The sequence below is a fragment of the Arachis stenosperma genome, chromosome 4 (assembly GCF_014773155.1).
Source record: "Arachis stenosperma cultivar V10309 chromosome 4, arast.V10309.gnm1.PFL2, whole genome shotgun sequence".
NCBI classification, from domain to species: Eukaryota; Viridiplantae; Streptophyta; class Magnoliopsida; order Fabales; family Fabaceae; genus Arachis; species Arachis stenosperma.
This window is the reverse complement of record NC_080380.1, coordinates 122,737,713-122,807,583: the sequence shown is the minus strand read 5'-3', so window position 1 is coordinate 122,807,583 and position 69,871 is coordinate 122,737,713. Positions and strand designations below refer to the sequence as shown.

Sequence of the window (69,871 nt, the reverse complement as noted above, 5' to 3'; positions counted from 1 at the left end):
TTTGGCGCCGTGAAGGCCGAGAGTGCTGGAGAAGAAGTGTGCACTATTATACATTATTAGAAAGTCCTGAAAGTTAGCTTTCCAATACCGCTAGAATCACGTCAACTAGACATCTGTAGCTCAAGTTATTCCTGTTTGAGTGCAAGGAGGTCGGGATTGACAGCATCATTCACTTTCTTCCTTTTCTGCTACAAAACTCCGTCAAATCCATCCGAATGCTACCTGAAATAAACAGAAATTGCAAACAACTCAAAGTAGCATACATATTGGCTAAAAGTAATTAAATCTTGATTAAAATTAATAATTCAAATGCAAATTCACTAGGAAAAGATACAAGAAATGCTCACGCATCAGTCGCCCTCAATCTATTGCAGCTATTCCCTGCTGACTCACCACATGTCCTAGAAATTTCACCTTATTCTTCCAAAATTCGCACTTAGAGGGTTTTGCATACAATTTTCTTTCCTTCAGAATTTGCAACACAATCCACAAGTGTTCCACGTGTTCTTCTTCGGTCTTACAGTAGATTAGAATGTCATAAATGAAGATGATGACAAATTTGTCCAGGAAAGGGCGGAATATCCGATTCATATAATCTATAAACACCGTCGGGGCATTGATTAATCCAAACGACATTACAGTGTATTCATAGTGGCCATAACGGGTTCTGAAAGTAGTTTTTGGAATATCTTCATCTCTTACTCTTATCTGGTGATAACCAGATCTCAAGTCAATCTTAGAAAAGACTCCCACTCCCTACAGTTGGTCCATCAGATCATCGATTCTTGGCAATGGATATTTGTTCTTGACGGTTACTTTGTTTAATTGCCTGTAATCTATGCATAGCCGCATACTTCCATCCTTTTTCTTTACAAGTAACACCAGTGCTCCCCATGGAGAAACACTTGGTCGGATAAAGTTCTTGCTCATCAACTCTGCCAGTTGAGCTTTAAGTTCAACCAGCTTCAACAGTGACATTCGGTAGGGTGCAATCAAGATTGGTCTTGTCCCAAGCACCAGCTCAATTGCAAACTCGATTTCTCGGGAAGGAGGAAACTCAGAAATGTCTTCGGGAAACACTTCTGAAAATTTATTTATAATTGGAATTTGATTCAAACTCTGATCGTCACCTCACACACTTGCATCCAAAAGCATGAAACCCTGACATCACTTCCACTACAGCTCACCATAACAGAATTCAAATAGTATCCCTTTGCCACCACCAGTCCTTCTGACCCTTCCAACATAAAATGCAAGGATCTTTCAGAATAATCAAGCAATACGTGGTGCTTTGACAGCCAATCCAATCTCATAATTAGATAAAGGCTAGTCATCAACAAGCAAATTAAGTCATGAACAAAGGTTCGGTATTTAATTCGAAACGGAATTTGTTGACAACCTAACCTAGTCACGATAGCCTCAGAGGCAGGAGTATGGACTTGCAGATCATAAGCTAACATAGTTATCTTCAATCCTAACTCACTAGCTTTCTCAACCGATATAAATGAATATGATGCTCCAGTATCAAACAAAGAAACCAGAGTTTTACCACCAACTTCACAATTACTTCTAATCAGTGTGTCAGATCTCTCAGCACCATCAGCCGACATAGTAAACACTCGTCTTTGCTGCTGAGCTCCCCCGCTTTTTCTTTTCTAAATAATTCCAAGACAGATGCATGGCTCCACCACAGAAATAATACAAACCCAGTCCAGCTCTGCACGGAGTTCCCAGATGGTAGCTTCCGTACTTATTGCAAGTCATTTTATTGAGTGGTTGCTTTCCAAAACCTTCTTCCTTGATGGTTATTAGTATTAAATTGTTGGAAATTGTTCTGACCCTGAGGTTGTTGAGGAACATAACCTTCTCACTTGAAAACCCGACCTCTAGGTGCAAAGTTCCTTCCCTGATTTTGCTGAAATGGTACTTTGTGACCTCCTTTCTCCATTGCTGCTTTTCTCACACAATCCTCAGCAACTTTGCTTTTATTTACCAATTCAGAGAAGGTACTAATCTTCATTAGTCCTACTGAGCTTAAAATATCACTCCGGAGTCCATCTTCGTACTTGATACACTTTGAATCCTCAAAGTCCCCCAGAGCTCCTTGATAGATCCTAGAAAATTGGCATAATTTCTCAAATTTGTTTGTATATTCAACGACTGACATTTGACCTTGTTTCAGTTATGGCAATTTAAGCTCTTTAGCCATCCTAACTGAGTTGGGAAAGTACTTTTTGTAGAATTTAGTTTGGAACAGATCCCAAGGTATCACAGCATTATCTCACTGCAGAATACGTCGTGTTCTTTGCCACAAATGTTGAGTTTCACCCATTAACTGATAAGTCACAAACTCGACGGATTGGTCTTCAAGCACTTATTGTGCTTGTAAAGCTCACTGCATTGCCTGAAACCAAGTATTAGCCTCTATGGGGTTCGTGGTTCCTCTAAAGGTTAGTGGGTGTATTTTCACGAGATTTGCGAGTGTCATCGGCCCATTATCTCCATTACTACCATTCCCATTATTGACTTGATTTCCTAACACCTCAGCTGTCGTCTGCATAGCTGCAACCATATTTTCCAGGGTAGCCATGAAGTTTACGGGGTTATTTTCTATCGTTTCTGGTTCCGTATTACTAGTCTTACCTCTCCCTCAGCCGCGTCTGCGTCCACTAGTCGCCATCTAGTCCCTGTTCACGCCAAACAAATGATATTAAAGTGATTAGTCTCAATATCTTAGGTCTAGTGCTTCGAAGTCCCAAATGCATGCTCATGAATAAATATGTTATATATATCAATTAGATATCCTAATTTAGCATATACAGACACCCAGAGTATGCCCAGAAGTATAGTCAGTCCGTCCCTCAAGCTCTACAGGAACGAACTGCTCTAATACCATAATGTAACACCTTACCTCACAGAACTTTATGCTTAAGTCATAAAATAGAGGTGGTAAGGTATTATGACCTTTAAAAGTAAAGATGTACGTATAAATATAATTGAAAGGAATTTATAAGGAGGAGCCTTGAAGAAAAGTTTAAGCAAAACCACAAAAAGAAAAGCGCATTGCTCACGTAAACAGATAACCAGGTAAAAGAAAGGGGGTAAAGCATATGTACATAAGAGTAGAATGCCAAAGTATACAAAATAATAAGACGCATAATCAACCTGCGAAGCCAAGGCTGGCCAAAGAATATTTACATACATATATACATCCTAAAATACGCTAAAATATACAAAACGAACACCTATTTCTCCATGAAATCCTCTAGGAGGGTCAAACATAAAGTATATACACAGGAGAATCTAATTATATATATACATAACATAACATCAAAATATAGCATCCCAACTTCGCTTGCAATAGGAAACTCTAGATGCTCACTGAGGTGCATATCGACCTGCATCCGAAAAATAACAGAAATATGTATGGAATAAGAATTGAAAGTTCTCAGCATGGTAAAGGTTCCAATGTACATAATATATAAGGTTCTGGAAAAGTCAGAAGCAATTCTAGAACTTCGACACTCAGATTTAAACTTAAAGAAGTAAACTAAACCAGAAATTAGGGAGTTTGTCTAAGGTATTCAAATTCTACGCCTAATTCTAACTCTACACTTTACTTTCCTTTTCCTCCAACCCTCCGAACAACAGTGGAACAATCCTCATTACACCTCCACCAAATGAGAGATCTCTCAATTGCAGAGACAATACAATACAGACAAAAAAAATACAGATAGGGTGCAATAATAGCAAATAGAACGAATAGCAGTTAAACATGGAAAATCAATTAAGCAAACCAAGTTATGCACACTCAAACAAAACATTACAAATGCATATGATGTATGCGTACCCTATGGCTGATGAGTCTCATCTGTCGATTATATAGACAAACCCGACATGTCTGGTAGCTAACCCTGGATAGTCCCTCCATCCGCGCATCCCCAAGAGTCTATGCATATAATCATAATCATTCATTTTCCATGCCACTGGGGGAATTTCTGAGGAGTTAAAGTGCCCTACCACATCTTGTGACATAGGGTCAACAGATTATCGAGTCTCAACCTGGAGCAACTAGTGGCAAGCCACTGCGTCTACCTCGGAAAACTCGTATCTCAGATAATAGAAGTGCACAAGCCAATAATAATTCAAATTCAATTAATCATCATCATTACATCCATCATTCATCACATATTCATCATTTCTGCACTTCTCAAATATAAATCATTACTTTAAAAATCTTTCTTCACTACCAAGTTAACTTCTTTTTTAAGTTCACCCCTCTTCCTATGATTAGGGACAAAGTATAGGAACTTAGAAGGTAAATATAGAGGTTTAGAAAATAGAAAATAAGTTTAATTGATAAAAATATAACTTTTTTCCAAAATAGGGGTTCCATGTACGCATGCCATGTTTTGCGTACGCGAAGGTGTAATTTGCCCATCTCGCGTATTCGACCCTTGTTCGCATATGCAAGCCCCTTGGAGAAGGAAGCCTTCCCGCATTGCGTGATACTGCCCGCGTACGTGAGCTTGTAAATCTTCCCATTCCGTGTACGCATGCACACACCCGCGTATGCAGAATATCTGGGAAGAGCCCAGGGTCCGTGTCGCGTGTGTGTTTGCATACGCATGCCCATCAAAAGTAGTAAAAAGCTGTTAAGTTTGCAGACTTCAATTTTTGCACACTAAACTTTAAACGTGCATAATTTTTTTGTTAAAAATAATTTTTAGTGTGTTTATCAAATGACATAAACTTCATGGATCCAATTTATATTTGAAATAGATTTCATAAAATTTGAGAGTCTGGAAGCCAATTTATGACCCGTCAAAGTTTTGTAAAAATTCAGTTTTTCACCAAAAGTTTCAAACCTTTATTTTTACTAACTTCCATTCAAAACCAATAACTCACACCCCAAAACAACACTAATTGTGTACAAAACAGTTCCATATCCATTCCATCTCTTTCATAACGTACCAAATCTCAATTTTATCAATTTTATTCGAAACAATCCACAATTAAAACAACACAACTCATCAATATATCAACATTCGCAACTCATAATCATCATCCTCATCAATCATCATCAAAAGCTCATAACAAACTCCACATTTTTACTAAAAATCACTAAACCTCATCAATTCAACTTGTCCAACGGTCAACTTGCCTAAGTTTTCACGTTACATTATACATTATCTACAAGAAACCAAAACCATATCTTAGCTGATTCCTCCCTAATGCTCGGACACCTCAAAATTCCTCCATTCCACAAGCTTTAAAGCTCTAATGTCTCACCAATCACCAACTCATCTCCCAAGGTTCAATATCAAGCCTCCAGTACCATCAATTTGATCCCAACGGATACAATTTAATTTAATACCAAATAATATCACTCAAAATAAACATAGAATTCATAATTATCAATGCTTCACAAGAGTTAGTAGTTCTTCACCTTACCCACGGTTGTTTAGGACAAGACCTAGGAAGTTTCCAAAGCTAATTCAATCCTAAAACACCAAAATTACATAATCTCAAAATAAAAAATCCAAAAGTTCAAAATTGTAAGGAGGAAGGATGGGTAAGAAATAGTAAGGTACTTACCACTTTGTTTGTTGGATTTTGTAGAGCTCGATGCGGTAGTCGTGTGACTGCAAATGGTCCAGCGATCGAAGCTCCAGATTGAAAGATATGGGAGATTGAATTTGAGACTAGGGTTTGGTTTCTCTTGTTCTTCACTCCCTTTGTGTTCAGTGTGATTCCCTTTAAGTTTGAGGAAGAAGAGCTGAGCTCCCACTTTTTTGTGGTGGGCCTTGGGTCCGGTCTAAACGGTTCGACCTGTTGGTTTGCTTTTGGGCCAAAATTTTTAAAATTAGTGTCGAAATTCTTTGCTCTCTGGATTAATAAAATTTAAATTCCTACTTTTTATTAATAATTTATTTGTTAACTAATTAATTATTCCTTAATTATGCAGGGTTTACACACTAGACTCTTTTTTTATTTTTATTTTTTGGATACAAAAAGAACATACATAGATTAATAAGGATTAATCTAACACTTGAGCTTTGATACCAAATAATAAGAAAAAAGAAGGATAAACAAGACAAGAATTAAAATTGAATAGAAAAGATAAATTGTAGAAATAAAAAGGATCGGTTGAAATTGAATACAAAGAAAATTACTCTACTTTCTATCTAATTTTTTGATGCAACAAAAGATAGACTCTTCAACCTAACTTGTCTACATCATAGTTTCGGAATTGAATCGTAGGAACTCCTCAACCTTCTACCTAATTTTTCGTACAATAAAAGAGGGACTCACTCAACCTCACTTGTCCGAACTATGGTTTCATCATGAAACCGAAAAGTACTTCGCCACCTCTAATCACTCAATACTATGACTACAATAGTTAAAGAGGTATTTATAACATCTTATTGGGTTAAAATAATAAAAATCCTAAAACATAAAGGCCAATCTAATAACTAAATAAATAAAAATAAAAATACATCAAAATAAATTAATAACTTTTAAATAATATTTGATCTTTTCATATCACGAATATTTGAAATATTTATCATGTTGTGTATAAAGAAGTCTTTGATAAATTGAGATGATTAGCTATTATTTAGGCAATAGATATCTCTTTATTGTTAATTGTGTTTATTTATTTATTTATTTTTTGTAGTTGGATAAAAATTTTGACATAAATAATATTTAAATTTTATTTGATATAAAAATAAAAATATAATCTATTGATATGCAATGATCAATGTTGGAGACATAGAAATAAATTTTTGGTTGATTATAAAAAAAATGTATGCACATTTCTTAAAAAAATTAAAATATTGATTTATTACCTACTATGGGCTGATTTTTTTTATATGAAAAAAAATATTAGTGTTTTTGTTGAAAATTAGATTATTTGATATAATTACATGTAGGTAGATTTTGTAGGTGAGAAGTCAACATGTGAGGGCATGTTGCAACATGTGGGGGGCGTGTTGGACACGTGGCAATATCCTGACCAACACGTGGAAGCGTGTTGAACACGTAGCAACATCTTGACCAACATGTGGGGGTGTGTTGAATAATTTTCACAATACTGTAATACGCTTTAAATGTCAATATTCAACTAAAACACCATCTCTATTTATATATTAAAAATAATTTTTGCCTACTATATCTTTTTTTTAATTATTAATTTAATTATTTTGTAAATTCTTTTGTTATTTACTTTTGTTTAGTATTTCCATCAATAAAAAATAATTTAAAATTAAATATGTTAAATAATATTTTTTTATTAAAAAATATAAATACAGAATTAAACATTTTTCATACATCACACAATTAAACATTTTTCTTACATTATAATTTTGGCCCCATCCCTTTATGGTCACTGTACGACAAACATATCACAAAAAAGTCCTCCAATGTGGTTATGCTTCGTCGCTAGGGCTGCGTTTGTTTATGGTGGACAGGACACAAAGACATAGACAGTACATATGTAAAATGTGTTTAGATAGAGAGACATGGACAGTGGACACAGTATCTCTGAGACACTTTTTTTCATTTTTGTGTCCACTTCTAAACGAAGGACACTGGTGGACACGGAAATAAGAAGGTGGACACGGGATTTTTAATGAAAAATTTTTTTCTTTTTGCCCATAGTAATTTTTCATTATTCCCCTATTACCCCTCTTTTATTATCTTGTGAAAAACCTAACCTAAGCTTTCTGCCGTTGTTCCCAATACTCTCTCTTCTTCTTGCTCTCTCTTTCTACTCGTGATCTTCTTCTTGTGAAAAACCTAACCTAAACCTTTCTGCCGTTGTTTCCAGGTACTCTCTCTTCTTCTTGATCTCTCTTTCTACTGTTGATCTTCTTCTTGCTCTTTCTGTCGTGATTTTGTACTTCGTTCTGTTCTTCCTCTTCCTTCACTTATTTCACAATAATATCTTCTTGTTCTTTGTTTTTGTCACTATTTCTTCTTCTTCTTTTTCCTGATTCTGTATCTTATTTTTTGTTTTTGATTCTTTTCTTGGTTTTTTTATCTTCTTCTCTTTTCTGATTTTTTATTTTCTTATCTCATTTTTATTGATTTTTTTTGTGCAGTTAATTTAATAACAATATTTTTAATAGTCAATTACCGCTTGTTCCTGTTACAATTCTTGAAAGACTGTTCTTCTCTTTATCGGTCACATAACCAGGTATTACTTTGCATCTCTCCTTATTGCTTCTTATTTTTGTTTTTTTTTCTATTCAAAAGTATTTCGTTCTGCTTTATTTTTATTTTTTTTATTTTTTATTTTTTATGATTTTTCAATCTAAAATTCATATAAAAATAAGAGCTACATTCTTTTCTTTGATAAAATCTCAAATGTTTATAATGATAGTGTGAATGAATGAATTTAAAAATTATGTTGAATTTTAATATGTTGATGTATTATGTTCATATTAAAAGAATGAATGAAAAAGTGTATTGAATTTGTCTCTTATTATTAGTTTGAACAAAAAATTAATATAATTAGTGAGTTTTGTTGTTGTTGCTCTTATGGCTGCTGTGTTTATTGTTGCTGATAATTTTTAGAATGTGTTAATTATATAAGTTATTTTTTATGTGTTATTTAGGGAAGAATGGAGCATCGGATCGCTCTGAGCAATTTAGACGATTTATTTTTTTTATTTTATGATTCAGGCTGAGCTTGAAGTAATAATGATATTAGTTTTGATGTTTGCATTTTTATATTTGAGAAAAAAAAGAAGAGGACATTTGTTGATTAGGAATAGAGAAATTAATACTAATCCCTTAAGACGGAATGTATTAAACCGCTTAATAGGAGGGGGCGATAGAAATTGTATTTGGGAATTAAGGATGAGTGTAGATGCATTAGGAAGATTGTGTGAGTTACTAAAAGTTCAAAGTGGATTAAGAGATGAATGTCGTGTAAGTATACATGAACAAGTGATTACGTTTTTAATAATACTAGCTCATCATAAAAAGAATCGCTAGAAAGAAGGAACAATCCCAATAATCAAGGTGGTTGCGGCAGTGGCGGCACAAGTAGGAACACTGAGACCTCCAGGACCAACAATGTCTTTGATTTTGGAATGTTCCAGATTATGTTTGTGTTTCATCTGCCACACAGAAACATATGAAATAGACATATCCATTAGAATTAGAATTAGAATTAAGAAGAAAAAAATGAGATACAGAAAGATTCACAACTTTTTCAATTGATTCAAGCCTTTGTTCAAACTTTTCATCATGGAAATGGCGTAATGAATACCCTGAAACAAGAAATCAACCAATCTTACGATCAATGAACCCAATCAAATAATCAAATCAGATGATATGAATGGAAAGCACTGAGAAATGAAGAGACCGATCCAAGCAGTGGCAACGGAGACAATGGAAGTCCCAACAGTGAAGACCACGCGCTGCCTCTCGAACGCATCCTGAAAGAAACAAGAAACACAAAACAACAACTGAAAAAGCAAAAACTACAATCAAAATGAACATAGAGAGAGAGAGAGAGTGAAAAATTGACCTTGGTGAGGAAGAAGGTGTCGTTAACGGCAACCCAGGAATTATTCCTTTCCCAAATAAACTTTCTCCTGACATGTTTTGTTCAAGGTCAAGGGAAAAACATCAATTTACTTGTCTTTTTTTTTACAAATCAAGGGTTTAGAAACATGTTGTGTGAAACTAATGAAAATCAAGCAAGATAGAACTTACAAAGAGAAGGTTCAGAACAACAACCAAGAAAAGAAAGAAGAGAGACTGAGTTGGGAGAAACAGAAAATGAGTTGGAAGTGGCGCAAGAAACAGGCAACGTCGTGCAGGTGGAACAACATTCACTCCTCCACTGTTCCTGGAGAAGAGTTAGGGTGGAGAAGAGTCATGGAGAAGAGTTAGGGTGGAGAAGAGTTAGGGTGGCAGCCAAGGAGTGCAACACAGAGACACAGAGACGGTGAGAGGTGGGTATGAAAATTAAAATTAGATGGGCCTATTTTAGTAATTTTACATTATATTTTAGTCTTGTTTATATGTATCTAAAAATAATACTAAACATTACATCAGTGTCTTGTCCATTGTATCCAAACACAATACATAAAGGGTAATTTTTAGTGTCTCTGTCTCAGTGTCTCTATTTCAGTGTCATGTCTTGTCATGTTTACAAAAACAAACGCAGCCAAGCTGTTGGTCTCTAACATATAATATTTAATTAAATTGAACACAAAACTAAATTTTCTGTTGGAAATTAAATATAAAATTCAACTGCCCTATATTGTAGTATATTATATTTGAGAAGTTGGCATCGTACGTAGAATCAAATGGGTGCAAGCATTCGTATAAAATGGTATTTAAATTCCACACACGACTAAGTCACAGTTTGATTCTTTTAGTGAAGATGGAATCTTTTTTCCCAACAACCCTTCAGCTGTTGTAAACCAGGATCATCAGCTGAGTTAAAACATTTGCTTCTATTTCGATAATGTCTTCTTATTGATTGACGATTCTTTACAATATTTTGCACGACTCTTTTTATTGATATTAAGTACTGAACATAGAAAATGGTTCATCTTCTGTCATAGTTGCTTAAAATATTTTAGGATGTTGCATTGTCAAATAAGTCGGGAATTTTTTTTTAATTTGTGATTGAAGCTAATTTGGTGTCTAATTAGCGCGCTTTCATTTTCTTTTCTCTTTTTTGAATTTTTCTGACCTTTTACTTTTCTATGTTAGCTACATATACTTTAAGATAATCTCAATAATGAATAAATACATTTTTGAAGACTATATAAATACATGTTGGCATAGGCACAAAAGCGAATTCGAACTATTTCTACCCAGCCAAAGAATAATAAGTATTTCACAATAATGAGGAGGGCCATCTTTGTTGCATTCTTGGTTTTGTCTTATATTTTTATATTCCTTCTCGCATCACCCGTTTCTGGCCAAGCCGGTAAGACAGCCTTCCAATTCCAGCAGACGCATATGCATGTGAAGTTTTAAAAAAATGTCACGTATAATAATCAGCTATTAAAATCAGTCGTTATATATATTATTTTTAATATGTATTTTATATAATAATTAATCTTAATAAATAATCTTAATATGTATAGTTAGTATGGTGGTAACTTTTTACCATGCAAAGTCTTGTTAATTTCCTGATAATGGCTACAACAAAATTTAAATTTCTTATTATCATCGTCATATATGCATGTTTTCCTTTGCTTCTTGCATACCTTCTGGATATGTCCTCTACAAATATTTGCAGTCATTTAATTTATTTTATGAATTAAAAAATTAAAAACAATGGACTATAAAATTATTGAATTACATATTAAATATAGGCAACTACTCAAATGAAGATGCTAAAAACATCTTTTTATGAAGATTCTTGTGTTAAAAGTGTACTTTGTTTGTTTAGCCACACTTTAAAAAAAATAACACTTTTGTAACACATCAAAATCAAACCATACATTTCATCATCTAATGATAAAAAAGAAGCATCTTCATATAAAGACAATAGTAAAATCTTCATGGTAGTATCCACCTTAAATATATATGCTTTAAACATGTGTAAAATATTTCTATTCATATATCCATTCTGCGTCACTTATCGTTTGTGACATTTCTTTTTTTTTTTTTTCTTTTTTAGCCCTACAAGGAGCATGTGATTCATTTTGCGATAGAACGGGTAATTGTGTTGCACCAGTGTCTCCTGAGGGGGCGCAATCAGGTAAGACTCCATCGTTCGTATGTGTATATAGTTTAAATTGGATGTACTCAAACTGAAAAATATTTTACACAATCGCTTTATTATATTTATTATTTTGGATAATTATTTATAGAAAAAAATTTACTTTTCTCTTTCCAAAAATGCTGAAATAACATTCTTCTCTCATCTATTTCTAAAATATACATTTTTTTATAATTTTTAAAAAATATTATTTTTAATCCATTTTAAATTTTTTGTGTCAAATGTTAATTTTATTCATTTTTCAAGAAAAAATAAATTATTTTTCACAAAAATATCCTTTAATAAAAATTTTATTTTTTTATCATTAAATTTTGCTTATTAAAATATCTTTTAATAAATTATTTTTTTATTAATTAAATTGTATTTTTATCAAACTATTTTTAAAAAATATTAATAATTAAATTAGTTTTTAAAAAATATCTTTCAATAATTTTTTAATTATTAAATTATGATTTTACTAAAAATTTTATTAGCAATTATAGTTATATTATATTATTAATTTTTTGATATCGATATATATTATTTTAACATTAAATAAAAAAAATCTTGGTAAGATTATTTTACGATATCAATATATATTATTAATTATTATACATATTAAAAGTGATAATTTTTTTTATTTAATATTAAAATAATATATATTGATATCAGAAAATTAATAGTAAAATATAAAAATAATTGTCAACGAAAATTTTAGTAAAATCACAATTTAATAATTAAAAAATTATTAAAGAGTATCTTAAATAAAATAAATTAATTATTAAAATTTTTAAAAAATATTTTAGTAAAAATATAATTTAATCAATAAAAAAATAATTTATTAAAAGATATTTTGATAGCAAAATTTAATGACAAAAAAATAAAATTTTTGCTAAAAAATATTTTTGTAAAATATAATTTATTTTTTTTAAAAAAATAGATAAAATTAATTTTAGTTAATACAAAAAATTTAAAATAAATTAAAAAGGAGATCAGATTTTTTAAAAATTATAAAAGAGGAGAATATACATTTTAGTTTACAAATAAAAAAAAGAAGAGTGTCATTTTAGCATTTCTCAAAAGAAGAGAATACAATTTTTTCTAATATAAAAAATAATTATTTTTACTAATATTTACTTAATTAAATATACATATAAAATTATTTTACATTCACAATACATCAAAATTATATATAAGTTAATTTCACTGTCCGTTATGGAATAAAATTCACCTTTTGCTTTTATTGATTGAAGATTAGTATCCTCTTAAAAGAATTGCTAATCTTCACTTTGAAAAGATAAAAGTTCAGCAAAGGTTTAACGACTTTAATCTTTTTTATTTTTTATTTTCTTTTTCTAGAAGAAGATTATTAATAATTTCTTTACATGTATTCTTCCACCACCAGTTGACACGGACGGAATGAACCTCACCAAAGATGAATTATAAATTGGATCGATCTCCACAACATCACGCACTATTGTTAACAACGGTCATTTAAACATCATTTCACATTATACTGCTTTTCAAATTAAATTATTCAAAGTGTAGTATGTATTATTTGTGAAATAAAACTAGTCACTTCTTGTTGATGATTAATTAGTTGTAATGGAATTGTCATATTGTAATAAGAAGTCGAAATTTTTTTTTCTCTTTTCTTACGTTTAATATATATCTATTTCTTTTCAAACTAAAAAGTTATTCTGATACGAATGCATCAAAGAATGGAATTATTGATATAGGTATGATGAATACTGAAGTACAAAAAATGAAAAAAAGAGATACATAACACACGGTCAGTACTCTCACCTACATAAAGAGTGAGAAATATATTAACACTTTGAAAAACAGAGAAATAAAAAAGCCAAAGAGAAAAAATTCAGCCAAAAAGAAGACTCACTATTCACATGCCATCTCCTAGTGCTTCCTTGGCTATTTAGATCTAAGGACCTCAGATAATCAATTCCATTATGGTTCTTCTTGCATAAATTGTATTATCCTATTTTTTGCCATTTCCCATTCCATTCTTGCAGGGCTCTCACTTCCCTTTCTCACATCAATACTCTCCCCATTAAAACCGAACTTGCCTTCAAGGTGGAAGTTTGGATACTGCTGCTTCATATTCTCATAAGCTTCCCACAAAACATCTTCTTCAGGCATACCTTGCCACTTGATGAGCACTTGTTCTTGCCACCTACCATGGACCTTGATCATATGGTATCTTAGTAGCATTTGGGGTTGCATGCACAAACCCTTCTCATCCAACCGCAGTGGTGTAGGGAGATTTGAAGCAGGTGGGTCACCTGTAAATTTATTAAGTAGAGACACGTAAAAAATTGGGTGGATCTTTGTTGACGGAAAAAATTGTAGCCGATATGCAACTTTGCCAATTCTTGCCAAAATAGGAAAGGGGTCAAAGTACCGCATGGCTAGCTTTTGATTCTTGTGCCAAGCCATTAACTGTTGTCTATAAGGCTGCAGCTTCAAAAACACATAATCGCCCACGTTAAACTCGACTTCCTGGCGCTTACTATCTACTCTGGCTTTCATTCGAAGCTGTGCTAGTTGAAGGTTGTGCTTTAGAGCAATTAAAATCTCATCGCGTTGTTGAAGTTGTTCTTGAACTGCTGGTGTATCCGTGTCGGTATGCTCATAGCGGATAAGGGGTGGGGGCTCCCTTCCAAAAACTACCTTGAATGGGGATATGCCAATCGTGAAGTGATAGGAGGAGTTGTAACTGAAAGTAAACCATTATAAGAAAAATATTAAGTACCGTCAGATTTATCAGCGAAAAAATAAAATTAATCTGCCGGTAATAAATTTTTGTTGAATTTTTCGTCAGTTCCAATCCAACGGTATAAATCTTGCTGGTAATTTGCGACGGATTTAGTGGTAAAATTGAATTTTCAATTTACGAATATCTGGTGAAAGTTATCAGTGGATTTTTTCCGACCGTAACATTGGCGCCAAACTATTTTGTTCCAGCATTTTTACTGTCAGATATTTTTTTTGGAAAATTCGACGGTAAATTCAATTTTTCAAAATATGTTTTAGATGAAATTAGTGGTCAAATTCTAAATTTTTTATTTAAATATCTTTTTTTTGCAGAATTAATAGTTAAATTCTAAATAATAGAAGGCAAATATGTTAAATTATTAAGTGTATAAATAAAATGAAAAGTCAAATAACAAAGGATATAATACAATTAAACAGTGTATAAAAAAACTAGTCACTGAAAGTTGTCGTCGTTGTCCCGCTAGTTCTGTTGCTGAGGCGGCGGCATAGGTGGTGATGTCTGTGCCCCTCCATTAGTGCTGCTGCCACTAGCGTGCGTCTGATCTTCGTACGGCATCATGTGTCGTTTCATCCGCTGAAGCCGATCCAGCTCCTGCCCACTCCAGCCTGAGGTCCTTGGTGTTTGTCATGCGTGAGAGGATCGCCTGATATCTCTCCTCAGACTCTCGCAACTGTTGAGCCTGTTGGTGTAGGCTTCGAGTGAGGAGCAGCACCTGCTCTCTCAAATCCACGTCGTACTCGGGATCGACGAACCGACTGGTGGCAGAGACGGATGAATGTCTCAATGTGGATGTGCAGAGGTTGTCGACGAAAAATGATCCAAGCCTGTACGCGAGATTCTTATACAGCTCAGATGCGGCCTCGCGCTGAACCTGATCAAGATCGACGACTGATGCAGTGGAGTTGTTGCCGTCGTCCCCAGTACACTGAGATTGTTGGGTTGCGACCTCTAATATTTTCGTGCGGGACTCCTGTGTAACACATTTTATGATTAGGACTACAGTTAATTTAAAAATTTTATATCACAAGGTGTTTACTCATGTAATGATCCGCAGCCCGCTGATCGACAAGTCTCTCTTTGTTCTCCTTTAACGTATGAGTATACTTAAAGGTCTCTGCCATTGTCGGCTCACGATTCAATGACTTAGACTATACATTTTGAAATCACATGTTAAGTCAAGTAATAATGACATTATATTGAGATTGAACGAACTTAATGACAAAATAAAACAAGTTACTTACTAACTTGGCCTTAGTCTTCATGAAAGTCACTGCCCCACCGGTATACTTTGACGACCTGGCCAATGTCCTGTTAGCTTTGTTGGTAAAAAATAGATGTTTAAACCTTTCATCAATCTCCCAACGTACATACAGTAACTTCTTAATATCCGGGCAGAGCCAATTGTTGATGTAGTCGCGGTACTCATGTACGTCTTCCAACATCTACTAAAGCCGCCTAGCCATCCGATGGTCGAGGATCTTCCTGATCATGAGATCGTGAGTCTTGTCCCATATAAATTTATCTTGTAAATATTACATTTAGCATGAGTTAATCGAAATTAAATACATAACTTAACAAAATAGAAGATCTAAGCTAACACTATGGTTTGAATATGTTGAGTTCTTACCGCCTACTTCAGAAACCATCGCTCTCTGGTCTCAGCTAGGATCTTCTTGTAGCTCGGCCATGAGTAGTCGTACATCAGCTTGATGACGTTAGTACACTCCTGTGTACATGCATTGTTATTTGGCAAAAATCTATCAATGGAAAAAATAGGATTAGTAGTTTACTAAAAAATTATTCGAAGTTTTCTATAAACTTCAATTATATTTAGTTTCTTTAGAAATTTTGGTAGAGTTTCATCTATAACTAGAATGCACAAAAAACTACATCCATTAATAATTCACATAAACAACAACATCTATCAATAACAAACAAGAATCAAGAATCAAGCAGCAACATCCATCAACAATCAAGAATTATCAATTAATTAAGGTCAATAGTTTCATCTATATGGCATTATAGAACTTAAGTAGCAACATCTATCAACAATCAAGAATTATCAAACACAATAAGTAGTTCAAACCTGCTAAACTAAATTGAACCTATCTTAACAACCTAAATCCACTAAAACTAGAAAAGTAAGTGTAACCAAATTAAACCGACTAACTAAAATGGTTTGCACATAAAAGAATTAAAATAATACTCACGCTAAACTCCCATAAGGCTAAATCATCATCTGTAAGATGGGAGGTGGTGGATCCGTGAGAGGATTCTAGCACCGCGGTGTCTATCGCTAGAGGTGTCGTCGTTAAGATAGTGCGCTATTGAGTGGATGGAGGTGGTGGAGGAGTCCACTCTGATGAATCCGACATATGACATCCTGGCTGTAGGGGTGGTGCAGCAGTAGGAACCATGTAGTTGGGGTTAGGAATCATGATGAATGGCTGTTCCTGTGCACCCATTACCTGTGACGTCACAGGGTTAGTCAGAGTAGAGGGGGACAACTAAGAAGTCATTGTGCTACTAGTAGAACCCCTCCCTCTACCACGATGATGAGGTCGATCCGTGACACTTCTACCTCTCGTCATGTCTGCAAAGAACATATAACTAAACACTAGTCACGAATACAATGTAATAGCAAAGATAAAAAATCATAGACACTTTAAATCACATAAAATAGCAAATACAACAGAAATCATATGTACATTTATATTATTTGCAAAGAGTTGCCCAATTAACACAAATTCTCCCACAATATATTATTTGCAAAAAATTTTGACATAACCTCCTTTAAATTTTGAGATAACCTCCACAATTAAAACAAACTTTATAGAGAATCAATCATACTATTTCGAAAGTAAAAAATGGATTTATTGATAATCTGTGTGAATTGGTACATGTACGTATAAATAGAGTTCATGAATGATCAGTATAATAAGTGAGTAAAATTATGAGTATGATGAATACTGGAGTATGGAGTACAAAAAATGAAAAGAAGAGATGTATAACACACGGTTGTGTACTCTCACTTGTATAAAGAGTAAGAAGCATGTTAACAGTATGAAAAATAGAGAAATAAAGGAGAAGCTAGAGAAAAGAGATTCAGCCAAAAAGAAGACTCACTATTCACATACCGCCTCCTAGTGCTTTCTTGGCTATTTAGATCTAAGGACCCCGATAACCATTTCTGTTATGATTCTTTTTGCATAAGTTGTATTGTCCCTTTTTTGCCACTTTCCTTTCCACTCTTGCAAGACTTTCACTCCCCTTTCTCACATCATATTCTTTTATTTATATTAGTTATATTTTGTAAGTTTTACACTTTAAATATGGTACATATATACAAAATATCAACCACTCGTATATAATGTATAGTAGAATAGAAAATACTCATTAAAAATAAATAAAGCAACACATGTTATTTATACCCAAATATATAGTGGTTGATTTAATGTATTTTTTTGTGTATGTAGCATTTTTGCTTATCTTTTTACTTTCGTGATAATGTTATTATTTTTTGTTTTTTTTTATTGGTGCTGCTGGGTGTAGAAATATTTTTGGCAATTAAATTCAACCAATTTAACTCAAATTTAAGAAAACTCACTCATAATGTGCACATAAATCACACACTTTGTCTTTTCCTCCTCTGATTAATATTACTATTTTTTTGTATTTTTTTTCTCCTCTTATTATATTTCTTCTTTTTAGAAGATAAAACAAGAAAGAAAAAAAAGAGATGAGAAAAGAACAAGGAAGAGTAGTATTTTGAGGAGGGAAAATAAAAAAATATAAATTTTTGTTGAATACACATACATTTTAGCTATATTTACAAACTAATTATTCCATCATTTGATTGAATTTATTCAACTCGTTGTCACTTTAAAATCCATAAAATTTAAGAAAAAATAGTTTTAATTTATATATAGGGTTTAAATAGCTCCTGCACCCATTATTTCATTAATTTGTCAATCTCATTTCATACACTTTTGGAAAATACATATTTTCAATTGAATATTGAGACTTGAGTAGTAGCTAGAGAATAAGTTAGTAACACCATAAAAGACTTCAAATATATCAACATGCTTATTTTTCATTTCGCAATCATAATCAGATGGTAAACATTTATATTAAAGTTCACATTATGTTAAACACCTAAAAATTTCTCTGCAGCTGAATTCTATCTAGTTTTACTATTAGAGTATTATTATGTTAGTAGTTGGGAATTAAGTTAGTAGAAGTTAGTAGTGGTTAGTAGTTGTTATGATAGTGGTTGGTTGTAATTCTATATATAGCTTGTATCTTGTATCCATTTCATATACTTGAATTCACTAATCTATTATCTTGATCTTCGTTGATCGCTTGAATTCTAACATTTACAATCAAGTGCTAGCTTCTTCTATAATAAATATTCGATTATCTACTAAATCTTAACAAAATTTTCTTTTTCGATGTTGTAACCAAACCATTATCTAAGATTTTGCACTAGAAACATATATTGCATTTATTAGAAACAAGAGAGTAATATAAAAATGTATTATTGAGTGTGTCATCAAAGGTACAATGTACAAGGGTATATATAAGTGCTAAAAGAATCAAAGTAATAAAAGTATAAAATCTTATAATAAATATACAGATATGCTATATAAATATAAATGATACTAACTGATTTTAATTGATCCTAATTATACTCTAACATCCCCCCCCCCCTCAAACTCAAGGGGGAGCTAAGGATCCCATATTGAGTTTGGATACTAGAGTCCGAAAACGAGTAAGATGATGAGCCTTCGTGAAGATATCAATAATCTGATCCAGAGTTCCAACATCTATGAGATGAACAACATCAATAAGGAAAGGTCGTCGAACAAGTGATAATCAATCTCAATGTGTTTGGTGCGTTCATGAAAAACATCATTATGGACAATCTGAATAGCACTGCGGTTGTCACAAAAAATATCAGTCGAGGACAACTAAAGAGCACCCAAGTCTTCGAGAAGCTAACAAATTGAGACAACCTCAGCAGTGGTGTCAATGAAAGTACGATATTCAGCTTCTATGCTTGATCGAGCAGTGAACATTTGCTTCTTGGCTCGCCAGAAAATGAGAGTCACCAAGAAACAAACAATAACCAGTAGTGGAACGACGATCAGTGGGATCACCAGCCCAATTAGTATATGAGTATGCTGAAGGGATAAAGATGAATGGGCAGAAAAATGAAGACCATAAAATAGAATGCCTTTCATATAGCGAAGAATGTGAAGAACCACCGATAGTGAGTAGTACAAAGAGCTGACAAGAACTGGCTAAGAACATAAACTGGATAGGCGATGTCTAGTCGTGTGACAGTCAAGTAGACGAGACCTCCAACCAACCGTCGATAATGAGTAGGATTATCCAAAACAGTGCCATCCATAGGGGTAAATCGAATATTAGGCTAAGGAAAGTAGACTCAGTGTGATTATCTGTAATTCCAGCATGAGTAAGAAGATCTGAGGCATACTTAGCTTGAGAGAGAAAGATACCGTCATATGTGAATATGACTATCAAGATCATTCATCACAAAAGTATGGTGAAGGCAAGCTTTAAGACCAGAGATACCATCAACATTATTTCTAGTAATGATCATGTCATCAACATACAAAAGTAGAAGAACAACTTCACATTCACTTTTACGAATAAAGAGAGCATTCTTATGAGAGCTGTAAGTGAAACCGAGATTGCATATAGTGGTGCTGAACATTTCAAGAGTTCTCTTCCTTATAGTATGCTATTCCACACCCACAAGCCATTCTGGTATTTTTTTGCTTCCCAAAACTCACAATTTGGAAAATATAGAGCTTTTAAAATTTGCACCCATAATTCTCCTAGGTTCTTGATAACTCTCCATGATTGTTTGGCCAAATGAGATGTATTTTGATGGTGGAATTCTTTAAAACCCAGTCCGCCCTCTTTCTTACTCAAGCAAAGCTTCGCCCAGGCTTTCTAATGTATCCTCCTTTCTTTTCATTGGCTTCTCCACCAGAATTTAGCAATTTTTGCATTTAGTTTGTCACAAAAGGATTTTGGAAACTTTAGGATACTCATGGCATATATTGGAATAGCTTGTATGACTGCCTTGATGATGACTTCCTTCTCGGCTTGAATTCCACCCTTCTCTTTTTCCTTCCACTTTTTTTCATAATCCACTCTAGAGACTTGCATTTCACTCTTTTCCATTGTGCTGGAAGACCTAGGTACTTCCTCGGGTTGTCCCAAGCTAGAATATTGAGAATTTCTTCTATGTTGACTCTAGTTTGGATAGGAATTTTGTTGCCAAAATGTTATTTTAGATTTATCTATATTGATGACTTGTCCTGAAGCCGAGGTGTATTGATTGAGGATCTAGATAAGTTGGTAAATTTTGTCCTCTTTCACTCTTGAAAAAATGATATAATCATCAACAAACAGTAGATGAGTTATTATTGGTGCATTAGGAGCTAATATGACCCCAGAAATTAGATTTTTGTTTAGTGCATCATCCATTAAGATAGTGAAAACCTCAGAAGCAATAATGAAAAGATAAGAAAAAAGAGGATCTCCCTGTCTTAATCCTCTTTGTGGGAAAATTTTCTTGGTTAGAGTTCCATTTATTTGAAATCTATGTGATACATTTTTAATGCATTCCATAGTGAGCTTAACCCATTTTTGATGAAACCCGACACCTTTGAGAACTTCATCCACAAATTTTCATTCCATCCTGTCATTTGATTTGTTCATGTCAAGTTTGATGGCTAAATCATGAAAAGCTTATTTCCCTTTGCTAGTTATCTTGTGGAATGGTTCTTACACAATAATAATGTTGTCCTGAATGAGCCTGTCGCTAATAAAAGCACTTTGAATTGGTGAAACAATCTTGTTTATGATTCCCCGTAATCTTGCCACCGTCACCATTGAAATAATATTATAGATGTAATTGTAGCAACTTATGGGACTCAATTGGTGCAATGTTTCTGCTTGTTTTGTCTTCAGAACAAACACAATCTGACTTTGAAAGTTTCAATCATCGTCATTGGATAGACTCTAATTGACATATGACCTTTGTTTTGATTAGTTGCAGTCCACGTGCATTTAGTAATTTTTTTTAAGGTTAATTAGTTTTATATATTAAAAGGCTAGCCCAAATACATCCAAATGAGCTTGATTAAAAATTTGTAAGGAAAATTCTTACAGCTACACAAGGTTTGGCCTAGTAAGAGCTAAAGATGCAAGGGAATGTGCTACAAGATTTTCACTTTGTTTTACATGGGTAACTTGAAAATTCCTAAAGCTTTACAAACAAAATTTACTATTAGAGATAATAAGTCCGAAATTGTCTTGAGATATTTGTGTAGATAGCACTGTATTCACAACATATATGGTGTCACTTTCCAAAATAATATCCAAGAGCCCTCTTTTCATTGCAACATGTAGGACCATAAAGAAATCTTTTTCTTTGGCCTCTCTAACTAAGTGGGATGCAGATGTCCCTTCGGGGACATCCGATAAAAAGTGGGATGCAGATATTGTAGATGTTGCAGTAGTGACGAACGAATTTTTGCGTGGTCTAGATTTTCATAAATAAGTTCTCGTTGCAAGTATAGTTTCTAAACCCACAAGAATCCTTTTGTACAAAACTTGGTTGTCACAAGTAACAAACTCCTAATAAAATTGATAACCGAATTATTTAAACCTCGAGTCGTCTCTTAAGGAATTGCAGGGAGATGTTCTTATTATTGGTTATGAGTTGTGCAAATTGGGGTTTTGGATTGAGAATTAAGAAGAGAAAATTCCAAAGAAAATAAATTAATAACAATAAAAGCCTTGACTAGGAGAAGATTAATCGGAAGTTCTATCCTTGTTGGACGTTCTCAAGATCAGTTGATAATTGATTGTTGTTCCTACTTAGTCATTCCTTACCGAATAAAGGAAAGTCAAGTAGTGAGACAACTTCTATTAACAAGTCTTAATCCTCTCCCTTGGGAAGGATTAGCGTTAGTGATTAGAGTGCTAGCCAACAACATCTAATTATCAATTAATTCTTGAGTATTCCAACTCAAGGGACTCCTCTTAATCAACTCACAAGTTAAGTTGGGAGCTAGAATATCAACATTATTAATACCATCTTCCTTGTTATGAAAAAGGAATAGAAAAGAGACATGATAATTGGAATAAAATTGGAAGCAATTAAATAAATAATAAAATTAAATTCATAAAAGCAATCTAATTGTAACTCTGAACAAGGATTAATAATATGGAAGAGTAAGTGATAAGTCAGGAAACAAACTAGAATGATGAAGTCTTCAGCAGAGGTAGTGACTCTGTAAATATCCAATCCAACAGCATAAAACTAGGAATCCTAACTCCTAGAGAGAGGAGAGAGCATCTCTCTCTAGAAACTACATCTAAATTATGAAAAGTGAGTAGTGAGAAGTGTCTCTATGATCCCTCCACTCTACAGCTTCTATTCTGGGTTTTCAGGGCCGAAAAATGGGCCGGAAATAGCCCAGAAATCGCTGGGGGCAATTTCTGCCAAGCTGATTTTCTGCAGAATGACGCGTGCGCGTCACCTAGCTGTATGGCCACTATGGCAAATTATATATCATTTCGAAAATCCGAATGTTAGCTTTCCAACGCAATTGGAACCGTCTCATTTGGACCTCTATAGCTCAAGTTATGATCGATTGAGTGCGAATAGGTCAGGGCTGACAGCATTAGCAATTCCTTCAATTTCTTGTATTCTTTCCACTTTTGCATGCTTCCTTTCCATCCTCTAAGCCATTCCTGCCCTATAATCTCTGAAAATACTTAACACACATATCAAGGCATCGAATGGTAATAAGAGATGATTTAAAATTAGCTAAATTAAGACCAAAGAAATATGTTTCTAATCATAGCACAAAATCAGGAAGGAAAATGTAAAACATGCTATTTCTATGAATAAGTGTGAGATTAGTGGATAAAATCCACTCAATTAAGCACAAAATGTACCACGAAATAGTGGTGCATCAAATCTCCCCACACTTAAACATTAGCATGTCCTCATGCTAAACTCAAGAGAAGCCATAAGAGTGAAGAGGAATGGTAGAAAGTATGAGATGCAACCGATAAATGCAACTATATGCTAAGATATTTCTGTCTACTTAGTTAAAAGTAAATAAGCTCTTTAAGACAAACATAAATCAGATTTCACTAATTCAAATTACACAATAAAAGACAAGTAAATTTGTAAGAAGATAGCTTATGAAAGCAGGGGGCATAGAATCAAGCATTGAACCCTCACAGGAAGTGTATATGCACTCTGATCTCTCAAGTGTCTAGGGTCAATCACTCTACTCTTCTCTAATCATGCTTTCTAAAACTTTGTTCTTCATCTAACCAATCAACAAGTATTTAGTATACCAATGCAAACATCATGAGGTCTTTTCAAGGTTGTAATGGGGCTAAGGTAAGGGTAAGGATATATGTATGGCCAAGTGAGCTAAAATATGAATCTTTGATTAACCTAAGCTCTCACTTAACACACATACACACTCATGAAATTCTAAAATCATGCCTAGCTACCCAAAATTCCCACTTTTGCATTACATACTCATGTATTAACTTTTCTTTAATTTTATCACATATGCATTGATCGTTTATTAAACTTAACATTGGGGTAATTTTGTCCCCTTATTCACTTATTTACTTAATTATTTGAATATTTTTTGTTTTTCTCTTTTTTTTTTGGAAGCAAACATAACATATCAATGCACATGAGTTTTTAATTTTTCTAGTCTCGCATGAGTAGGTACCCAAATTCCCAATATTTTGTCAATGAAATAGTGTATACTTTTATCAACCCAAGCTCACACAGTTTCCCACACTTAATTGACACATAATCTCTAACTTAAGCTAACCAAAGATTCATTAGGTTAATTAATTGTTTTTTCCACTTAAAGCTAGTGATGTGGTAAAATATAGAACAAATGGGGATTAAAAGGCTCAAGGTGGCTAACAAAGGTGATTGAAAGGATAGGCTATTTGGGATAAGTAAGCTAACAACAAATGGTGGCCTTAATCATATGCAAGCATGTAAATACACTAAACAATGAACATATAAAATGGAACAACATATAGATTACAATCATAGAGAAGAAAACACACAAGAATAAAAATTTATGGCTAAATAATGTAACCATATAATTAAGCTCAAGTCTCACAGGTTGTGTGTTCTTCGCTATAAACTATGTTCCAAATACAAGTTTCAAACAAGTTTAACACAAATTTTTAATTTAAATTAGTGAAATATTGTAAAAAAGGGTCTTGAAAAGAAACTCATTACTTTAACCAAGCAGTGGTAAAATATGCACAAAAATCAAACAAACATGCAATCAAACATGCAAATACAACAATGAACTACAAAGAAAATTAATCAATGGTGTTGAAAAGAAGGTAACTAACCCACGGAGATTGGTATCGACCTCCCCACACTTAAAGATTGCACCGTCCTCGGTGCATGCTGAGATGTACAAGTGGACGGGTTGCTACAACTGATGCTTCTTCTCTAAAGAATGTGCATATGGACTTGTGTATTGCTCCAGTTAAAAAATCTTCCTGTTCCCTCTTGGTGGCCATCCTGAAAGAAGAGAAAAAGGAAGGGAAAGAACCCACAAGCAAAGATATGAAAAGAAATAAAATATATGTGGGCTAGTGCCAATTAATAAGGTTCTCAACTACATGGTAGCTACAACATGTAAGTGAGAAAATAATAGAAGCACAGGACATGTCAACTAAATAACAAACAAGTCAAGTAGCACCCAAAATAATGCAGGAAATATGAAACAGTTGAGTGACAAAAATTTAACACCAATGTGAAAACAACAAAAATAAAAAAGAAAGGGAGAAGAAACAATGAAGTTAAAATGCCATGAATGCGAGTATGCAAATGTAACAAATAGAAGAAAAGAAAGGGAATAAGGATGAGAGGGGAGGAGAAGAAAGTGAGAAAGGAGGAAAGAAGGAGAAAAGAGTAAAGAGAGAAGAAGAAAGAAATTAGGATTGGGAGAGAAAAGACAAGAAACTGGGCGGCGCAGGGATCAAGTGGTGTTGCGCGAGTGACGCGCACGCGTACTGCACGCGTACGCGTGGGTCACGCACATGGGGAGGCGATGCGAGGGCGTCTAGCATGCGTACGCGTGCCCCTGGTTGTGTGAATCGCACGTGAGCAGCCCCGCGCACGCACAACTCTCTGTGCATTTCGTGTTGTGGGCAAAAATTGGATACGACACGTGCGCGTCAGGCACGCGCACGCGTGGGTGATCAGAAAATGAAAATGACGCGCACGCGTCAGGGACGCGTTTGCGTGACCGATTTTGTGCCTCTATCACAGTATCAGCACCAGGCCGGCACAACTTTCGGTAAAACATCTTTTTACGTCAATTTTTCTGGGTCACGCGTGCGCGTGGTCATTGACGCGTATGCGTGAAGTGCCAGAATCGCAAATGATGCGCACACGTGAGGTACGCGTACGCGTGGTGTTGCTTGTGCATAAAGCACACTTCCTGCACAGCTCCCACACAACCTTCTGTCCAATTTTTCTCAAAAAAATTTTTTTATGCAATATGCAGATGAAGATGCAAACTATATGTACTAATAATGAGAAGAGTCACTTAAAAAGAAAACTAAGAAGAGAGAAAAGAACGATCATACCATGGTGGGTTGTCTCCCACCTATCATTTTTAGTTATTGTCCTTAAGTTGTATATTTGGTGAGCTCCTTGTCATGGTGGCTTGTGCTTGAACTCATCTTGAAACTTCCACCAATGCTTGGACTTTCAATAAGCTCTATCAATACCAGGTAAATTCCCCAAGCTTTGATGGAGTTCTTCACAAGCTTTGAGCTCCCAAAATTGATCCTCATATATTCTCGGATCCCAAATCTTGATTCCACACCCGTCTTCAAGTTGATCATCATGATTCCATCCGGGTGGTAAGCAATCCGAATTCTCACTAAGGCATTCAAATAGCTTCCTAGACCCATTCATTCGAGCTCTACACCAACCCTTGCATTTCAACTTTGAGCATACAACCATATTGAATCTTGCCTGACAACTCCTACCACTAACCATCTTCCTCTTACGCTTAAAGCCATAAAGAGCTCTAAGTTGACCATCTGTTTCCAGTAAACCATATTCAACTGGGAAAGTAGAGGTTAAGGATAAGAATTTTACCCATTTGAATGTTGTGTTGGATGGTAACGGCTTTGGGGAAGGTGTTCCTGATGATCTTGCAAGCTCCACTCCCTTGTGCTCTTCTTTGAATTCTTTCACCTCTTTGCAAGCTTTCTCAATTTCAACCTCCTTTTCTTCTTGGTAGTTTTCCTCCAATCCAGTCTCTTCTTCATTGTTTACCAAGGGCATGGGAGGTTGTGCTTCTTCTTCCTTAATCTCCATCTCTTGATCAACCTCTTCAAAGTCTTCAACTAGGATATGCCTTGGAGGTTGTACACCCTCCTCAGCATCAATTTCAAATGTCTTGGAAGGAGGCTCTATGACTGGACTTTCCCATTGAGGTTCCGCATCTCCCAGGTCTTCAACCACTTCCTCCTCTTCAATTCTTACTGCTTCGTCCAGTTGTTTTAGTATAAAATCGTACTCCTCCTTAATGATTTCCCTTCCATGACAACTTTCTTCAGCTACCCCTTCATCTTCAAGGGTCTCTCCGACTTCCACATTTTGGACCTCCTCTTGCTCCTCTGAAAATAAGGCCATGTGTAACCGATCCATTGCAACCCTAAGGCAATCCCTTCTCTCTTGTTCTATGTCACTAGCATAATTAGGATCGTGTTACTCTTGGATTGATGGATATGTGTATTCTTGCACAGAGGGTGGTGGTGCAGTGATGCTTGAGGGTTGAATATTGGAGGTAGAAGGTTGGTCCATGCGGGATATAAGATTTTGGAGTTTAGAGGTGAGACCAACGAGAGAGGTAAGTGTGTTCTCCATGGAGGTTTGGGGTGGATAGGAGGGTTCATTTGTTGGGAGAAAGGGCTCATAACACGGAGGTGGTTCCTCTTGATAAGGATATGGAGATGGTGTATATTGAAGTGGTGGTTCTATGTATGGTTCATATGGTGGTTGGTATGGTGGATAAGGGTTAGGGTCATATGAAGGTGAATGGTGAAAAGGGACTTGTGAGTATGGTGGTTCAAAGCTATGTCGAGGAGGGGGTTCATAAACATGTTGTGTTGGGTATTGAGTGTCACGTAAAGGTCCACCATAACCATTGTCTTGGTATACATCATGGAATGGTTGTTGCTCGTGGTATATTGGAGGGGGTTGTTGCCAAGAGGGTTGATCAAATCCTTGTGGCTCCTCCCATCTTTGATTATTCCAACCATGGTGCATGTTGTTATTATAATCTTCTCTTCTTGCAACATAATTATAACCACGCTCGTAGCCAAAGGGGTGAGAGTTCATAGTAGAAAAGAAAAACAAAAACTAATAAAGATACGCAACTAAGTCCTAAAACTAACAAACAAGTAAAAAGAAAATATTTACAATAACCAATAATAAGGTACACGTTTGCAATTCCCCAGCAACGGCGCCATTTTTGACGAACGGATTTTTGCGTGGTCTAGATTTTCACAAATAAGTTCTCGTTGCAAGTATAGTTTCTAAACCAATAAGAATCATTTCGTACAAAACTTGGTTGTCACAAATAACAAACCCCTAATAAAATTGATAACTAAAGTATTTAAATAATGGGTCGTCTCTCAAGGAATTGCAGGGAGGTGTTCTTATTATTGGTTATGAGTTGTGTAAATTGGGGTTTTGGATTGAGAAATAAGAAGAGAAAATTCCAAAGAAAATAAATTAACAACAATAAAAAGTCTTGACTAGGAGAAGATTAATCGGAAGTTCTATCCTTGTTGGACGTTCCCAAGATCAGTTGATAATTGATTGTTGTTCCTACTTAGTTATCCCTTACCGAATAAAGGAAAGTCAAGTAGTGAGCCAACTTCTATTCACAAGTTCTAATCCTCTCCCTTGGGAAGGATTAGCGTTAGTGACTAGAGTGCTAGCCAACAACTTCCAATTACCAATAAATTCTTGAGTATTCCAACTCAAGGGTCTTCTCTTAATCAACTCTCAAGTCAAGTTGGGAGCTAGAATATCAACATTAATACCATCTTCCTTGTTATGAAAAAGGAATAGAAAAGAGACATGATAATCGGAATAAAATTAGAAGCAATTAAATAAATAATAAAATTAAATTCATAAAAGCAATCCAATTGTAACTCTGAACAAGGATTAAGAATATGGAAGAGTAAGTGATAAGTCAGGAAACAAACTAGAATGATGAAGTCCTCATCGGAGGTAGTGACTCTGTAAATATCCAATCTAATAGCATAAAATTAGGAATCCTAAATCCTAGAGAGAGGAGAGAGCCTTTCTCTCTAGAAACTACATCTAAATTATGAAAAGTGAATAGTGAGAAGTGTCTCTATGATCCCTCCACTCTACAGCTTCTATTCTGTGTTTTCTGGGCCGAAAACTGGCCGGAAATAGCCTGGAAATCACTGGGGGCGATTTCTACCACGCTGATTTTCTGCAGAATGACGCGTGCGCGTCACCTAAATGTATGGTCACTATGACAAATTATATATCATTTGGAAACCCCGGACATTAGCTTTCCAACACAACTAAAACCGCCTCATTTGGACCTTTGTAGCTCATGTTATGATCGATTGAGTGCGAAGAGGTCAGGGCTGACAGCATTAGCAATTCCTTCAATTTCTTGTATTCTTTCCACTTTTGCATGCTTCCTTTTCATCCTCTAAGCCATTTCTGCCCTGTAATCTCTGAAAACACTTAACACACATATTAAGGCATCGAATGATAATAAGAGAGGATTTGAAATTAGCTAAATTAAGACCAAAAAAACATGTTTCCAATTATAGCACAAAATCAGGAAGAAAAATATAAAACATGCGATTTCTATGAATAAGTGTGAGATTAATGGATAAAATCCACTCAATTAAGTACAAGATGTACCACGAAATAGTGGTGCATCAAGCAGCTACCAGTTGTCCATGGTGTTTGTAAATAGCCACACCTACACCTCCGTTGTGTCCGTCAACCACTGTAGCATCAACATTTATTTTGAAAAATCCCAGCAGTGGCACTATCCAACTAGAGCAACTTTGGCTTCCCGATGACAGAGAATGCAGCGCCGTAGGATAGGGTGCATTCACGGCGGTAAATTTCACATAGTCCTACTACGCGTTCTGGGCCATTAATTCAGGAGACATATGTTCATCTTCAAGAAGTAATTTATTTCTTCTAATCTAAATGGCATGAAGACAGCAAAGCAATAAACTCGTCTTGACTCTTTCGATATTGTTGATGATGTATTGGAACCATTGTTGTAGGGAGGATGATGGCTCAATTTCTGATCGGATCGTGAATGGGAAGCGAACTAGAATCGCTAACTTCATTCGCACTCTTTGAACAGGTGAAGCTCCGATTCTTCTTTTTCCATGCATCGGCAACATAATGTGAAACAATTAACTCCTTTCCTCTGCAGGTTAAGATTCGTGGGAAGTGATTGTTGAAGCAGTAGCCAAATAAAGTTGAAGGTCTAAGGTGGTGCTTTTGTCTTCCAATGAAGGGCTCCTGATGTGGTGGGGTCACTATTTTGGAAAATGGTCACAGGTTGTGCCAGTATCAAATGGTGGTATGCTTGTTTGACTTGGTAAATTCCAAATTTGCTATTCTTCTAGTGAAAAACTATCTTTGTTTTCTTGAATATCAATTGGTAAAGCTAGAATTTGGGTAGTTTCAAAAGGTAGAAAGATACCCCTTATGAGATTCTGGTTCCATATTTTATCTGTTTGATTAATTAAACTATCAACAATAACGTCGGGATAAAAAATTTGATAAATTGCTCCATACTTAGAAACCATTTTGGTTAGGCAGACATGGATCTTTCCATATTCTAATTGATTGTCTTGTTCCTACTCTCCAAAGACCCCCCAATTCAAGGACCCATTTGGCTCCCCATATACTTCTCTAAGTATAACTAGGATTGTAGCTAAGAGCTGCATCAGTGAACCATTTTCGTCGGTAATACTTGGCCTATTGCATTATTACTACTATAGAAGTTAGTTTCTTAAGAAGCCTCCAACCTTGTTTGACCAAGAGTGCCTGATTAAAAGTCTCAAAACTTTTGAAACCTAAGCATCCACTCTCCTTTGATCTGATCATTTTGTTCAAAGCTATCCAGTGAATTTTCTGTTCTCCATTGTAGTTTCCCCAATAAAACCTATAAATCAGCTCTCCAAGTGATTACATAAGCTTTTTGGTAACTGAAAATAACCCATAATATAAGAAGGTATCGATTGGGCCACTGATTTTATTAGTACCTTTTTGTCGACTTTAGATAGAATATGCTCTTTCCATCCTTTTAGCTTCTTTTAGACTCTTTCCTAGACAAATTCAAAAACCAATTTCTTGAAATGACCTATAAGAGTTGGTAGTCCCGATATTTTGAGTGAATCTTTACTGTCTTAATATTTAGCCAATCTTGAATAAACATTTTTTTGGTAGAAGGAACATTTCGGCTAAAGAAAATTTTATATTTGTCCAAATTGATTTTCTGAAGCTTCTTGGTAGGCTTTGAGAATTTTTATCATTGCTTCAATGTTCTGGTCATTAGATTTTAAAAAAATTATGCTATCATCCGTAAAAAATAAATGTGTAATTTTTGGGGTTGATCGAGTTACTTTAGTGTCTCTAATTGTGAGTCTTTTCTCTTTGTAGTAGACCCGAGAAAACTTCAGCACAAAAAATGAAGAGGTATAAGAATATAGGATCTCCTTATCGAATATTTCTCGATGGCCGAAATTTCCTTGAAGGAACTCCATTAATAAGGATTTGAAAAGAAACTGTATCAATACATGTTCCAATTAAATCTATATCCATCTCGTAGGGAGTACTAGTCCCATATGTTTCAATACTGCTAGGAGGATCGACCATTTAATTCAATCATAGGCCTTCGTCATGTTCGGTTTCACTCCCATAAATCTTTTATTTCCCGCTTGCTTTTTCCTCATGTGGTGGAATATCTCATACGCCACTAACCCGTTATCTGTGATCACAGCCTTCTCAAAACAATTTCGAAAAGAATAAGTTTTAATCTATTGGTTCCCATGAATATAGACATTAAAATATGAAATAAAGGAGATGTTAAGATTCAGATTACAACTGCACTAAAAGCAAAGAGATTTAGGTTGTGAGAACTTGGGATTGATCCAACATACCGTGATGATCTCGCACGATCAGTAAACCCAATTAGACATAGATCAAAGCTTCCGCATTCAGAAAAAAACAAGTTATGAATTAGGTATGCATTTAGACTTTTTTTTTTCTTCAGATACTTTATTTATCCAAATCTTTCACCATTCAAATAAAATAAACTAATTTATATCTGAAATTATTCAAAATATATAAAAATGAAATATCAATTCAAAATTTAACTTTAAATCATATATTTTTAATAATTTTTATGAATTATTTATACTTTATAATATTTTATTATATTATTAAGTAATATTAACCATTAATTAGGACATATTTTATGCTGAATAATGCAATTATCAATGCTGATGATTATCTAATGCACGATGTAGAAGACATGCAGTTTTGTTAGTAACAATCATAATTCAACTTGCACAAGTTGATCCTAATCCATCTTAAGCATTAATAAAGACTAGAAGCAAGAAAAATTAAGTAGAAAAAACAGCTTGAATAAAAATCAAATTTGAGTTGCAAACTTTAGTACTTCATATACTTGTGATGAAATGGAGCCATATTTTTTGTTGATATGTAGCATCTTTGGGTCCAGAATATATATTATACTATACTATACCATGAAGTCATCAAAGTTTCATCTATCATTTCTTAAACTTTATGTTACGCCCTTTAGTTTATTGTTTAAAGCTTGATTAAATATAAGACCAAAGCAACTTCGTGGTACTTTGACAAACATATTATAAAACATCCCCTCCAACGTGGTTATATGCTTGGTCGCTGTTGGTCTCCAACATATAATATTTAATTAAATTGAACACAAAATTAAGTTTTCTGTTGGAAATTAAATATTAATTAAATTCAACTGCCTTATATTGCAATATATTATTTTTCAGAAATTTACATCAAATGGGTGCAAGCATTCGGATAAAATGCTACTTAAATTCCACACACGACTAAGTCACAGTTTCATTCCTTTATTCAAGAGGTGGAATCTTTCCTCCAACAACCCTTCAGGTGTCGTATATATACCATGTACATGTATGTTCTTATCGGCTAAGTTCAATCATTCGCTTCTATTAAGATAATGTTATGTTACTGATTGACAATTGTTTACAATATTTTGCACGACTCTTTTTATTACTATTATGTATTGAACATCCAAAATGGTTCTTTTTCTATCATAGCTGCTTAAAATATTTTAGGATGTTGTAAAAAATCAGGAAATTTCTAATTTGGTATTTAATTACCTTTCATTTTCTTTTTTTTTTATTTTTTTGTACCTTTTAATTAATTTGCTATTTTAGCTACAAATACTTTAATTTATTGATAATCTCATAATTTCTTTAAGAATTATTCTCTATGTTCAAGTGTTTTTTCAATACAAATTTTTACAAGTAATTTATATTTATACGTTTCGTATCGTTTCTTCATCTTTTTCGTTATTGTTGTCATTAATACTACATCTTCCTCCTTCTCCTCCTCCTCTTCCTCCTTCTTTTTTCGTTGGAATTTCTTTTTTTTTCTCTCTTTTTCCTCCATCATCAATTATCTCGTTGTTGAAGATAATGAATAATTCATATTCAAATTGTCAATTGAATCATAACGAAATTGATTATTGTTTTGAATCCAATCAAGTGGTTGATGTGTAGTTCAATTCAGAAGAAAAAATGTAGTATTAGAGGAAATATTTTTCTGTATTTGCAGTAAATTCGGGTGTAACACGAAAATATTTGGGTGTATTTTTATTCTGATAAGTTCTGCATAATTCAAAACTTTTCCTCTTTCTCCTTTTCATCTTCTGTTGTTTTTTTTCTTATTCATCTTTTCCTTTTTGTTTTATCTTCTCAAGTTTCTTTTTATTTTACTCTATTAACAAGAATAAAAACAAAAAAATCAAACAAAGAAGAAGAAACACATAATGTTGTAAAATTACTTAGAAGATGATGAACTTACATTCATTTAACTAAAAGAAAGAAAGAAATAAGGAAAAAAAAGGAAAAAAATGCAGCATTAGAAAAAACATTTTTCTGTATTTGTAGCAAATTTAGGTGTAACACGAAAATATTCTGGTGTAAAATAAAGATATTTGGATGTATTTTTATTTTAATAAGTTCTGCATAATTCAAAACTCTTCGTCTTCCTCCTCATTTTCTGCTACTTCTTCTTTTTTTTCTTTCATCACCATCACCATCTTCTTCTTTTTTTTTTTTTTCTTATTCATCTTTTTCTTTTTGTTTTATCTTCTCAAGTTTCTTCTTGTTTTACTCTCTTAATAAGAATAAAAATAAAAAAATCAAACAAAGGAAAAGAAGAAACACATAATATTGTAAAATTACTTAGAAGAGGATGAACTTACATTCATTGAACTAAAAGAAAGAAAGAAATAAGAAAAAAAGAAAAAAAATGCAGAGAAAATATTTTTCTGTATTTGCAGCAAATTTGGATGTAAAATAATTCAAAACTCTTTCTTCTTCCTCCTTCTTATTTTCTGCTGCTTCTTCTTTTTCATCTTCTTATTTCATATTCTCATTATTTATTTTGGGAAAAAAATCAAATAAAAAAGAAAAACTACATAATGTTATAAAATAAATAGAAAGAGAATGAGGAAAAAATACAGCAACAACAATAGTAAAAAAATGACGATGAAAATAAAATACGTGAAGAAAAAAGAGGAAAAATACAAAGAAGAAGGAGAAGAAGAAGGAAGAGGAGGAGGAGGAGGAACACAAAGCGTGTTACAGAAACTATTAAGTAGCGTGCGTATTGACACATTTGTATGGATGAGCGTTCTTTTTATTAGGTTTGGTATAATTTATATGACTTGTAAACTAAAATAACTTATATGTGTATAGTATTTTTTTTAATCAGAGATACAGAGATGTCAAGGTTTTGAACACCTCAATGGATTACCTATATTGAGAGAAGAACACAAAGAGCTTCTCAGAATTTTCTTTTTCCTGTTTATTAATTTGAGGTGGGGATTAAACGAGGAAAAAAACTAGTAATTATGAAATAAAATATTGTCACGTTTTTTTTAAAATTACGTGATAACAAAATTTTTTTAATTATATAAACACGTAATAATTTAGTTAATATTAGTAATTAATTTTAATATATAAATAATATTTTTTATTTTGAATATATAATTCATTCAACACTATATCTTTTGTATCTAAGGGTATTTGACAAAATAAAAAAAATATTTCTCTAAATATACTTAAATATATTTAAATACGTAGCATATATTTTAGATCTAAATATCAAACACAATATTATAAAGAAAGTTGTCTATCAAACTTGTCTCTTTTTTATTTCTAAAAAATTTAATATCAATCTAAAATTGTTTGTATATTTTCCATTATCGGTAAAGTTGGTCTAGTTTATTTTCATTATAAATTATTGTGATTCAATAGCTAAATAGAGGAAATATATATCATTTAAAAAAATTAATTATTCTATTAATTTTTAGAGATCTGTTACACATAAATCTTTTTGACTTACAAGTCTTATAAGTTGGCACAAGCTCAATAAAACACACGCATTACACTCCCACATTCAAGAGTAAATAAACGCACGTTATTCAACTGCTTTTTGTTTCCAAAACGCGCTACTCACCATGCATTATGAACGACTCTTCTTCTTTCTCTATGAAAACGAGTTTCTTGCCAAATTTGAAAATAATGGAACTTCAGAAATACACCCAAACGGTTACAGGAATTCACCCAAACGATTATAGAAATATACCCAAAGGTTTACAAAAACACACCCAAAGGATTACAAAACTACACCCAAAGGATTTAAGAAATACACCAAAAATTCGTTGAAGTACACCTTATGCATAATTCAGAACTCTTTCTCTTTCTCCTCCTCATCTTCTGCTACTTCTTCTTCTTCAAAAACGATTTCATAACTTAATGTAAAAAAACAATGGAAATCGAGAATAACGAAAAAAAACGGAGAGAAAAGCACGTAAATGGAGAAGGAGAAAGAGAAGGCAAGAAACGAAAGAAAAGAAGGAGAAGAAGAGGAAGAAGAAGAAGAACGTACAACAAGAAGAAGAATAAGGTGCAGTGAAAACGTGTAGTAACGATTCGAAGTGCATTAATACAAAAAACTTGTATAAAAAATGCTTGTATGTGAAAAATATCCCTAATTTTTATAGTTTTACAGAATTTTTAATTAAGTCTTTATATTTTTTTTATTTAGGTTTCTATACTATTTTTAATTTTATAATTAAATTTTTTTTAATATAAAAAATATTAGAATTAACTAAATATTTTTTTTATAAATTAAAAATATTTATAATTAAAAATCTAATTAGGTATTTGACTATTTATTTTTTAAAAAAAATATTCTATTAATTTTAATATTTTTTACATAAAAATGACTTAATTACAAAATTAAAAATAATATAGAGATCTAATTGACAAAAAAATATACAAATCTAAGTATAAATTTGTGGAACTATATGATTCCACAGAGTAATTGAACCTTTAACAACATATCATCAATAGAATTTTGTGCCATCCGTCTTAACTCTTAACTCTCAGTCTCTATATCGATGAGCTGATTTGTTCAAACTAACATGTAACAGGAAATTTGTACTAAAATTAACTCCTTAAAATATTGAGTCGTTGGTAGTTGGTACAATCAATATATATTGGCATGGTGTTTGCTTTAACTTTTCATTTAAACTTAAGCGTTGAACCAATTAAAAGGCCATAACGCAATGGAGTTATTGCGGCATCTTGCTTTGTCATTACACTTTCTTCTCTTTTTTCATCACTCACTCTTCTCATCATTCCCACTCACAAACTGCTTAACTATGAATCATTCAACCACTAATGTGTGTCATGAAGATGAAAGCAACGCCTTATTGAAGTTTAAGGAAAGCTTTGTGATCAGTAAGTCTGCTTCTCAAAATCCATTCAGTTATCCTAAAACTGCTTCTTGGATTCCAACTACAGATTGCTGCTCATCATGGCATGGCGTTGAATGCGACGATCTCACAGGTCATGTGACTGGCATTGATCTTAGTAGCAGCCAGCTTTATGGTTCCATGGATGGCAATAGCACTCTTTTCTCACTTGTGCATCTTCGAAGTCTTGATCTTTCGGACAACAACTTCAATCACTCTCAAGTTCCAGCTAGGATAGGTTATCTTTCACCGCTAAGGCATCTGAATCTTTCTCATGCCTCTGAAACCACATTCTCTGGCGAAGTCCCACATGAAGTTTCACTGCTGCCCAACTTGTTGTCCCTTGATCTCCGCAGCTATATTGGTGTGGATAATCCCCATGATCCAATCAACCATTTAAGACTCAAGACAACCACACTAAGATCCTTAATTCAAAACTCAACTAGACTCAAAGAACTCCATCTCTCTTTTGTGACTATATCGTCATTTGTACCAAATATACTCACAAATCTTACACATCTGGAGCAACTATCCCTTTCTTATTGTGAACTATATGGTGAATTTCCAATTGGGGTGTTCCATCTTCCAAAATTAAGAGTTTTGAATTTAGAGTACAACAATAACCTCACTGGTATGTTGCCTGATTTTCACTCAAGTTCACTCATCAGCTTATTGAATCTCAGAGGAACAAGTTTCCATGGTTCTTTACCAGCATCCATTGGAAATCTTAATTCCTTGTATTGGTTCTCAATTTCAGAATGCAAATTTTATGGTTCTATTCCTTCTTCAATAGGGAACCTCACTCAGCTTGAGTATTTTATGCTTGGATACAATAAAATAAGCGGTGAAATTCCATATTCTATAGGGAACTTAACCAATTTAGCACACTTGAGTCTTTTTGAAAATAACCTTTCTGGTGAAATTCCTCGTTCTCTCTTTGGCCTAGAGAACCTTGAAACTCTTGTTCTAGGGAATAATTTGTTGAAGGGACAAGTAGAGCTTGAGATGTTTCTAAAGCTGAAAGTGCTAACTGATCTAGATATATCATCCAATAATTTGGTTTTGACCACTAGGAAAAGTTCTTCCAATGTAACCCTTCCTCCAATTCAAGCATTGGATTTGGATTCTTGCAACCTAAGTGGTGAAATCCCATCATGGATAATGAACCTAACCGCTTTATTTTACTTGAGTCTTCAGCAAAATAACCTGCAAGGTGAAATCCCTCTCTCTCTGTTTAGACTAGAGAATCTTGAATCTTTTTCTTTAAGCAACAATTTGTTGGAAGGTCAGATAGATCTTAAAAGGTTTCTAAATCTCAAAAGCCTTAATTTTCTTACCTTAGGACACAACAACTTATCTCTGCTCAGTGGAACATTTTCCATCAATAATGCAACCCTTCCTCCATTAGAAGTACTAGATTTGGTATCATGCAATGTAGGTGAGTTTCCAGTTGTTATTTTCCAGCTGGATGCACTATCTTATCTAGATGTGTCATATAATGATGTTAAGTCTTTACCTAATTGGATATGCAATCTAAAATTACTTGTCTATCTTGATTTGTCCTACAACAACTTAAGCAGCGATATTCCTTCATGCATAGGAAACTTTAGCCAATCTCTTCAAGCTTTAATGCTACAAGGAAACAAATTGGTTGGCCGTATTCCTCAAACATATACAATTGGAAGTGGCCTTAAGATGATTGATTTAAGTGAAAACAATTTGCAGGGTCAGTTACCAAGAGCTTTGGTCAATTGTAGAATGTTAGAGTATCTTAATGTGGGTCATAACCAAATTAATGATTCATTTCCCTTTTGGTTGAGCACTCTTCCTGAGTTGAAAGTTATCTCTCTGCGCCATAATGAATTTTATGGACCCATCATGTGCCCAAAGCCATGCACATTTTCTAAGCTTCACATCCTTGATTTTTCTCACAACAAATTCTCCGGAATTTTGACTCCAGAAATGATCAAGAGTTGGAAATCCATGATGATGTCCAACGCAAGTCAATTGGCATATGAGAATAATGTTATACAGTTCAGTGGAAAATCTTGGTCTATTTACATTGATTATGCTTTCACAATGTCTAACAAAGGGATTGTGATGACTTATCATGAACTTCAGCACCTCTACTACATGGTAGCCATTGATCTTTCAAGTAACAGAATTTCTGGAATGATTCCAAATGTCATGGGTGAGTTGAAAAGTCTTGTCTTGCTCAACTTGTCCAATAACATGCTTTCTGGAAACATTCCTTCTTCCTTACGAAAGCTTTCAAACCTTGAAGCATTGGACTTTTCTCTCAACAACTTATCAGGAAACATTCCTCAGCAATTAACAGAACTCACCTTTTTAGAGTACTTTGATGTGTCGTTCAATAATCTTTCAGGTCCAATACCAGAAAACGGACAATTTTCCACCTTCGAAGAAAACTCGTTTGAGGGAAATCAAGGGTTGTGTGGGATTCAATTGTTGAGAAATTGTGAAGATCATGGTATGGCTTCAATGCCTCAATATGATGGAGATCAAGATTCAGGATCCTTGCTTCAATTTGATTGGAAAATAATTCTAATTGGATATGTAGGAGGACTAGTTGCTGGACTTTCTCTTGGAAATGCTTTTGGTCCGAATGTCCTCGCATGGCTAAGGAGTATCTTTAAGTGTCTTTTGATTATATTAGTGTGTAGTGTGTAAGTTTTTCATTTTTCGTTGTTTCCTTAGCAGTTTTTAAAATAAAGAAACAATGATAACTGCTAAGCATATGTAATGCAACTAATGCGTTTTGATTGCATATGGATTTAATTTTCATAGACGGACATTCAAAAACATTATATATTTTATGAATTATTTTATTAGGGAGCTATAATTATTTTTCTTTATTTATCATAGTAAAACATAAGAAATAGAAAAACAGCCCAACAGATATATTTTTATCTCAATGATTTATTTTTGGGGTAAATACTAAATACAAACACAATTATATTACACTAGCGGCTGAACAGGCACGGCCGCTTTTCTATTATTTTTAAGAAATTAATTTTTTTAATATATTATTTATTTTTCAAATTTATTAGATTTTTTTATTTTAATATTGACGTGATCTTATTTATATCATATTTTGTTGAAACTAAAATTACTATAAGACACTTTAAAATGTTAAATTATAAAACCACACAACAGATAGGTAATATAAAATGGTCATAGTTTAAAATTTTAGGTAATATATGATGTGAAATATTTGATAGAGTAAATTTTTATTCTCAACTATTCTAAAATATACAAAAAGTATTTTCAGAATGATAATGCTTCTATTGTATTTTTTTAAAAGTTTTGAATGTCGTCTATTAATTTATAATATTTTTAACTTAATTTTTTAAATTTATTATGACAAAATAACGATATGATGAGGATTTTGTCTGCTAAAATTGTGAAAATATTTTTAAAAAATAGTTTATTCATCGTACTTTATTTTGTTTTTTTTTTTGTGTTTATGTTATATTCCATACATTATTAAATTTCAATTTGATAAGTTTTTTTTATAATCAAGGGCTTATTATTTAGTTACTGTAATTTAATTAAGATTTATTTCATCACTAAATGATGTTATGTGTATTACAGTTATTGCCATTAAATAACATTTGTAGTAGCATTTTTTTTAGTTTGTACTTAAATTAGTTATTTAATAAAAATTTGTCTGGTAACTCATAAAAATATATACAATGTTATCTATGTTTTTAATTTGAGAATTTTTAATTTAGTTACCTATTGACTTGTAATATTTAATATAGTATTTTGATATTTTTTAAGAAATTAGAACACATTTTGCCATGACCAAATTTTGCTATCTATTAAATTTTTAGTTGGATAAAAATTCTATAATAAAAAGGATCCATATACTTTGTACAATACATTAATAAATACATGAGATAAAATAAAACATATTTTTGTACTATTTTTTAATAGTTGTTGTTTTGTGTTTAAGATAGATCTTTTCTAATTTAATTTTAAAAGATATATGTTGTTACCAAAATTTTATTACAAAGTTACTGTTATTATTAGTCTTATGAATATATTGCCTATTTAAAATTTATAGTATTTGTTAATTATTTGTTTTATTTTTTTTATTATAGAATTCATAATTTTGTTTGACATTAGGCATTTTATATAGTAGTGTACAATATCAAACCTCTTAATTTATTCAATACAAAAAATATTTTAAATGAATATTATGCAATGAAGATAAAATATTAAAAATATAAGTAAAGTAAGTGAGTACTAACTATTTATATTTGCATGACTTTTAGCATTGTTTGTAAATGGTTCATTATAAGAGATTGATTGAGACATTGAATTAGTATATTAAGATTATCTTGACCTACACTTATACAAAAAAAATACAAACTTAATATGTTGTAAATTATCTTAAAAGATTGTTAATCTTCTATATTAAGATTTACTGTGTTTATATGTTAACATTTCACATTAAAAATTTATTATATATTAAATATTATTAAATTAATATATTTTTTAATAATAAATAATGTTACGTGTCTCATGATTATTATCATTGGCTGATATAATAGCATTTTTTTATAATTGATATTTAAAATAGTTATTCAATAAAAATTGATTCAGTAACTCATATAAATATGTAAAGCATCGTCTATGTTTTTAATTTTAAAATTTAAAAATTATTTATCCAATCACTGTTTGTAATATTTAATATAGTATTTAGATTTTTTATAAAATTATGACCCATTTTACCGTCATCAAATTTTGGCATTTGTTAAATTTTTAAATGGACAATAATTTTATAGTAAGAAGGATTAATTTTTATTTATGCCATGTATTTAAATACATGAGATGAAATATTAATATTTTTGTATTCTTCTTCTATCATTATATTTGTATTTAGGTCAGATTTCTCCTGGTTTTATTTTAAAATTATAAAAATATATATTATTACCAAAATTTTAAAATATGAAAATATAAATTAAAATAAAAACTAAAAAAATTAAATTAAAGTATATTAAAAATTATTATGTTACATTAATTTAACACAATATATAAATACTATTTTGATAATAAAATTATTATGTTTGACAACTTTTTGTAATTATCTTATAACGTAGTATTTTTATATATAAAATGACTTCATTTTTTTTTAATATAAGAATGCAAATGCATATTTTTTTATTTTTAATATTTTATCTCAAGTATCTACATTAATTTGAAACATAAATATATTTTTTTTGTAATAAATTTTTATAATAAAAGTTTTAGTTAAAGAGTACTCAATACTTCCTTTTATAATTTAGAACAGTAAATTTAATTTCATTTCAGAGTTATTACTTTGTAAAATATATTTAATCACTCAAATTTAAAAATACACATAGTAAAAAATAAGCAATATGTTAATTTTTTTCTCTTTATTCTATTTGTTATTATTAGTTTTATGAATACATTGTTTATTTTAATTTTTTAATTATTTATATATTATACGATAAAGATGGAATATTAAAAAAATTATTATTTTGTTCACTAAATTTATTTTATGAAATAGATTATGTAAGAATATACGAAGTCTAAAAAAAATTGGACACCAAATTCTAGTAACTTTTTGTATTTTTTTTATTAAGGAATGCTCTGTAATATGTAATTTTTTTTAAGTTAAATAATAAGCATAAGAGTGTATATTAATTTAATTAATTTTGTTATAGAATACCAATTAATTATGTTACTATGACGTCTGTTATTTTGTTATTGAAAATGAATCGGTATTTAAATTGAGTACGTATTAATAGTTTTTTTATTGAAAGTGAATAAAATAAAAAAAATTGAGTACGTAGTAACAGTTTTTTTATTGAAATCAGTTTTTTAAATTCTGTCGTGTCGTGGGATAAAGTCAGTTTCCAATAAAGAGAGAACAAGGGTAAAATAAGAAGAAAGAATTGGATACCAAAATTTCGTATCCCCATTATATATTGGTATAAATATACACTAAAAATTAGACACGTATTTGATATCTCAAAACAATTTTATTATACAACTGTAAACAAATTTGATTATTTTACTATAAAAAAATTGATTATTTTAGTAACTAATTATTTAATTAAAAAAATATGTGAATATATATATATATATAAAATGACGGATTTAATAGTTAATTTTGGGTATACATACACTTAAATTTTTGGTACAAATATACATCCAAAAGATTTAATCAATAAAAAAATAATCTCAAAAGTTAAAAACTAACAAAATCTCTAAAAGATAGTATTAATTTGACAAAGTAATAAAACAAAGTTTCATTCCCTTTTATAAATGGCAAATAATTTAAGTATTTAATAAATGAATTATACATTTAATTAATTCAATTTTTTATAATAATATTTGGATAGTTATCTAAAAAATTTATATAAAAAATGGGATAAAATCAATTTGATAATAAAGATACTTTACATATATTAAAAATTAACTGCTAAATGAAGCCACATAATTTGAAGAGATTAAAATTGAAGTGTTTCTCATTGATTGAAATCAGACATAGAGTATGTTTGAAGTGAAGAAAAGATATAAGGGATATTAGATTTGCGTATAGGATGATGGAATCATGCAATACAAAACCAAATCGTTAATGGTTAATCATTGATATGAATATTGTTTAATGTTCCTGTTTTGTTGATTTTTAGCAAAGATATCTAATAGTTTAGGAGCGAAATCTACTCTTCTGTGCAGATACCAGTTTTCTAAAAGTGCAACAAAGCGCCTCGAATTAGACGACTATCGAAATAGAAAATGAATTACGATTTGTAAAAGAACAAAATAAATTAAAAAAAATTTTTCGAAAAGAAAATGTACTGAAATTGAAAAAGTTACATTGGAATTTAAAGAAAGCGGTAAAGTGCTTTCAACGGGGTCAAAGGAACTTTGACATAAAATTTAAAGGTGCTGAAATATAAATTGGACATTGAAATTAAAGAATGCTTGAAAGATAAATTTACTTGAAAAGTAAAGTTTACAGAAAGATAAACTGAAAAGATAAAACATGGAAGGAACCCTACAGAAAAAAAACTCGATCGCAGACTCAGAAATTCGTAGGAAATGTGAGTGTGCTTGAGTGTTTTCTGTGTTAAAGTTCCAACCCTTATTTCCTAAAACTTTCTAATATTTATAGCTTTCTTTTTGTAACCGATCATTAATTACACAATGCTGTCTTGCGCACGCACTCCCTGGTAACCGTTACCACTCTTTTGCCAATGAAACATTACCCATTAATTCCTCACGTGATGAAAGCCATCAACTTCTCTACTGATGTAACCGTTCGATTCATATATCCCGATCGTCCATTCAGTTTCTCTTTCGTTCAATTTTTCTCGAACCTTTGCTTCCTGAATTCCTCGCACATCAACCTTTCTTTCACCACCCTTAACCTTTCAAACTTCCTTCTTTTTTGTTCTACAATGGCCACCTCTTTATCTCATGCTACAACCTAAGATAAGGGTAAGGGTCCCGTGGTAGCACCACCAGCTCCACCAACTCTTCATGTGCTGAATCAAGTCAATGTTGAAGTTATTGACAATCCACAACTTCAAATTAATGATACCAGAATACTGATCCCTTTCACGGTAGGCGAAGATACCCATTGTTTTCTTGGGCCTGTCGAATCCCTGGAGAAGGCGAACAAGAAACTACCTTTCTTCCCTAGTGCTGAGGGGGAAGATTTATTGATCAACCAAGTCCTTGATATCTCTTTCTTCATTAATAAAAAACCTTTTAGAAATAATCCAAAGATTAATCTTCAAGGTACCGATTTCACGGCCTGGTACCAACGCCTTGCTCCTTCAAAAAACGTTGCTTGGGGGGCTCTGGGGATTCAGGAGCTCCTAAGGCTTTCCCACTTCTCACTTTCTACGCTCCCTTGGATTATTGGAGCCGTAACTTATTTTTGGAATAGGACAACTAACAATTTCTACCTTCCATGTGGAATGATTGGTATGTCCCTTTTGGATATAGCCGCTATTACAGGGCTTCCAATAAACCCTTCAGACTGTACTTCTGACATGTAACCCAGGCACCAATATAATATTGTCTCCACCAATTTCTACAGTGATTTCATTTCTCATAACATGGGTTTAGAGGGCACTGCTATTGCAGACGACGAGCATGTACCCTTTCTGTTCTATTGGCTAAATGCAGTCGTTTTCTGTTCCCGAAGTGTTTAGATATCGAAGTTCTTCCTCCCTTTGGCTGCTCTGCTTCATGAGGGAAATACTCTTAATTTGGCCAAGCTTCTTCTAGGGCATGTTTTCGAAGAGCTTGGTCAATTTGTACAGTGTCTCTGAGACAATTGTATGATTAGTACAGGTGGCCCTCTTTGGCTTCTCCAATTCTGGCTTAATGCCATTTTCGAAAAATTTATGACAAAGCCTAGAGGTGGTGCTACTGACAAACAGAACATCAAAGGCTTCCAATTGGCTGATTACAAACCAAATTTCTCAGACACACAATCGGACGAAGAATGATTTTTGGCTATTTTTTCTCTCATCCATTCCTGTAAAGATTTTTACAATGAAAACCTTAATTTCGCTCCTTTCATGCATCAAAATTGTGGACCTGCATGGCTTGATCGTTTACTCTTTCCAAATGATATCGAGGAAAATGAACTGGCTAATCGAAACTGGGCAAATTTGCTGACTGTTCAAGTAATCCCAACAGGGCTGCCCCAACACAAAAAAGAAAGGTTCAAAGTTACCTTGTACGCCCCTCATTTCACAGCCAGGCAATTGGGTTTCTCATAGGCCATTCCCACCCCTTTTCCTCGAAACAACAAACCATTTTACCACATCACTCTGACTTCTCAAAGTGAGCTTGATTTCTGCCTCTTAACAAATCAACAACAAAGGAAACGTTTCAACTTTCTCGTTTATGATCGCAGCTCATATATCACCAAGTCTTGCTTCGAATGGTGGACTGCTTACTACTTTAAATACAGTCGTACTTTAGAGAAAATCCAACAATCTGCCATTCGAATAGCTCCTGCTGCTGAAGGTTCTCCCAAAAAATCTCAGAAAAGAAAGGCTGACACCACAGCTTCCTCACATCAACCACAACACAAAAGTCGAAGAACTCCCACCAGAACTTCCAGAAGGGTAACTATTCCTTCATGTACCCATGCACTTTAAACTGGACTATTTCTTAATCATATTTACTTAACAATTCTTGATTTCGATCTTTTCATCAGTTATGGTTACAACCATCGAGTGAAAACTCCAATGGAAGAGAGCAATCTATCCAAAATATCCTTGCTGTTTCTTCTCAATCAGAGGATATAGGCGATTCAGATTCGGGCCCTCAGTTGATTCAAAAACCAAGACTTATTATGGTAACATCTTGTCAACTTTACATAGACTTGAATTGAGTTAGAATAGATCTTATCTTACAACTGTGTACTTTTGTGCATCAGCCTACTACTGCTGTTCAATCGATCACCTCACCTCCTATATTGAATCAACTAATTCAACAACAACAACATGACTAGGGGCAATCCACATCTCATGATTCAATCCAAGCTACAGAGTCTGTCCAGCCACTACAAATCGCTTTTCCACCTCGCATTGGGACACAAGTGATTGATCTAACAACAGAACAGAATCTACACTCACCAACACGAACTCTGAGCATTGGACATACTTCTCCTACAAACTAGGTTGCACTTTCTGCTGAAGGTCAAGTAGCCCCTGACTCTGATTCTGTTTCTCGAGTTGCTGAAACCACTACTTCCAATTCTCCTCCATCCAAAGTCCCAGAGACCTTTCCTTCTCCAAGAGCATCCAGTCCTCCCCATCAAACTGAATTTCAAACTCCTCCTGATCAAGGACTGGGTGTTTCCTCCGAACCTACAAATTCCACTTTGGCTAGCCTGATCTCCATCCTAAATCCTGCCATTCAAGAGGACGAAGTGCCTATTCCTACCCCAGTACTCCCCATGCCTTCTACATCTAGTCCTTCATTCGAGTTGAGTGCTGATACTCAAGAACAACTTCGGTCCCTTCTTAAACTTTTGGATCATCCACCTGTTGCATGGATCAATGATGCAGTTCTCAACCAGCTTTTATCTGATCTTTTGAATTTTTCCTTTGAGCTTTCAGCTTCTACTCCACACTCTGCCATAGTCCACCAATTCAAACAACTTGCCAACAACAGCATAGCTTTCCAAAACAAATTTCAAGAACTCGAAAACAAGGAAGCTAAAATCAAAATTGAAGTAGAAAGCTATACTGCAGCCCTTCAACCGATTAAAACTTCTCGGGCGGCATTTGATTTGAGAATCTCTCATGCTATTTCTGTTCAAGTCTATTATGACAAGGAAGGGGCAAAACTTGAAGCAGAATTGGCCCAGATCAATGAAAAACTTGCTAAAATATGCAAGAGAAGAGCTGATATAACCAAACATCTAACCACTGCCCAGCAAGAACACCAACAACTCATTCAAGAAATTGTTTCTATTGAGACCAAGTAAGAAGAATGTGGAAGACACCTTGACAAGGTCCAATATGAAAAATTCAGACATGCTGAGGCACTTTCAGTTCTGCACCATGAGAGAGAGCAAAACTACGCTTAGACTTGGCAAGTCTCATGGCACCTCCTACCTCTTAAATTTCAGAATTTGTAAATGTTTTACTTCCTTTTGGACTTATGCACTTCGACTTTAATTTAGAAAACTATAATATTGCTTTAAGTATTTTCCATTAATCGAGTCAATTATGTTTTCCGATTCGATATCTTTGATCTGATATGCATTTTCTGAATACAATCCTATCACTTGAAAAGGACCTTCCCAAGTATGGGACCATTTGCCAAGAAATCTTGATTTCTTTTCCATTGGCAAAATAACCTTTAAAACCAACTCACCATATTGAAATACTTTTCTCTTATTCGACGATTATAACTTCGAGCAACACTTTCTTTTTGTCGAATCATATTCTCAAGTGCCAAGATTCACTCTGAATCTAATTCATTCAACTCATCAAACATTGCATTCCAATAATCATCAACTGGCAAATCATTTTGTTTCAATACTCTCAAAGTATTTAAATTAATTTCTAGTGGTAGCACTGCATCATGGCCATAAACCAATTTATAAGGTGAAGTACTTGTTGACCCCCTTGGTGAATTTCAATAAGCCCACAATACCTAGCTTAAAGTTTTATGCCACATTCGGGGTCTATTCCCGATATGCTTCTTGATCAAATTTATCAAGATTTTATTTGCTGCCTTTACTTGCCCATTAGCCTGTGCATAATAAGGAGTTGAGGTAACCATATTGATATTCCTCGAGGCTGCAAAATTCTTAATTCGCTGACCAGTAAACATAGTTCCTTGATCAGTGCTCAATGTTTGAGAAATTCTAAATCGATGGATTATATATTCCTCAATGAAATCTATTATTTCATTTTGACCAACCTCTATTAGAGGAACTGCTTCAACCCATTTTGTAAAATAATCAATTGCTACCAAGATAAATTTATACTGTTTCGATGAAGGAGTGTGAATTAACCTAATCAGATCCAAAGCCCAACCTCTAAATGGCCATGGTTTTATGATTGAGTGCAATTCAGATGCTGGGATCTGTTGTATCAAACCATGCTTTGGACACTCCTGACATGTCTTTGCATAATCAATATAATCTTTTATCATGGATGGCCAATACATGTGGTTGCGATATAACACCCATTTCATCTTTTTTCCAGCTTGATGGGCACCACATATCCCATTATGGACTTCTCCCAAAGCAATATTTTGATCATCTTTGCCTAAACGTCTCGACAAACTCCCATCAATCCCTTTCTTATACAACTCATCAGCCATCAAAACAAAATTTATTGCTCGCAATTTTATCTTTCTATCGACTGGAATACTGGGATTTCTTAAATACTGAGCAATAGGCTTTCTCCAATAAGTATTTTCCCAATCATCTATGCACAAAACCTCTATTTCATTCACAAGCACTAATATTTGATGGATACTAGTTAATTTTTAAGAGTTTCTGGACCGATTCTATATCTCGAAGCAATTTGGGCTAATTCATTAGCAATTTCATTATGAATCCTTGGGATGTTAACCAAAGAAACTTTTTGAAATGAGGTTAACAACTCTCAAGCAGTTGTTAAATACTTTTGCAACTTCTCATTATTGTATTTAAACTCCTTCGATAACTGTTTCAAAACCAACTGAGAATCCCCTAATATTTGAACTTCCAAAGCCCCTTTACTAATTAATATTTCGAGACCTAAAATCAAAGCTTCGTACTCTGCCACATTATTCGAGCAAGGATATTTTAATTCAAACAAGAATTCTGATGGAATCCCCTTTGGTGAGATAATAAGAATTTCAACCCCTGCACCATCTTTATGCTTTAATCCATCAAAATATAACTTCCAATAATTGATTTCAATGTCGATTACATTTGCCCCCGGTCATTCAGATTTTTTGAATTATCTACAACAAAATCTGCAATGACCTGACCTTTCACAGCTTTGGCCGGGACATACTATAAATCAAACTCTGTCAATGCTAGCATCCATTTCCCTAAACGTCCCCGTAACATTGAGAAACTCAATATATATTTGATCAGGTCAGTTTGTGCTATAACTTTCATCGATTTAGCCACCATATAACATTTTAGTTTCATACAGGCATGATATAAAGACAAACATAATTTTTCTATCGAGGAATACCTTGTTTCGATATCAGTTAGCACCCGACTAAGGTAATAAACTACTCGCTCATGCTCATTCTCATCATCTTGGGCTAACATACACCCAATTGTATTCATAGATGCTGCAATATATAATTTTAAGGGCTCATATGGGCAAACACTTGCCATAATCGGAGCCTTCGAGAAATAAGCCTTTATCGAATCAAACACTTGCTGATGCTCATTTCTCCATTCGAACTGTGAATCACTCTTTAATTTAACTAAAGGTGCAAACACTCGAGTTCGATAAGAAAGATTCGAAATGAACCTTCTAAGATAATTTACTTTTCCTAGGAAAGATTGTACTTTTTTCTTCGATTTAGGCGCAGACAATGTTAATATCGCATCAGCCTTGCTTTTATCGATTGCAATTCCTTTCTTATGAATAACAAAACCTAGAAAATTCCCAGCAGACACACCAAAAGCACATTTTAAAGGGTTCATTTTTAATCCATTCTTTCTCATGGTGACAAATGCTTTCCTTAAGTGATCAATGTGTTGACTCACTGAAATCGATTTGATCATAACATCATCGATATATATCTCCATAAATTTTCCAATAAACTCATGGAATATAGCATTCATTGCTCGTTGATAAGTTGCACCAGCATTTTTCAACCAAAAGGCATAACTACCCATTCATAAGTGCCCAACGCTCCAGGACAACGAAAAGCAGTTTTGGACACGCCATTTTTTGCAATAAAGATTTGGTTATAACCTGAATAACCGTCCATAAAATTTAGAATTTCATTTTTCGCTGCAGAATCGATCAACATATCTGCAATTAGCATAAAGTATTCATTCTTCGGAGTAGCATTATTCAAATCTTGAAAATCAATGCGTACTCTCAACTTCCCGTTTTTCTTCATCACAGAGAAAATATTTGAAACCCACTCAACATAGCGTGCAGTTTGAATAAATTTTCCCTTTATCAAGCGTTATATTTCTTCTTTAATCTTTTCGAATCTGCCTTAATGACTTTTCATTTGGTTTTAACGCTAATCGATGTTCTACTAGTGAACGATCGAGACCATGCATCTCATGATAATCTCAAGCAAAACAATCTTTAAAATTATGTAAAAGATTGAAAAGTTCTGTTCGAAAAGAATCAACAAGATCTTTACAAATATAAGTAATTCGAACATCATCAGAAGTTCCCAAATTGATTTCTTCTAAAGGATCCTGAGATTCAAATCCCTTAAAATGCTCCTCATCTTTTACAGAGTGTTTTTCAAAACCCAAAGGTTCTAAATCATAGATGCATTCAAAAGTGAAATCAATAACTTCGTTAGAAATAGGATGAACTTGATTATTTACTACATTAATATTACTCTGATTTTTCAACACAATGTGCCTCTGCTATTAAATCAGCAGTTTGGCTTGTAGTATCACTTTCATTACATAAAGAAGGAACATGTAAATAATGACTAAACTTGACTGAAGATATTGAGTTGATACAGTTATTATTAATAGAACCTCTAACCCTACGTGATCCTACTTCATCAGAAGAATCATCTTTATTTTTTACAGGAAGGAAATTACTTAAATAATTATGCAAAGTTACCAGGTAATCAGAAACTTCCTCAACCTGGTCCATAGGGCAACCTTTCAGGAGATCTTCAAGAGAGACAATCCAGTCAGTTAGAGTGAAATTCAACTCTGGGTAGCACAACTTCACTGACAAACCTTCTAAGGAAAGGTAACAACCTTCACAATTATAAAAATTCAGTGTCCTGTCAACATTCAAAGGCTTTAACTTAGGATTATACATCCTGAAGTCAACATGCAGTTGTTTGACATAGATGTTCGAATCTGCCTTAATGACTTCAGGCTTGCCATCCTTCGTATAAAGAAGAACACTTTGATGCATAGTAGAAGGTACAGCTCCCACACCATGGATCCAATCTCGCCACAACAAAGCATTATAACTCGCTTTCGATGGAACCACCATGAATACGGTGTTTTGCTCAGATGATCCAACCTTTACACTTAGAGTAACCAGCCCTTTTGCTGGAGTCGAAGCCCCACTCAAGTCCGTTACAGCAATGTTTGTGAGGACCAAATCATCGGGATGCTTTCCAACCTTCATCAGCATCCTTTTTGGCAATAAACTGATTGTCGCCCCACCATTAATTAGGACTTTATTTACTTTGATCCCACTCAAAGTAGTGGTTATATGGAGTGGGCGGAGATGAGACATTTATTTTTCAGTAGGCCGAAGAAATTACCCCGGCTCATCTTCAATTTGGATGAAGGAAAAAGCTTCCTCATCCTCCATATCATAATCTTCCTCTGGGTCACCTTCATATTCCCCCAGGTACTCAGTTGGAATAATCAAAATCGTTCCAATCATATCATCATCCCCTTCTTTAAACTATTATTCATCGGCATCAACCTCCTTGCCTTTGTCGACCCCTGAAGACTGAGCTACTGCTTTGCCTTTTTTCATCTTTACAGGAGATGGAATTCTCTTTGGACATGTCTCTCTATCAGAAGGAAAGACAATTCGGGAATGCACGGAAGGTGTTGCACCCTTGCTTACTTCTGCCTGAGGCTTCTTATTCTGATTGAAGTTTCTTCTTCCTCCTCTACCTCTTGGATACCCTTTGGCTCGACCACGATAGTAAGGATTTTGGTTTCGAGGAGGGCCTCAATGTCCCCACTATGGGTTGCGACGATAAAGAGCATCCTACTTCTGGAACTCTTGGCAGTTCTGGATCCATTATACACCTATAGCCTGATATCGGCTCAAAGGTGTAACCACATTTTGTTGAGGGGTCTTAGAACTCTGACCCTCCATACACCTAACTGGCTGCATCTGAGGAGCCAGCTCTTCTCTACGAGCTAGCTCATTCTTCATTCTTTCTTTTTCAAAGATTACTGTGGCTTCAGCATCAAAAACAGCATTACACCATGGACACAGAGATACGTCCCAGTCTTTAATCTTTTGTTGAACTAAGAAATCCAACAAACCATCTCCTGCTCAGGGATACACTGATCGAACTTGTGACTCGAAATCATCAAGAGCCACATCAAAGTCATAAGACATTCCAACCATGTTCACTCCAAAACATGGTTTAACGAAACTAGCTTCAGCATCGAAGGGATCAACATCAACCTTCTTTTCCATCTTGCCATCATCAAACTTCAACCGTCCCTCCATAATAGCTTCTTGAATTTAGTCCCTGAAACGAACAAAACTGTTAGTTGAACGACTGGTTGCTTGGTGAAACTTGCAATAATGTTTCCCTTTTAAATCTTTCCCCGAAAGTAAAGTTCTACCCTCAGGAAGAATTAATTATTTATTTTTAAGCAACACATCAAAAATCTGATCAGATTTTGAAATATCAAAACTATACTTTTTTCCACTTTTCAATTTTTGATTCAATCGACTTTTCATTACTAGAAAGATTTTTAAGTAAGGAGCAAACATATGGAGGGCCCTTTTTAAGTTCGGCCAAATCGATCTCTGTTTTGAAATCGAGTTCCTCCTTTAAGGACTCTATAGTCACATAAGCATTTTTCTCTTTTTGAGTAAAATGTTTACTCTTTGATCTTTGCTTACTCCTATATCTTTCCTTCTCCTTTTTTATGAGTTTGGTCTGACGGACCTTTTCAGCCAAATGAGCTAAATCACAAATATGCACATTAAGCAATTTTCGGCGCATATAAAATCCTAGCCCCATAGTTGCTATTTTCACCACTTCGCTCTTAGGTAATGAAACATAACATCTACTTCTAGCGTTCTTGAAACGTATCATATAATCGTCAATGGTTTCACCATCTTCACGTTTCAAAGCCACTAGATCAGTAGCTGCCACATTCATTTCCCTTCGATAGAACTGAGCATGAAAAGCAGTTTCCAACTGATTCCATGTCATTATCGAATTTGGTCTAAGATTCAAAAACCAAGTAAATGCATTCTTCGTTAAAGAAGAAGGAAAAAACTTCATTTTCAAATTTTTATCATTGGCTAAATTTCCAATCTCAACCAAATATCGAGCAACATGTTCAGTGGTTGATTCTCCAACTTCCCCAGCAAACTTTGTGATTCTCTTTGGATTTTTCACCCCTTTTGGCACTTCAGCCATTTGAATAACTTGAGGGAAAGTAGACACAAAGTGAGGTCGATTCATAAAACCAACATTCAGACTAACTCGATTAAGTACTTCTTCCACAATTCTGGTGACTTGATAACGTTCACCGCCATGATTAGCACGTAATTTGGCTAGAAATTCGTCAACATTTTGACCTTGGGGAATTACATGAGGATTTTCTCGATCAAAAACATTATTTTCATTTTGAAATATATTTTCGAATCCTTCATTATTTCCCCTGGCATTATGCCTTTCACCTTCCTCATAATCTACGATTCGAGCAATATGTTCGACTTGTCTAGCAAGACGTTCGAATTTCAATTCGTGATCAACCATCATAGGATTTAGAATTGTGGTCATTTGTTGAGTCAATAGATTGACTAAGTCATGATGACTTTTCTCTACTTGTTGTCGATATATTGCCATCGAATTAGCAGCATTTGAAGTAGAGCCCACATTATAATCACGAGAATACTCGAAATATTGTTGTGAGTTTTGAGAATTATTCCCTCCATTTACACTCCCAAAATGGACAGGAGGAACAAAACTACCCACCGGTGGGGTATATCCGAGAGGAAGGCCATAAAGAGGACAACCAGCAGTTAATGGAGGCTGGAATGGTGGCAAAGTACCACATGGACGAATGTTACGTCCAACATTTCCAGTTTGAATAGTTGTAACTGCTATACTTTCACTTCCAATTGCGCCTTCCGAACGTGAAGACACATCTGCTTGTTGCACAATTACTGGAAGGCTATCATTGGTGGATGAACCACCATTTACATTTGACAATTCATCAGTCATATGAATGATCTTTCCACTTCTCAATCTCATACACCAAATGACAATAAAATATTTATTTGACACACTTCAAGTTTTAGCAAATCGATGGTGGTTCGATATCTAATGGTCTGGGAGCAAAACCTACTCCTCTGTGCAGGTACCAGTTTTCTAAAAGTGCACCAAAGCGCCTCCAGTTAGACGACTATCAAAATAGAAAATGAATTACAATTTGTAAAGGAACAAAATAAATTGAAAAGAAAGTTTTCGAAAAGAAAATATACTGAAATTGAAAAAGTTGCATTGGAATTTAAAGAAAGTGGTAAAGTGCCTTCGACTGGGTCAAAGGGGCTTTGACATAAAATTTAAAGGTGCTGAAATATAAATTAGGCATTGAAATTAAAGAATGCTTGAAAGATAAATTTACTTGAAAAGTAAAGTTTACAGAAAGATAAACTAAAAAGATAAAACATGGAAGGAACCCTACAGAAAAGAAACTCGATCTCATACTCAAGAATTCGCAGGGGATGTGAGTGTGCTTGAGTGTTTTCTGTGTTAAAGTTCTAATCCTTATTTCCTAAAACTTTCTAATATTTATATCTTTCTTTTTGTAACCAATCATTAATTACACAATGCTGTCTTGCACATGCACTCCCTGGTAACCATTTCCACTCTTTTGCCAATGAAACATTACCCATTAATTCCTCACGTGATGAAAGCCCTCAACTTCTCTATTGATGTAACTGTTCGATTCATATATCCCGATCGTCCATTCAGTTTCTCCTTCGAATATCTATTCGAATATGCCCACTCGATTTAATGATGTGTCCAAAATTGAGCTTGTGTCAAGTAACTCTCAACTTATACCTGCACGTGTACTTTTCAATATTTCGATCTAATTCACTCTGATCGAAATATTTTTTGACCAACAGTTCCTAAATAGGTGGTAGCAAAAATTGTATCTTTGCAATCAAGATTTTTCTAGGGTAAGCCTGATGGAAGTAGAGGCCTAACAACAATAAAATGGATTGATCAGGAGCCTATATGAAGGAAGCGCTGGCTGTCCATTTCATGTCGCTCAACAAGTCTTCCTAGGCTCTCCATTTCATGTCGCTCAAAGACGATATATTTTTCTGCTGCAGTGTTTCTTGGGTTTTGATGATGGCGGCGATGAAGAGCTTCTCTCTCCCATATGATGATGACTTGGTGAAGATCTTCTGTCAGAACATGCATAGTGTTTTACATTGATTTGACGAATGTTTGCAGTTAGCAATCACAAGGCACATTAGGATTCACTACACAGGTACTCTATTTAGATTTGTAGTTGCCTATCAAATCGCTAATTGTAACTACTTCTACTTCTATACCGTGATTTTGTATCTAACTGAGTCATTTTTTTATGTGAAAGTGATTGATGGATTCGAATAGCTATTCCTTAGGGTTGCTGTTGATCATGATGATTCTAATATCTACTAGCTATATTTTAGTCAAAATTCTTTTAGAGTTGGTGTATTAGGGTTTTCATTTCATTGATTTTAAATGATATTGGAATTTGTTATTTCTGATTTTTAAATTGCTTTATTGGTTCCAGAAAAAGAGTTTTCTTTTGTATGTTCTTTCTTCTCTGAATTATTATTCAACATTGGGTATATCCTTTCATTTGTTGTGCTGGTTCTGGCGATGGATGCAGCAAATGAGATTTGTGTGGCATGTTAATATTTTCTTTTCCTAACTGTTGAACTGTTATAAAAAATGTGACAGATTACATAACCATTTTTTTCATATTTGGAGACTTACGTGGCATCAAATAGCTCCTTGGACTTCAATCAATTCCATTAATCTGTTAATCATTTTAAGTACTAATTGTATTTGTTGATTATCTTTAGATGAAAATATAATTGGAGATGAACTGTACTCAATTATCCTTATACTTTGTGCCGTCGTTATGCTTTAGAAGAGGTGGATCTGAACAATGATGCTTAGGTAATTATCTGTTTTCCTATCACCTATTCTCTTTGGTCTTTATAGCAGATTATTTTCATTAGCACATTCTAAACAATTATTCACTTAAGACAAGTACAAAATATATTAGTAAACTTACTTAAAAGGAATTGAAGAAACCGTAACAAACTAATGAAAGGCCAAACAATTATTTATTTTTAATTATCATCAAAATAGTATATAGGTTAGAGTTTCATTTAATTCCATTCATCTTTTAAAAACTAACTTAGTATTCAAAAATCAATTACTTGATTGTATAATTTATTTTTTCACATCCTAAACCTCATTCAAATAATTAGTATATTAAATGAGAAATCTTCTCTATAAATCCTAAGCTAGCAGCAATAGCTATAAGCAATAAATAGAATTGGAAGAGAAGAAGCAATAAATATAAGCAATAAAGAGAATTGGAAGAGAAGACTAAGAGAGAGAAAAGGAAAAGAGAGAACATGAGGTCAATGTAAGGGAAAAAGCAAGAATCAAAACTAGACCAAATTATATGTTTAAGTAGATCAAAACATCCCATATAGGCGGTAGCTTTTCCAGTTGTATCATATCATTAATAATTTCCCCTTTTGGTGCATGCGTTTATCTTCTTCTGTTAGTGCTGCTACTAACGCATATACTTAAAATGTTGAGAAGGATATGTGTACACCACAAAATCAGTCATGATTTTATATTCGAGTGATTGTTTTTTTATTAGATAAAATAATCTTAAAAACATTTGGATCTTATTAGCTCTCATGTCAATTTGAGAGTCAAATACGCAATTCTCTTAATACACAATTTTGACATTAATGGCACAAAATTATAAATAAAAATTTTTAACAAAAATTTTTTTTAGGACATCATGTATTATTAATGAATATCAGAATAGCATCAATTTATAGATATTTGCTTGAATCTACATAACAATATCATTTTGTTATTTTAAAATACAAGGAGTTGTATTAACATTATACGCATAACCAAATTATTAGTTAATAAGTTGTCTTCGAGTAGGTTAATAACTTCGTTTACTTACCATATTTTTCAGACTCTTGTGACTCAACTCGAACAGTTTACTTATGATTAGTTGATTTACTGTTGAGTAAGTTTAACTATATATTTTATAATAATAACTCTGTTCTCATCGTCACTGTTTACGGAAACACTAAATTTTTTTTAATATAATGAATGGTGTATTCACTATATTTTACCCAATTGCTGCTGAATCTATTTTTTCAATATATGTTGAATATGTAAATTGTAAATAGGTAACAAAATTTTGCATCATGTCATAATGAAAAGATAAGTAGCAGCAGCAGCATGCGCTAGACCATTCAATCCATGAAATTCTCTATACTCAGAAAGACCATCAAATTTTGGATAAAGCTTATACATACAAACTTATTCACTTTATAATAACATAGACATTGAAAACACTATAATATTAACAATACACTTTATGAGTTCAAAATGTGGTAAATGTAAATTTTAGGATCCCAATCACCCACAGGCTTTAAGATCTTTGAATTGTCAGATCTATCCAGTGGTTTTACAAGGAGTCCATCTTCAAGATAATGGTGTCATTTTCCTTCAAGTTATAAGTTTAACAACATTCAGCCCAACCCACCCCGAATTTTTACTCTGTATTTCTTCCTTAACTTTTGAGTAGATAGAAAAAAAAGATGTTGCCTCCACTAGATGATGGACTAGCAATTTGCCAATTTGAACCATGTCCAAATGGAGTGAGATGTGCAGCAAAACTAGCACCCAGGTACTACAAAAAAATAAAGCATTATTAGTGTTTTGGGAGAAATTATTAAGGTTATGTATCGTAAATGGATAATCAGAATTTGATGTGTTTGCATAAAATTGATATGAATTATTTAGAATCAACTTACCAATCTACTTCCGGTCACGTCAGTACGTGTCAATGTCTTTCTATAGGAAACTTGTGGATTGTACCTGCTTGAGGATAGTTTATCTAGAAATAAAATTTATGGATAAATACATAAATTAAGTGTCACATTATCTATTGTCAAGTATTTCTTTTCTTTCAGAACTGTCTTCGCTCAACTCAATGATTGAATTGCTTTCATCACACATAATTATTGGATTGTTAGGGTTATTACCCTCCATTGTTGAATCTTCATCCTCATTTGATGAGTCTTGAAGCTCAGATGGTTTAGATCCAGACAGTATCATAACATCAGGTGAGGAGGCGTCACTGTTGCTGCTGTAATCTAGATGAAATGTTCTTTTGACATTGTTCAGTGTATTTTGGTCCAATCGGTCCCCCGTATAAAAGTTTTATCAGGAAAAATTTTAATTGGTTGGTTCATTTCATTGAAAAGTGAAATAAAAAATATCCCAAAACCCGCATAAGTAAACTATATAGTATTCCCTCTCCCGACAAAATAAAAATCCCTAATTAGCTCGAATGAACCCTTAGTTATGGCCTTCTATTTATTTTTACTTTCTATATCCAACACTAAGCAATTATCCCACTCATCAATTGCATAGCATGAGGACCCTATTCGTGCCCATAAATTGCTTCAAAACACGGTGGTAGAGCTCTGTCTCCCTATATTACATATTACAGTTCAAATTAAATACTGCAACTCACATGCTATTTACGATACATGACATAATATTATATATATATATTTGGTTACCTGCCCGTTGTATAGTCAAAACCTCATAGTTGCTTCTTTTTCTTGGATCCAGTGTTCTTGGGTTGCCAGAAACCTCCTGAGAGCATATAGCAGCACCATCAGAAGTTAGTGAGACTTCGATTATTTGTAACGTAAGAAATGGACCTGTGCCGACTTAAGTAAATAGTCATCTTAAAATCAACTATTCTTTTGATGGGTATTTATTTTTAATTATTTAAAATTATTTTGTTTGTCAATATCTCTACGAAGTTAGCTTTTTTGATACTGATCTCAAAACAGTGTTTGGCCGTTTAATTTGAAGGATTTGTTCCAAAATGTAGGGTAAGAGGACTCGCAATTTTAGTAATCTTGAACAATAAGTTTCTATGTCATGTACTAACTAAGTGTTAGTTGATGTTCAATTTTTTATACACATGAAAATCAAGTATCAATAAGGATTTAGATTTTTACCTGTTGGCATCATTCCAATCTACATGCACCGCCATCCAATTTTATGATGTTGCTGATTGCGTTCTCAGCACTAAAGAATAGACCAATAATTTTTTCCCTTAGTACAAAATATTGTATTAGAATAATTAATAAAAAATGATTTTTTTGTTTATTTTTGTGTTAAGAGAGACGGTTAGAAGTTAGAGAGAGAGGAATATTTCATATGGATGGTGCAAACCTTGCTTTGTTCTTCGGAAGGATCTTGGATAGATGCTACTGGTCTAAATTCTTCTTTTGTACTTCTGCTGAAACTCCTTGCTTTCTAATGTTTGGTTTTTCTTGCTCACTAAAGACAAAGAAGTTACACTCTTTCATTCTTCTAGACCCTAAAGAAAAATTCAATAGCAATTAATTTAGCATATGCATTTACAATTTAGATAGGACAAAAGGATTTTTTTTACTTTACATATGTGTGTATTTTTTATTTTCTTGGGCCCAACTTTGGGTCATCCTTTATTTTTTTCAATTTATTGTTGGAAAAAGCTACATCAATAATAGAAGTATAATGTCTATAAGTTCCGGAATCAATTTAGTAATAAAGAAGTTTATTACAGTGCACAAAATGAGTTAAATAAACATTATTATTAGAAAACTGTCTCTTTTATATAGGATTAAAGATTTTTTTTATTATCTTTGTGTAATTTCTTTTTCCATAGTAATCTGATATTGTGAATTATGAGTATTCTTCTATTGATTTTTTAAAATTTGTTCATCATACTTTAATTTATTTTTTATTTATTTATTTATTTTCTTTTAAAATTTCAGTTCCTATGATAAATGAATAGAGTGGTAAAAAAATCTGAACTGAAAAATTTACAGTTAGCCAATGACATAAATTACTTCAACCCAAAGCAAGCTTGATAAAATATGACATATCAAAAATGGTTACGTAAACAATAATTATAATTAATGAGATTAAAAAAATTAAGAAACCTTTTGGTACATAATAACTTAGTAATGAGTAAACAGTTATTTCATGAATCTTATGCTAATATATCTTTTATTTGATTTCGAAGAATTTATTCAAAACAACTACATAAAAAGTTATATAAAAACTACTAAAATAATGAAATTATTAAGAATTATTTTTTGTTGAGTTGGGTTAAATATCAACTATTCTTTTGATGGGTATTTATTTTTAATTATTTAAAATTATTTTTGTTTGTCAATATATCTACGAAGTAAAGTATGATGAACACAAAATAAAAAGATAAAAACTTAAAAAAATAGGAGCCTTTCTAACCAATAGGCATGTGGAAAAATACAGATAAGAAGCAATGGCTGAATTCAGATATAGCACAAGAATAAATTCACAAATTACGTACATTTAGATGTCAACACTATTAATATTTCAATAATTCAATATTTATCTGATAGTATAATATCAGAAATTTCAAATTAAAACAACTAAAGTAAAATTATAGCCTCTATTAATTTAGAATTGAAATTCACTACAAAGTTATTTTCAATTTCTTTACACAAAATGATATTATTATAAACAAAGTAGCTAAATTTAATATATTTAAAATAATATTGAAAAAGATAACTTTAATATATTTAAAATAATATTTTGGATGTCAAAAGTTAGTTCATGAAGGTGATGTTTTTTTTAAGGAAAATTTAGCTAATTTACTAACCAAACATGGTTAGTAAAATAACCTCTTGATTACTGTTGTGATGGAAGTCATCATTTCACAATTCATATTTTAAAGTAGTCTTATTTGTTAACATAGATTCTTCATGCACAGAAAGTATAGTTTACAGTTATCTATTGTTTTGCTACTTAGAGTTAATAATACCCTAAAAGAAAAAGTAAATGTCATTTACAATAGATGACGTAAATCATAATTTAAAAACCTATTGAATAACGTTGGATTAATTTTTGGTTTGATCTCATACTTTAAACATAGGCACTTTAACAATTTGACAAAAATATTGTCATTTTTTTATAAATATTAGTCTTTTGAAAAAAAAAACATTTCATTTGAATACCATGTTTATGAAAATTATTAACTTACTTCATTATTATTATTATTATTATTATTATTATTATTATTATTATTATTATTATTATTATTATTATTATTATTATTTAAATTTATCTTATGTCCAATAATTTATATAATATAGTAGAATAAAATTATAAAAAAATTGCCAAAAAATATTTTCCGAAGGGACATTTATTCAAAATTAAAATAATAATATAATCACAGCATATGCAAATTATAAAAAATGATTAAAAATTCTAATTATACTCCTATTTTTTAAATATATAATAATTTAATGATTAATATTTTAGTAAATTAGCTTATACCATATATTTTTTTATCTTAATTCTTAGTTATCACAGCTATTTTAAAAAATATTTAAATCATTATGAACAGTTATTTTTAAAAAAATTGACTAATTATATATTAGAAATAATTAAATAAATAACAAAGATAAGATTAAAAAAATTTGTACAATAGTTACATTTTTTGCCTTTCAATAATAGTTAAAAATTTTAAAAATATTCATCAAGGTTTATTTTGTTTCAATTTTGTGCTAAAAAAAGTTTTCACTTTCAATTAAATGTACTCTTCTTGAGTATTTTTTACACAATTTTGCAATTCTTTATTTATAGTTTTGTTCTTCTATACTATATAAATTGTTGGACACAACATAACTTTAAATAATAATGATGATGATGATGATGATGATGATGATGATGATGATGATGATGATGATGATGGTGATGATGATGATGATGATAGAGATGAAGTAAGTTAATGATTTTCATAAGCATAATGTTTAAATGTTTACCAAAGGGACATTTGATCGAAATAAAGATAATAATATAATCACATCATATGTAATTTATGAAAAATAATTAAAATTTTTAATTATACTCTTATTTTTTAAATATATAATTGGTTGACATTATATAATAATTTAATGATTAATATTTGTGTAAATTATCTTTCATACAACTTTACTGTCAACGATATATTTAATTCAAATTTAAAAAATTTTAGAATAAAATTAGAACAAAATAAAACTTAGAGTATTCTTTAAATTTTAAACAAATTTCAGATGCAAAAAATATACTTTACCCAAATTTGTAATTATATAGCAACTTACAATTCTAAACTCTTTTGGAGGAGTTTTGTAAAAAAAATTCTGAAAATACGATTTTATTATAAACAATTAACATAGTAAGTTGACTCTTGCTCCTTAAAACCTCAGCTTTATTTATCCATCCCAACTCTTTCACTATTTAGTATTTTACAAAGTCATTTTGCACTTAATGTTAGCTAAACCATACAAGACCTAAAACTTGTAAAATTTATTGCATGTTAAGAAGGTAGTTGGCTTTCAATGACCTATTAACATTCTATAAATGGAATTCAGCAAGCATTGGTCACCACAAGGTATTGTTTGGAGTTTGTCAAATACTTCATCTTACACTTTATATTTCTCTTTTTAAATTTTTCTTACAGCTTGAGATCAAGTATGAGTGATATACCTCCCACAGAAGTAGAGATTTCACAACTCCCTAATGAGGTTATAAGTGAAATCCTCTATTTATGTGATGCTCTAACCATTGTCAGTTTTAGTGCTATTTGCCATTTTTAGAGGCAAAGGATAACTTTGTTTGACTTTCTTAGTCAAATCTCAAAGATATGGAAAAGGCATGGCTGCTCACTATTCATTCACTTTGGGTTTGCATCTCCTGTGATCACGTCGGTGGATTGGATCATGAAGATTGATGTTGTTGCTGGGAAAACCGGCTACCTGAACTTGCCTTTTCTTTTAACCCAATACGATTGGTTTCAGCTCATTGGAGTTGAGATGAGAGTCTTCTGTATCCGTTACTCCTCCCTTAGAAGAAGAAGCCACTTGGTGATTTGGAATCCACTTATTTGAATACCCACAACTAGAAAATGGATTAATACAGACAGATTTACAGACGGATTTAATCTTTATTACAGGCGAATTTTTGGTTACCGACGGATTTTGTCCCTCTGTAAAAGCTCCGTCGGAAATTATTTACCGATGGATTTTTTTTCCGTCGAAAAATTACCGACGGATTTTTACGATTTACCGACGGATTTTTCCTCTGTAAATTCTCTCTCCATTTCTTGAAGGCAACATACTTACAGACGGATTTTCTGTCTGTAACTACAGGCGGATTTTCAGACGGATTTTCCGTCTGTAATTACAGACGGATTTTTCGACGGATTTTCCGTCTATAATTACAGACGGATTTTCTGACAAATTTTTTGTCTGTAATTACAAACGGATTTTCCGACAGATTTTCCGTCTGTAATTTGAACTTTGGAAAATCATCCCACGTTCTGATTACAGACAGAAAATCCGTCTGTAAATCCGTCAGTAAGGTAAAATAAAATTTTTTTTATTTTTCTAATTGCAAAATAAACTTGTTTTCATACAAAATAAATATAAATTTAATACAAATTTTTATCTAATTTATATTCGAATATTTATAATATTTCAAAAAATAAACAAATTCATCGTATTATGAAGTACTATAAACAAGCAAGTCAATATAATTCAAAACATAAACAAAATGTGTTGATCATCAACTATAATTCCTAGTATATTGTTCAACCATACTAAAACTATCAGCTATAATCTTCAGTGTCATCTTCATCCTCATCATCATCATAGTCCTCTTGTTTCTTCTTCTCAGCAAGAGAAGAATCAGGTGATTGTTTCTTCTTCTCAGCAGTAAGAACTTGAGAGAGAGCAGCTACTGCTGCTGCTCTTTGTGATCCATGACTTCTTCCGGTTGTCTTAGGACTAGAACTTTTGGTTCCGGATGATGATTTAAATGCAGAGTTTAAAGCAGCCAAAGCTTCTGCTCTTTGTCTTGGTCCTCCTTGATTCAGCCCATTCAATCTATCATGTGACTGTGAGAGTAGAAAGTATTAGAAAGAAAGGCAAGTTCCAACGGAGTATGAAATCTTTTCTCAATAAGACTTGTGACTCCACCGTTGATGCTTCCCTCGGGCCTCTCCAGAATTGGGGATTGTCCAGATTTAAAAGGGTTTTTGGCAGCATCAATGGTTGAAAGTAGAAGAATATTTTCAGGTTTGAGGTCAGTGTGGATTAGACCAAGTTCTCTGTGCAAGTAATCCAAACCAATCAAAATGTATTTGCACATTTCCCTAACTTTATTCAATGGAAGGCATTTGTATCGGTTATATTTGATCAGACGTAGCAAGCTATCACCAAGAAACTCGATAACCATGCAAAGGTGCTGCCCATTCGGGCCAGTGTGTTTAAAGTGGTCAATTAATTGAACAACAAACTTCGAATTTGAAGGGTCACCCTTAGCAATGTATGAAAGAACATCAATCTCATGAAGTGCTGCCTGAACAAACTGGGCTGCACTTTTTTGGATCTTGAGAGCAACATATGACTGCCAAAAAAATTAAAACAGAAGCAAAATACTAACTTAGAGATGATCTAAAAATGAAAATACTGGTTCACTAAAATAATAAAAAGTAATTAGAATTTTTTGTGACATAATTAAAAATGAAGACGCATAGCTGTTAAAGGTTAACGAATCAAACATGAATACTGAATAAAGGTCAAAGGATAAAACTTAGACATAGTTATATATTTTCATTTTCTTCTTTCTTTTGGCGCTTCTCATTTTATTTTAATTTTTCTAAATTTAAGCATTTACCAAGGTCCCATAAGAAATAATCCTACTTACGATTATAATCTATAAATACAAAAGGCTCCTATAACAGTCACCTCTGGTTCCTCAGCATTGAAGTTCAGAGCATAGTTATTTCCAATTTCCATATACATCCCACACTATCTACCTTCCAACAAAGTTAAATATAACGAATGCATTATAAACAAACAAAAGAAAACCAGAATCAGTTTTCATTTTCTCATGAGATCCCATGTGTTTAATGTTACAACAAAGGAGCATGAGATATAAACCAAATCAGCATAAGAACCTATTCAAGGATTAAAAACAGAATTAAAAAAATAAATACTGCAATTAGCAATTCAACATCCAAAAAATAATATATCATTAAAGTTCAAACAAGGAAAATAACCAAAAAAGCCATCAGATCAACGAAGGACCTCATCAATATTGATTTTATCCATTGACATTAGGTAGCAAATTTAGCATTCTTATCTAAGAATCCAGTAAATATAGTAGTTTCTAACGCAGTATTCTATCAACAGAAAAGAGAAAACATGTGAATACATACATAGTGAAGGAACTTACTGATAAAACATTGTCAATCTCATTTTCTGATGCATGTTCTGAAATATGAAGCAAAATATTTTAGGGGAAAGAAAGGAGGGATTTATTAAAATAAGAGTAAAAAAAAGGAGGGATTTATTTATTTATTTTGAAGGTTATGAAGAACACACCATTTTCCATCATGGATTGCAATTGCTTGACTGCATCCTGGTTGCAAATACCCATCTTCAACTGAAACAAGGACAAATCTGCAACTGGGTTCTTGAAAAAGTGTGACCTTTAACACTAGCACAGGAAGATTCTACCCATTAAAGAAAGAGAAACTAAAATTGATTGATTTAGGTTCCCCAATGGGTTAGAGAAGAAGGTGAGGGTTGCTAATGCTTCTCCACCATGAAAGGATTCAAACTTTGTTTTGTTCAAGTCATGTGAAAGCATGGAAGGGAAAGGGTGGTGGTGTTGTTTTTGGGAAAAGTATAATCAAAAGCTGAAAAATATATATAGGACTACTAAATTTCAACATCATCAACAACCACCTTAGATTATTTTTCTGTTACATAACTCCAATTATTAATAAGATACACACCAATTAATTAAAACACTTTTTCATAAATAAATAAAGAACTAGTTAACCTTGGTAAGAAGGATTTGGGCTCCTGCATATTTAAGATCCCAATTAAATTCTGTTACGCTAGCACTTATCGATTCTTCTTGTATGTACTTCAAATACGCAGGCTTCCTCGTAGCCATGTATAACCATGTTGCTGCCCACATAAGTTCATCCTGTATTATCCAATAATTATTATAAACAACCACATCATCATATATATATATAACATTCACTTGATAAGATTGATAGGAAATGATTACATTATAGCCTGAGTAAGAGCAGTAGAAGGGACACTCTCCATCATAGGTTCCTTTGTGTGATTTCGAAAACACAAAAAGCTGCCAATAAAATAAGATACAAATTAAAATAAGAGCATGATTGTGTTTAATTATATATAATAAAACATTGTAACATACCGATTTCGCTTCGTTTTAACTCATAATTTTGGAGCCTCTGTTTCATGAAGAGATCCAACTCCGGTGAAAGTTGCTGATTCACATTTAATCTCATTGTAAAGTTACTAGGGATCATATTTCTGTACAAAACTGTGAAAAAGAAGAAACACACAGGGTTAAGAAATTTAAAATTTTGAACCTCATCATGCTATTCAAGTAGTACGCAAGAAAAATTGGAACAAGTTTCTTCGGTTGGGAGTTAGATCTATCTGCTGCATTTTCTGCAAGAGTTGAGACAATGATTTAAGCTTAAAGGCTCTTATCACGATAGAAGTCAAGGTAAAATGATTAGTGACATCTCACCATTTGTTCCAGCAGCTTGCTGGTTCCCTCTTGACTACCAGCTTCTCTTTTAATATCAGCCCCGTCATCTCTATCATTATCATTTCTATCACCATCATCACCCTGGTTCTCTTCTTGAAACTCAGATAGATCAATGTCACCAGACTCCACACTGCAAGGGGGAAAAAAGTTAAAAAAATGCAGTTAGCACAAAAAAGTGAATCAATAATCAAGCTGTAAAACATCACATGCAAAGACATATAATCACCAATAATTATCCTAGACCAATATGCATTCAACTAAAACAAGAATCAATGATCTTCCTACCCAGCCAAAACCAAGCCTACTTGCTAATTAGCTTACAGTCACATGCATTCAACGAAATCAATTAAACAAGAATATTCTACTTTTTTGAAGCTGAAACAAAGGAACATGCATACATGATTTGAATATAAAAGCCACTGGAATTGTATCCTTCTACTTCATAAAGGAGTACAAATTACCTTTGTGAAGAAGAGTCTCTCTGCACGTTGCTGAATGGTAACACCAGTCTTAAGTACTAATGCTGCAAGTGCCTAGAAAACTAGAAAAAAGGACACATGATGAGAACACTAGTTCTTAACAACTAGTTCTTAAATATCACTTAACTCTACCTTTACAAAAGATCCAATATCAACCGCACGAATGGAGGAGTCAACACCAGTCATCCCCCTTTTCGGGTTGTCTTCAACATCAAAAGGCACATACTTTTCAGATCCATTACCACTCTGATAACTTGAATCCACATCCATGGTACCTGTAAAATTCTTTTGCATACTCCTCCTTTGTTGATACTTCAAGTGAAAGCGTCTGTCTCTGTCAAAAGATATGCTTTGCTGCTCGTTCTTTTGAGGAAAAAGCAACTCAAGGGGCGCCTACATCTGCCAAATTATATTCAAATTAAATCTGAATACAAGTTTCCAATAAAGAAAACATGAAAAAAAACAATTCTTTAAAAGTTTGGAATTTGATTAAGATAGAAGCAAATCACTTCCCCAAGAAAGGGCCTTAAATTTTACCATGGTATAAAAAATAAAAATAAAAAAAGGGTCCAAGAAAGAGCTGATGATGCCCGTTTTGGGTGATTTTCAGCTGTGGAGAGTCCCCATCAGCTGCAAATTTAAATGCAACGCCAATAATTATCATCAAACACTTGGATTTCTAATTCCTTAACTAAGAAAAATGTCCCAAAATATTTGAGTTGAGGTTTGGTTTTACCCATGAGAGAAGCTGTTCCACCCGATTGATTCAACCTCACCCACTCATCCACAATTTCCTTCCACTTCCTGCAAATAAAACAGCTCAATCAAGTACACTAAAATTATGATAAGATTAATTCAATTTTGAAAATAAAAAGAAAAGTAGTGTTTAATCAACAACCTCACAAGTAGCTTCACCAATCTGCGAACGCCATTGGAGGAATGCTTCTGCAACTGATTCACGTGCCTCCCAATGTCAGTCTCCTGCAAGGAAAAACCAAACACCATTATACAGGAAAATAAAATTAATTCAAAAAAAAGAAGCTAAGTTACCTTCAACGCTTGGAACTACATCTCTGCCACCAGTTCAACAAGAAAACTTATGTGTTAATAACTACTAACATTTAGATGATTAATATGAGGAAGAATTAGAACTTTATACCTTCAAAATAGAAGATCCATCAAATTTAGTACTATATTCTCCAGGGACCTTCCAAGTTATAATTAAGAAAACCTCAGGTCACCAAGTTCAAATAGAACAACAAGGCAATACACAATAAACAAGTTTCAAGAGCACAATGACAAAAAGAAATATTAAAAACTATAGAAAGCAATGGCCTACCATGAATTTTAGGTCAAAAAAGCTTCGATTGCAGAAAATAATTCATCAAAATCAGAGTAAACCTGCAGATTCAAACAAAGCACAAAAGTAGAGTATGATAAATCTAAAAATGGCACAGAAAAATTAAGCCCTAAGATTTATCACGAAGAACAGAATCACAAAATCAGGATATATATACCTGAAATTTGAGATGGTTACGAGAAGAACTAAGAGAGCGAGTTGAGATTAGATGGAAGAGGAGACAGAGGGAGCAGATGCGATGAGAGCGGCGGCAAAGAGAGATCTGCGACTATGGGAGTAGATGCGACGAGAGCGGCGGCGGCGGAGGGATCTCGTGCGACGTAAAGGATGATAGAGAGAGATTGTGCGACGCAACGGCGGCAGCTGCAGCGGCGGAAGAAGCAGCCACGGAGAGAAGAATGAAGTAGCTCGTGCTACAGAGAGAAGAAGAAGAAGCTCAAGTTTGATCTGAAGGAAGCTCGTGTTTCATTTAGGTTTAATTGAATATTTTTCGACGGAAAATTTAAATTACAGACGGAAAATTCGTCTGTAATAATTAATAAAACGCGCATCTTGTCTACTTAATTACAGACGGAAAATCCGTCTGTAACCATTCCACGAAAAAAAAAATTAATTTTTTCGACGGAATTATAGACGGATTCTCTTTTCCGTCTGTAATTTATGCTAATCTATTTTTTTGTTTTCCGACAAAAAAATCCCTCTGAAATTTCATCTGTATTTCAGTGGGATAAAATCCGTCGGAAATATCCGTCTGTAATAACTAATTTTCTAGTAGTGACCTCGGGTACTAGATGATCCTTTGCAACTTAGTTCTTGTGAGGGTTCCTTTACTTATGCCTTTGCGCACTTTTCGAATAGTGT

General features: G+C 33.0%; 1 protein-coding gene and 2 long non-coding RNA genes across 3 annotated transcripts; all 3 read left to right on the top strand.

The window, feature by feature from the left end:
- Positions 1-10,849: 10,849 nt before the first annotated feature.
- On the top strand, positions 10,850-13,306 carry LOC130973418 (uncharacterized). The gene is made up of 3 exons (XR_009084132.1): positions 10,850-10,960; positions 11,660-11,740; positions 13,146-13,306. It is a non-coding gene; the product is annotated as an uncharacterized LOC130973418 (long non-coding RNA).
- Positions 13,307-29,739: 16,433 nt separating this feature from the next.
- LOC130973133 (uncharacterized) lies at positions 29,740-30,236 on the top strand. Its single transcript, XR_009084027.1, has 3 exons — positions 29,740-29,860; positions 29,964-30,046; positions 30,119-30,236. It is a non-coding gene; the product is annotated as an uncharacterized LOC130973133 (long non-coding RNA).
- Positions 30,237-36,574: 6,338 nt separating this feature from the next.
- On the top strand, positions 36,575-39,454 carry LOC130975419 (receptor-like protein 7). The gene has a single exon (XM_057900219.1). The coding sequence runs from the start codon at positions 36,575-36,577 to the stop codon at positions 39,452-39,454; it is 2,880 nt and encodes a 959-aa protein (XP_057756202.1).
- The last annotated feature ends 30,417 nt before the right edge of the window (positions 39,455-69,871 follow it).

Coding starts and splice junctions, on each gene's coding strand:
- LOC130975419 (XM_057900219.1), top strand. CDS start 36,575: ATGGAGTTATTGCGGCATCTTGCTTTGTCATTACACTTTCTTCTCTTT.